Source organism: Salvia hispanica, chromosome 3 (genome assembly GCF_029641045.1).
Source record: "Salvia hispanica isolate PSC_SH4W2 chromosome 3, Shi_PSC_v1, whole genome shotgun sequence".
NCBI lineage: Eukaryota > Viridiplantae > Streptophyta > Magnoliopsida > Lamiales > Lamiaceae > Salvia > Salvia hispanica.
In genome coordinates this window covers 17,543,786-17,615,874 of record NC_142694.1, presented here as the reverse complement: position 1 = coordinate 17,615,874, position 72,089 = coordinate 17,543,786, and the positions used below count along the sequence as shown (strand labels likewise).

General features: G+C 36.3%; 1 protein-coding gene, 2 long non-coding RNA genes and 5 pseudogenes across 4 annotated transcripts; 1 reads left to right on the top strand and 7 right to left on the bottom strand.

The window, feature by feature from the left end:
* Positions 1-1,737: 1,737 nt before the first annotated feature.
* Positions 1,738-3,784, bottom strand: LOC125215317 (F-box protein SKIP2 pseudogene; annotated as a pseudogene).
* A 3,242-nt stretch (positions 3,785-7,026) lies between these two features.
* LOC125209382 (F-box protein SKIP2 pseudogene) lies at positions 7,027-8,809 on the bottom strand (annotated as a pseudogene).
* A 13,344-nt stretch (positions 8,810-22,153) lies between these two features.
* On the bottom strand, positions 22,154-23,041 carry LOC148930298 (uncharacterized). The gene is made up of 2 exons (XR_016136537.1): positions 22,903-23,041; positions 22,154-22,488 (listed from the first exon to the last, which is right to left on the bottom strand). It is a non-coding gene; the product is annotated as an uncharacterized LOC148930298 (long non-coding RNA).
* An 11,468-nt stretch (positions 23,042-34,509) lies between these two features.
* On the bottom strand, positions 34,510-37,772 carry LOC125214085 (putative LRR receptor-like serine/threonine-protein kinase At4g37250). The gene is made up of 2 exons (XM_048114962.2): positions 35,910-37,772; positions 34,510-35,259 (listed from the first exon to the last, which is right to left on the bottom strand). Exons 1-2 carry the CDS (start codon positions 37,543-37,545, stop codon positions 34,592-34,594), a joined length of 2,304 nt encoding a protein of 767 aa, XP_047970919.1. The 5' UTR covers positions 37,546-37,772; the 3' UTR covers positions 34,510-34,591.
* Positions 37,773-43,602: 5,830 nt separating this feature from the next.
* On the bottom strand, positions 43,603-44,806 carry LOC125214086 (metalloendoproteinase 3-MMP pseudogene; annotated as a pseudogene).
* A 15,455-nt stretch (positions 44,807-60,261) lies between these two features.
* On the top strand, positions 60,262-61,409 carry LOC125209381 (metalloendoproteinase 3-MMP pseudogene; annotated as a pseudogene).
* A 1,684-nt stretch (positions 61,410-63,093) lies between these two features.
* LOC148930297 (uncharacterized) lies at positions 63,094-65,023 on the bottom strand. Of its 2 annotated transcripts, XR_016136142.1 has the most exons (4): positions 64,593-65,023; positions 64,421-64,508; positions 63,725-64,345; positions 63,094-63,244 (listed from the first exon to the last, which is right to left on the bottom strand). It is a non-coding gene; the product is annotated as an uncharacterized LOC148930297 (long non-coding RNA). The 2 variants fall into 2 exon arrangements; XR_016136141.1 differs by having other exon boundaries at positions 63,725-64,508.
* A 2,093-nt stretch (positions 65,024-67,116) lies between these two features.
* Positions 67,117-68,344, bottom strand: LOC125213096 (metalloendoproteinase 3-MMP pseudogene; annotated as a pseudogene).
* Between the last annotated feature and the right edge of the window lie 3,745 nt (positions 68,345-72,089).

Below are 72,089 nucleotides of genomic sequence, written 5' to 3'. Positions count from 1 at the left end.
ATTTGCAAACATAACAAATAAAAAATAAATACAAAATACTAGTTAAAATTATAGGACGGGTTATAAGACGCCCTACTGCAGGTGAATGAGTATGAGGATAAAAATGCTGACGTGGCGGAGTATAGGGCGGCCCACTGCTGATGCTATCAAGGACGTAGGAGTTAGACATGAGCAACTCCGACAAAGATAGAATGGTATTCACACACTCAAAATGTTTTGTGATAATATTAGATGTGACTAGTCGAGTGTAATGATAAATTCGAATAATCATTCTAATTTGAATTGGATTTCGTATATTCCTTATTACTAATAAAACTTAAACTTATGTTTAGAACTAAATTTTCTTTTATTTTTTTTAGGGAACATCTTTTTTTGGTCCACGAACTTTGCCAAAGTATCATTTTAGGTCCGTGAACTTTGAAAATATCATTTCAGGTCCATCAACTATGAGTTAATATCATTTGAAGTACTTTTTTACTATTTCCAAATTTTTCTAGACAAAAATACCCTTGATACCTTAAAGGGTATATATTTTTAATAAACTTATCCTATACTCAATATTTTTTGATAAATATCTTTACTATATATTTTTGATGAATTTCCTAAATATAATTTGACCTTCAATATTATCACTTAATTTTGTGACATGCAAGAAAAGATCCTTAATTAAATTTTTTATTATTAAAGAAAGTTCTTTATTCAATTTTAAAATTCTTTAATATAAAAAATTAAAGAAGCAATTTTACTTGCATGTCACATAATTAAGTGCTAATATTGAAGGTCAAATTATATTTAGAAAATTCGTCAAAAATATAGATATTTATAAAAAATATGAGTATATGATAAGTTTATTAAAAATATATACCCTTTAAGGTATCGAGGGTATTTTCGTCCAGAAAAACTTGGAAATAGTAAAAAAGTACTTCAAATGATATTAACCCATAGTTGATGGACCTGAAATGATATTTTCTAAGTTCACGGACCTAAAATGATACTTTGGCAAAGTTCGTGGACTAAAAAAGATGTTCCCTCTATTTTTTTTTTCTAAATTCTTCATTTATATCCTTTTAGTTTCGTATACTTCCTTCGTCCCCGATTAAGAGTCACACTTTTCCATCTCGGTCTGTCCCCAATTAAGAGTCACACTTTATTTTTACTATAAATAGTTAGTAGGTCTCACATTCCACTAACTCAATTCACTCACAGTTTATTATAAAACCAATATAAAAAAATGGATCCCACCTCCCACTAATTTTTTCAACTAATTTTTCTTTACATTTCTTAAAACTTTGTGTCTGGTTAAAGTGTGACTCTTAATCGGGGACAAAGGAGTACATTTTAGCCTCCTATCCTATTTCGTGAAAAAAAATTAATTATCAAATAAAATTAATGTGTTTAAGTAAAATATATCATCAAAGGAGTATATAAAAAGACCAATAATTATGGGAGGCTTATAAGACAATAAATTAACTAAAAGAAGCGTGAAATAATAGAATTACGGTCAACCTATTTCGGTAGGAATCGGCCTAACAACAGCCACCAATTATATTATTTTAAACAACAATAATTAAAACGAAACTACATACATTAAATACTCTCTCAAAAACACCCAAAATAGATTCCGTAGGTATAGGACACAGCTTGTTAAATAAGAGAAGAAAATAGCACTAGAAAACTGTAAATTATCAGAAAATTTATTAATCACTGTCAATTTATCATCAACCAAAGAATTAGAAAGATGAGGAAAATTCATGGTATATTTAAAAGCAGGCAGAAGACATTGAGTTCATTGGAAATTTCTACAGGAAAAAAGGATATCAAGTCACCATACAATAGAGTAGCAGGTTACACAGATACAAAACTCTGCAATGCTATGCCCCTACACAACTCAATCATGTGCTATCATTTGAACTACCATTACCGTTTACTAACCTCTGGAAAGCACAGGCAGCAATAGTTCTTCCAGCCAAGAGGCTGAACCTCGACTTATTGGATGATCGGGCTCCATTACTCGTTGATCCTTCACTATCGTGTCCATGGTCATGAGTAGTTTCTTGTGCCAACTCCCCTCTATACTCCACCTCCTGTAGACCTGCATTGCTTGTGTTCCAATCTATGCTCGGAAGCTCAACCTCGTCCACGTCTAAATTCACAGCCAACGACTCCCTCCTCGCCCTGAGCTGATCCACAACCACTCTCGACACTCCTCTACACTTCTTGACCTTGATCTTCACCAGATTTGGGCAGCCAGTAGCAAATGCCTCAATCCCAGAATCAGTAATACGACAACCCTTTATGCAGAGTTTCCTCAACGAATTGCATTTTGCAGCAACGCATGAAATCTCAGCATCTCCAATGGTATCACTCCCACACAGAGCTAATCTCTCCAAGTTGAGGCAATTTGAGGCCACTGCTGACAAACTCGCCGTCGTTGGATTCACCCCAATAAGCACCAACTCCACGAGATTCTTGCTATTCTTGGCAATAGCAATCAATCCCTCATCACCTATCCTATTAGTTCTCCAGCCATCAATATGGAGCTTCCTCAAAAGCTTACACTTCTCAGAAATGGCAGAGATCCCATCATCGGAGCAATCAGGGGTCTTAACCAGGTGAAAATTCTCCAAATCAGGGCACTTAGAGATGGCCATCAATCCGGCGTCGCTCACCTGCAGCCTCTCCAAATGAACCTCCGTTAAACAATTCTTCCTCCCCGCCACCGCCTCAAGCAATCTATCCCAATCCCCCAAACACCTAATAATCTTCAAACTTTTCAAATTCTTCGATTCAATTACCAAAGGCGAGAAACATTGGCCGTTATAGAGCTCCTTAAGCGTGATTGACCTAAGCCTAGAACTGGCAATCCCAGGGCCAATCGACTCGGCGGGGAAGCCGTTGTCGATTCCCCGTAATCGACTAACAGAGAGCTCTTCTAGGGAAGAGCAATTATTCAACAGCGCATTCATACCCTTAACACCGAACGAACACGAGCTACAGGAGAATTTACGCAGATTTTTGCAATTTTGAGCCAAAGCCAACATACCTAGATCGGTGATTTCGCGGCATCCGCGGAGCTTGATGCGTGTGAGGCTATGGCAGCGTTGAGAGATCAACGCCAACGCGGCGTCGTTTATGCTGGTGGATTTGCGGTCGCAACGGAGGGCGAGTTTGGTGACTGAATCAAAGCGGGTGAAAATCGAGGGAAGGAAGGGCGCGGAATCGGCGGAGGCGTTGAGGGAGAGGCGGTGGCGGCTCTGGCCGTCCACGGCGAGCCATCGGCGGCAGACGAGAGAGCTCCTCTTCCGGTCGCCGGAGCTCAGGCATTGGAAGATTAGGGCTAGGCATTCATCGGGGATCTCGGACGTGTAGTCCGGTTCCTGATTCGAGGAATCAGCGTCGGGAGGAGGCGGAGCGGAATCGGGGGAGGAGCTGCGGTGGTGGTGAGGGGAGAGGCTGAGATCGGCCATATAGGCCGAGCCACCGGAGGAATAGCCGTAGGAGGAGGTGGTTTGGCCCATTTTCACGATGGCTCGTTGACGACACGCGCCGCCGGATGGTGAGAAACGAATTAGGTGGTGGAGAGGTGGTTTTTGGGGAGAATTCAATTTGGAAATGTTTGTGCTGATTCAACTCAACAATTGAGGGGTTCAGTTCAGGATATTAATATTAATGGGGAAATCATATTTGACCCGTCAAAAGCGTGGTTGTGGGGGCTTCGTGGTGGGCGGCGCGTCGGTGCCACGGCCAAGACTACGGCTCACAACGGTGCATTTGAAAATCCAATTTCATGTGTGTTTGCGCTATCCACGAAAATATGCTATCAATAAAGGAAATTATTTTAATAGTTTTGTAAATCTTTAACTTAATATTCTATTCACTAAAGCATTGCTTAGATGGAGTAAATATTAAGTTAAAAATTTATAAAACCTACTTAAAATATCAATAAATGAATGGAACCGGATTATTACTTAAACAAATAAAATTAAATTATAAAGGAAGAAAATTTAATTGTGATATCACAATAATCATATATAGTATTTTTTAAAGTTGGTCACAAAATTAATCAAATTTTATTATTTATTTATTTTATTTTATGAATTTTAATAAAATAATTTAATAATGTGAAAAATGTTCTAAATTTGCGGCTGGACTTGGAATTTTAAAACTGAGGAACAATTCAACTTGTTGTAAACCGTCTATGGGACGACGCCGACTTGGCGTTGACAAATTCCCAAAACGTATGCGTCTCATAAAATCAACTGACTTCGTCTCTAGAGCCTTCAAATTGTCTTTTTCAAATTTTCTTCACCAATCATATTCGTCGAAATATTAAGAAAGAATTTAAATTAGAGTCGCGATCAGTCTAACAAATTAATCAACTTCTAAAAAAGTGTTATTCCATGTGAATACTTATATTTATTTTCTGATAGAATAACTATTTTATTTATGTATTTTTATTATTTGATAGTATACTAAATAGATTACACAATTCACTAATTCTTTATTTTTATTTTATTATAGTAATATATATAGGGGAGCACTAGCGCATCCTTAATTAGAGTGCTAACATACATCCAACCACGTGCTGCCATGTGGCACGAAAAATGCAATATTGTATATATAAAAATGCAATACACATTTGTGAAGTTGTTCATGCATTTCCGCATATTGCATTTTAGTTATAGGAAAATTGCATTTTTAATTGTTAAGTTTTGCATTTTCACAAAATTGCATTTTATATTGTTAAGTTTTGCATTTTCACATATATAAATGCAATCCGTATAGATATAAAATGCAAATTAAACAGTCAATATTGAAAATGCAAAACTCAACAATAAAAAATGCAATCTTCATATAACAAAAATGCAATCTGTCGAAATTCATATTGCATTTTTCTGTATATAATATTGCATTTTTCGTGCCACATGGCAGCACGTGATTGGATGTACGTTAGCACTTTAAAATTAGTTAGCATATTAGTACATCCCTATATATACATATATATAGATATATAGATATATAGGGGAGCACTAGGGTGCCCCCTTATTTAGAGTCACAACGTACATCCAATCTGGTGCTGCCATGTGGCACAAAACATGCAATATTTTAAACACAAAAATGCAATCTAGTTGTATATGCATTTTCGCAGATTGCATTTTTGTAGTATGTAAATTGCATTTTATAGTGTTGAGTTTTGCATTTTCACATAAATTGCATTTTATATTGTTAAGTTTTGCATTTTCACATATATAAATGCAATCCGTATAGATATAAAATGCAAATTAAACGGTCAATATCGAAAATGCAAAACTCAACAATAAAAAATGCAATCTTCATATAACAAAAATGCAATCTGTCGAAATTCATATTGCATTTTTCTGTATATAATATTGCATTTTTCGTGCCACATGGCAGCACGTGATTGGATGTACGTTAGCACTTTAAAATTAGTTAGCATATTAGTACATCCCTATATATACATATATATAGATATATAGATATATAGGGGAGCACTAGGGTGCCCCCTTATTTAGAGTCACAACGTACATCCAATCTGGTGCTGCCATATGGCACAAAACATGCAATATTTTAAACACAAAAATGCAATCTAGTTGTATATGCATTTTCGCAGATTGCATTTTTGTTGTATGTAAATTGCATTTTATAGTGTTGAGTTTTGCATTTTCACATAAATTGCATTTTTTATTGTTAAGTTTTGCATTTTCACATATAAAAATGCAATCCATCTATATATAAAATGCAATTTAAACAGTCAATATCTAAAATGCAAAATTTAACAATAAAAAATGCAATCTTCATATAACAAAAATGCAATCTGCCGAAATTCATTTATAGCTTCTACAAATGCGTATTGCATTTTTCTGTATACAATATTGCATTTTTCGTGCCATGTGGCAGCACGTGGTTGGATGTACATTGTAACTTTAAAATTAGTTATTATTAATACACCCCTATATATATATATAAATATATATTTAGAAGCATTATTCACATTCTATTGATTTTGATTCACATTTTCTAAAATCTGAATCGGATCAAAGTTACGAATGTAATGTTTAGAAAATAAAGTACTCTGTAGCTTTTATTTTTCGATTGAAACAACTACAAATATAGTTTTAATACTTTCTCATTTGCATAGTTGCGGTCTTCTTATTTTAAAAATATTTTTACAGATGTTTGAATTTTAGTATACAAATCAACTCTTGCCTCTCTCCTCTTTAATTCTTTTATGCTATTCATTCTTGATTCATTCTCTCTGATCTCTTGTTTTATTCATTCTATGACTTGGTCCTTGCACCAATTGCTCATTATATTCAAGCATTAACTTTCTATTACTAACATCACCTATACGAGTGACCCATTTCCAATATGATATAACATGATATCAGAGTTGGCCCAAGAGTGTCTTTGTTGCAAGTGTAGAAGTCTGATGATTATTTCGGCCCACACATTGTGGAGGCGTATTGAAAACCCTTCTTGTCCCACTCGATAAATTGAGGATCATAACTCCTCTATAAATGAATGGATAACTTTCTCCTTTATAAGTCCTTTTAAAAGAGTTAGTGACTCATTTCTAACATGGTATCAAAGATGTTTTTCTTTGTTGAAAGTGTAGAAGTCCGATAATCATTCTGACCAACACATTATGGGGGCATATTGACACCCGTAGTCCCACAAATTAGTGATTCTGACTCCTCCAAAAATGAATGAATAACCATCCCCTCTTATTTATAAAGCCTTCAAATAGGGTCAATAGCCAATTTATAACTCATTCAACCCATAACATAGGAGTTAAGTCATACATGCATAAAGCAAGCAAAATAAAAAGTGTTACAATTGAAAATCAAAGTAGATCCAATCAGAGACAGTGTATCTATGAGCAACATAAGTTTACGTTCTTGCCCGCTCCGAACAACAATCCACAAAACACAATTAAGATGTAGGTTATATGCACTCGTAATAAACAAGATTTCAGTTAATGAAAAAGGTTCCTTGCACCCAAAAGCATACTGGATAAACAATAGTATCAAATACACTATAAGAAATTATGCTAAGTCTATCATTCTTACAGTCTATCCAATTACATTAGGTAACTACTGAACAAAGACAAAAAACATACCATTCACGATCTATCCATCCCTTAACTTTAAAATGGCGATAAAACAAGAGTAACGGTAAGGTTTTGTTCACAAAACTCATTTCCTTCTAGATATCAACCACAATATAGTAACGTAGTTGGAGAATATCCAAAGTTACAAATCAATATTTAGCAAGTCATTCCACCCCCAAGATGAAGAATACATAACCCCTTCACAAGAGATAATTTCTCAACAACAGAATCGCATAAAATGTGAAGACGAAAACGATCGCGAAAATCTTGGCACGAACCATCTTAGCCTCAGCCTCATCCACACACAAATCCACAACCAACGATCCCCTCCTCTCCCTAAGCTTCTCCACCATTCCCCTAGACACCCCTCTACACTTCTCCACCTTAATCCTCACCAAATTCGGGCACCCGTTGGCCACCGCCTCGATCCCCGCATCCGTCACCCGGCACCTCTTTACACACAGCTTCCTTAAAGCCATGCACCTCGATGCTACACACGATATCTCATTGTCCCCGACCGTCCTGCTCCCAGACAACGCCAGCGTCTCGAGCTTTTCACAGCTCGAGGCGATGGCAGTTAAGCTCACCGAGGTAACACTCACCCCAACTAGAACAAGCTTAACTAGGTTGGCACTGCTCTCCGCTATCGCCATCACTGATGGATCGCCGATGCGGTTGCTCCGGCAACCATCAATGTGGAGCTTTTGCAAGAGCTTGCATTTTGTTACAACAGCGGAGATTCCTTCGTTGGAGAAATCAGGAGCTTTTGCTAATTTGAACTCCTCTAGTCTTAAGCATTTGGAGATTGCGAATAGCGCGACGTCGCTCACCTGGATCTTCTCCAGGTGAATCTGTTTGAATGCGTTGTTTTTAGTCATGGCAGCGCGGATTATTCCGTCCCAATTCCCTAAACAGCTTGAAATCTTTAGATTTGTGAGGTTGTTTGATTCGGTGATTAAGCGGGAGAAGCATTGTCCGTTGTAAAGCTTCTTAAGCTTGAGTGATCTAAGGCGGGAGCTTGTGACGCCGGGGCTGAGTTCAAAGCCCTGTCCGTCTTTGATTCCGCGCAATCGCTTGACGGAGAGTTGTTCAAGAGAGGTGGAGTTGTTGAGGAGAGCGGACATGCCCTTATCTCCGAAGGTGCACGAGGTGCATGAGAATTTGGTTAAGGATTTGCAGTTTTGGGCGAGGGCGAGGATGCCGACGGGGGAGACTTCGCGGCAGCGGCGGAGGGTGAGGTGGGAGAGGTTGAGGCAGCGCTGGGAGATGAGGATGAGGGCGTGGTCGTTGATGCTGGTGGAGGTGCGGGAGCAGAGGAGGGAGAGGGAGGTGAGGGAGTCGAAGCGGGTGAAGAGGGAGGGGAGGAGGGCGGTGACGCGGGAGGAGGCGTTGAGGGAGAGGCGGCGGCGGTTCTGGCCCTCCACCACGAGCCAGCGGCGACAGACGAGGAGGCAGTTGGTTCTGTCGGCGGGGGAGAGGCGTTGGAAGATCAAGGCGAGGCATCCGTCGGGGATGCCGGAGGAGAAGTCTTGATCCTGTTGAGCGGCGGTGGCGTCGTCGGCCTCGCCTAGGATGTGGCCGTGGGTGGAGGTGGCTTGCCCCATTTCCGGATTTGTGTTAGGTTGCCACGCCCATAACACGCACCGCCGCGGTGGGGAGGGGGAATGTGGTGGTTTTTTTGGGGGAGAAAATTGATTTGATGGGAATTGTTTGTATGTGGTTAACTAGAAACGAAATGTAGTCCGTTAAAAGCGCAGTTATGGAGGAGGGATTATTACCATGTATGCACGTGTCATATCGTCTAAGATTACTTTGTAATAGAGAATTATAAATTTAAACATTCAAATAGAAAAGGTAAAAAACATTCACTCTTAAAAGTTTGATTAGGCAAATTGGCTGTATTTCTGCAACTCGTGAACTTTCCTTAAGGTTAAGTTTGTTGGGGATGCGTTGAAGATATCGGAGAATGCATAGAATGCTTTACAAAAGTTCATATAGTTCAATCAAGGAAAAATTCTACTACTATAATGTAAAATTTGACAGACAAATTGTTCTTATATGGCAATTCTAGCATGCTCATACAGATCAGATCAAGATGAATGCATGTAACTTTCGTCACTTCTGAGTTAATATGACCTTAAATTTTCTAACTAATTCTCTTACTTGAGGTTTGAATATTGAGTTGCTCCAAATATTTGAAGGAGAATTATCACAACAGAAGGAGAGAGATGATCATTTCCAAAAACTCCGAAGGTGGGAGTTTTGAAATTTTAATTTTTTTCATGTGGTTTCTAAGGTGGTGTTCAGTTGGCAAGACTAAATCTCATGATTAAATATGTATCATGTTTGGTTTATAAGATTGACCCCCTCAACTTAGTCCTAGATGGACAGTCTTATGATAAATAGTCATAACCTCCCCCTCCAACTAAAATAATCCCACAACTTAATCCTAGATGGATAGTCTCATGATTATTAGTCATGACAACCGAACGCCACCTAATAATATTGTGAATCTAATCACGTTTCGCTTATTTATAGAGTACTGATAGGTTTGGACGTTTGGTTATGGATTCAAAGAGATAAAGATAAGACATATCCAAATCTCCTTAAATATTGTTAACCAATTCCATCACTAGTAGAAGAATAATCAGATCATAAGAGTGAAATTATTGTATAGATTTCGAAATTCCCATATAAGAATTTCTAAAATTGCATCCCTCTGTTTCTTTGTGATATGTCCTCTAGAATTTGTTAGAATTAATAATGTCCACACTGTATCCAAACCTCGAGTAATGATAATTAACTAGAAGATTCGAGATTCAAATCATCTGGTGGTGGAGTGTCTTCAAATGTATATCAGGCATGGTTAGGAGGAATGTAGGAGAAAAAGAGTGTTTATTGTGTATTCCTTGATGATTTCTACTTCACATATTGCACCCTTTTTATAGGTGTTATACGAATACATACAAGGCATGGTATCAATGATATCAATCTATATTTAATGCTATCACTCTATTTTTCCTGATTATATGGAGTATCAATGTGATTGGCAGCTCACAATCTTTTCTTTATTTAACACTCCCCCTCAAGTTGAGTGGTGGGATCCCCAAAGCTCAACTTGTTCAGTACACTTGTGAAGCTTCTTGAGTTCACAGCTTTGGTGAGAATATCTGCCAATTGATCCTCTGACCGAACAAATGGTAGTTCCACAGCTCCACTTTCAATGTTTTCTTTGATGAAGTGTCTGTCAACTTCAACATGTTTGGTTCTATCGTGTTGCACTGGGTTCTCAGATATGCTGATTGCTGCTTTGTTGTCACAAAAAAGTTGGCTCGTTTCTGGAGACAGTCCAATTTCTCTCATCAATCTTCGTAGCCACAAGATCTCCATTAGCCCGCTCCTGATTCCTCTGAATTCTGCTTCAGCGCTGGATAGTGCGACCACCTTTTGTTTCTTGCTTCTCCAAGTGACTAGATTACCTTCAACAAAGGTAAAATAGCCTGCTGTAGATTTCCTGTCCACTGGATTGCTTGCCCAATCAGCATCTGTATATCCATACACCCCTTTATGTCCATTTTTTCTGAACATCACTCCATGTCCGACTGTTCCCTTGAGATATTTGACAATTCTCAGTGCAGCTTCATAATGATCCTTTTGTGGTCGATGCATAAACTGACTCACAATTCCAACTGCATAGGCAATATCAGGTCTAGTATGGGAGAGATAGATGAGTTTTTCCACCAAACGCTGATATTTACCTTGGTTTGCTAGCTCTGCCCCTTCTGAGATTTGTAGGCCATGGTTTACTACGATAGGTGTGTCGACTGGCTTGCAGTCCAGAAGTCCTGTCTCAGCTAGAATGTCCAAAGTGTACTTCTTCTGCCTTAAAAATATTCCTCCTTCTGATCTTAGCACTTCTATTCCCAGAAAATACTTAAGGCTCCCCAAATCCTTCATCTCAAATTCTTGAAATAAACTCCCTTTGAGTCTTTCGATCTCCTCTGTATCATCTCCGGTAATGATCATATCATCTACATAGATGATCAAGCAAGTCATTCGGCCATCTCGTTTTTTTAGGAATAGCGTATGGTCCGACTGGCTTTGTTTGAATCCATACTTTGCCATAGCCTCGGTGAACCTTCCGAACCAAACCCTGGGGGACTGCTTAAGTCCGTACAAGGTTTTCTTCAGTCGACATCCTTCTCCCTTCTTGTACCCCTCTGAAAATCCCGGTGGTGCCTCCATATATACTTCCCTCTTCAATTCTCCATGGAGGAAAGCATTTGTGACATCAAACTGGTGTAATGGCCAGTCTCGATTTGCAGCAACTGATAATAGCACTCGGATGGTGTTCATCTTTGCTACTGGGGAAAAAGTCTCGTCATAGTCTACTCCATAGGTTTGTGTGTATCCCTTTGCTACCAACCGTGCCTTGTACCTTTCTATAGAACCATCTGGCCTTCGTTTGATAGTGAACACCTACTTGCAACCAACTGCCTTCTTTCCGTCTGGTATCTTGCATTTTTCCCAGGTGCCGTTTCTTTCTAACGCCCCCATTTCTTTGAGCATTGCCTCTCGCCAATGTTTGTGTCTCCAGGCTTCTTCTACTGTGCAGGGGATTTCTTCTTCTTCATATAGCGCTGCCTCAAATGCGTGAGCCATTTCTGAGAGTTGTCCTTTGGCCATGTTGACTATTGAGTACTTGGCCTTTTTGCCTATAACATCTGGGCTGTATCTCTTTGGCGGGACTCCTCTGTTGGGTCTTGGTGGTAGTTTATATCCTCCAACTCCTTCACTCATCTGTTCTTCCACCAAATCACAGATCTCTGGTTCATTTTGGTTGTCAGAATCCCCCTCAATATCTGTCTCATGGTCAGTTTCACCATGTGTAGTAGCATCACTATCAATACTATCATCATGATCAGGAGATGTATCAGAAGTACTTACAGCGGATATCAGTAGAGGATTTCCTTGGATGGTGTCACTGACGGGTGAGGGCTGTATTTCAGAGATCTGCTCGATGTTTCTGAGGGGCTCCCCTGGTGGCCCTACTTCTGCGGAGGGACCTGACTTTGATAACCGGCTTAGTAGGTCACTATCACTACTCTCCCCCTGACCGCTAAGGTGGTTAAAAAAATAGTCTGTCTCAAGAAAATCACAGTTCAGAGTAGTGAACATGCGATTGGCCTTGGGGTCGAAGCAACGGTACCCTTTCTGAGAGGCCCTATATCCCACAAACACACATTTTACGGCACAAGGTGATAGTTTAGTTCGTTCATGTTTCGGTATATGGACAAAAACTGAGCATCCGAACACTCGAGGCTGAAGTGTCAAGGGTAAAGGAATTTGGGCGTGTGTTGAGAGAGTTTCTAGTGGGGTGTGGAGTTCCAGGGAGCTAGAGGGTAATCGGTTCGTTAGATAGGCGGAGACTGCAACGGCTTCAGGCCAAAAATATCTGGGGGTATTTGATTCAATGAGCATAGCACGAGCCATTTCTAGGAGAGTGCGGTTTTTTCTCTCAGAAACACCATTTTGTTCTGGGGTATATGGACATGTGGTTTGGTGAACCAGGTCTTTATCATGACAGAAGGTTTTCATCTTTAAGTTTACAAATTCCCCCCCATTGTCAGATCGAAGGATTTTTATATTTTTCTGAAACTGGGTTTGCACAAGGGCATAGAAATGGCTAAAGTGTTCAAAAACCTCATTTTTTTGTTTCATAAAATAAACCCAAGTCATGCGTGTGCAATCATCTATAAACAGAAGGAAATATTTGAACCCTTGTCCCCCCACAACTGGAGATGGGCCCCACACATCAGAATGAACTAGTGAAAAAGGAGAATCAACCCGGGTATTATTTGATTTATAAGAGTGTCTATGGCTCTTGGCCAACACACAGGTCTCACAATACATATCTTGATTAAATTTAGGAAAGAGAATTTTTAAATAACCCGTGGAAGGATGTCCTAAGCGACGATGCCAAAGCCAAGCCTCTCTACTTGCAGATCCGTGAGTTAGTAAGGCGGTTCCTTGTTGGGCTATCTCATCGACGTAATACAGCCCGTCCCGCTCAGTGCCACGTCCAATAATTTCCCCTGTCCTGATATCCTGCAACAGGCAAAAGTTTGGTTGCATTAGGAGAGTGCAATTTAATTCTTTTGTCACATGACTGATTGATAACAATTTGTGTGACATGGAAGGAACATATAAGCAGTTGGATAAGGTCAGAGTGGGTGAAATTCTGACAGTTCCTGCTCCTTCTACAGAAGTAAATTCTCCACTTGCAGTTTGAATATGACTTTTCGGTGCCCTATGCATATCATATATATCAGTGATATCGTAAGTAATGGTGTCAGTAGCTCCGCAATCAAAAATCCATTTATCATTTTATTTTCGGACGAAACAGACAAGGCGTAGGACGTAGGCAAATTTTCGAGCACTTGAAATCTGTTTTCACAAATTAGTGGGGCAGATTTGGGATTTTCGTGATTTTGGGAGTCGGTTTGGGGTTTATTTTTATTTCGGGGGTCTCTTTGGAATTTATCAATGTCTGGGGGTCTAATTTTTGGAGTTTTTTTAGTGTAGGGTTTAAATTGGTATAATTCAAAGAATGGGGGGTTTGAGAATAAATTCTCAAACCCTAATTTACCTCCTCCCACATCTCCCACATTCGGCGCCTCCACATCAAAAAATTCTCTCCGTTCTGGAAGTGCTCCGCCTCCGCCTCCTCTGGCGACGGATGCTATCCCGACGGCTATTCCCTCAGTTCCCTGTCCGCCGCTGCCTCGGTTGGCCACTGAGTTGCTTCCGACGGCGGCAGCGGGTGTTTCTTCTCCTCCCGCCACAGCTGCAGCAGCCCGACCCCCTCTGAACGGTGCCGGTGACGGATTGTTCTTGGCCTTCCTCTCCTGCCACCACTCCGGGTAGCCGTGGAGTTCAAAGCATGTTTCCCGTGTGTGCTTTTTCTTTCCACAGTGAGAACACACCAATTTTGATTTGTCTTCGTCCGGCCGTTTGCTCCAATTTCCTCCATTCCCGCCACCGCTTCGTTGAGAGGAGTTGCGGTGTGCTGCCGGATTTTGCCACGGATGGGTCACTGCTAACCCAGCTCCAATCCCTTGTGTGCTGGAGTCACCTGCTTGTAGGACAGCGGATCTGGTGTCTTCTCGCCGGAGCATAGCGTATGCATTCTCCACCGAGGGAAGTGGTTCTACCCTTAGTATTTCCTTTTTGATGTTCTCGTACTTGCCGTTTAAGGCTACAAGCAACTGGAACAGCCTCTGTTCTTGTTTCTCGGTGTGGTATATTTCAATATCTTCGGCGTACTTCATCCGATTTGGTTGTCTCCGGTCTATGGAGATCCATATATCGTTCAAAGTTGTCCATATGTCCTCCAAAGATTCCTCCTTTTGTTTTAACGTTATTGCCTTTGCGTACAGGTCGTAGACTTGAATTTTGTCGCCTCCGCTAGCATATGTAACTTCCAGGCTGGTCCATATTTCCTTAGCCGTTGGGTATTGAGTCAGACGGCTGACCAATTTTTGTTCCACATTCTGAATCAACCATGTAAATACGCAGTGATCCGCTTGCTGCCATCTCTCGAAGGTTTGGTCGGTCCTTGCCGGAGGGGTTGGGACTCCTGTGATGTGAGATATCAGACCCCTCCCACTGATTGCCGCCTTCATGAGAATCGCCCAAGTGGAATAATTTTCGCCGTTTAGTCTTTCTCCGATGACTAACGGTGAAGAATCAATTCTCTGAGACTCTGGTTGTTGGTTTGTGTGGAGATTCTGGGGGGATTATTTGATTTTGGGTGTGCGCCATACTTGTGCGCATGAATTCGGCAAACATTCGAGCAAATTGCTCTGTTTCCGTTGGTTTTGGTTGTTCATCGTTTTCTGACATGGTTTATGGTTTTGGCAGGATCTGCCGGATTTTGGTTAAAGGGTTCGGGATTGGTCCGAGACAGTGATGAGACTATTCTAAGTCTCACCCCTGCTCTGATACCATCTTCAAATGTATATCAGGCATGGTTAGGAGGAATGTAGGAGAAAAAGAGTGTTTATTGTGTATTCCTTGATGATTTCTACTTCACATATTGCACCCTTTTTATAGGTGTTATACGAATACATACAAGGCATGGTATCAATGATATCAATCTATATTTAATGCTATCACTCTATTTTTCCTGATTATATGGAGTATCAATGTGATTGGCAGCTCACAATCTTTTCTTTATTTAACAGAGTGACGAGAGTAACAAGCTTTCATCTAAAAAAGATCTGCAGTAAAATGCATCCATGATCTGTAGGTGTATGCCTAGGATCCTTTGTTTAGATATGATGTGTGTCTAAATGCGTTCTAGTCTAAGATAATTTCGAGAATAAACATGTACGGAGTACTAATTTTTGAAAGAAACTTTATGAGATCATCCTGAATCGGGGATCTTTGATATATATACACTACACAGGTTTTTAGCGAGTCCTTGTTCGAGAAACTCAAATTCACACTGTAACTTAATCGTACGTTGAGCTGCGATTTCTCTCGTGATTCGTCCTCATATATGTGTTATTGATCGATTGCTTCATCTGCGAGAGGCGATTGAGCTTCTTCCGTAGTCGCATAAAATCTTGTTGATTAGATTGAGGATGGGTCCTTCATTCGCAGTCAGAGAGATACAGTGCTACCGTCGGCAATACAAGGGAGAGTTGAATCTGTATTTCTCCAAAGTGATTCACTTTTATGTTATGAACTAATTATGAAGTCAGTTCGTGTGTATGTCAGGACTTGGGACGAAGCAGGAGTTGCCGGAATTTTCATTTATTTTGTTTAACAACTTACCTATTTATGCCATTGACAACGGGACCTCATTTTAGGCCAAATATTGTCAAAATTCTAATATTCATTTCTTCTTTTTAATATTCTCCAATTTTATATATTTACTAAAAATTTTAAATAGGAAAATAACCAAATAGAAATTCAAATATTAGTACTAATTAAAATTACCGAAATTGAATGATTAAAATATCAAAAAAATATGAGTACTCCCTTCCCAACAACTAATGGTTATGTTTTTCTATTTTAATCAGTTTTATGTTTTGTTTAACTTCTCTTTTCCAATGAGGTTAGTATCGTAGGTTTGCGTTAAAATGACAACACCTTTTAAAGTGACACTCTGACACCATATATCTAACAATATTATAAACCCTGCATAGCAATATTATAAACGCTACACAACAATCTATAGATTGCTGTATAGCGTGTTGGATATTGCTGGCCGAAAACAAAATTGCTATATACAGTGTTGTATATTGCTGGCCGAGATTTTTACACTTGAACATTTTTTTTATTGCCACATAGCAGCTTATTATTCGTCCACGTGTATACATGATTGGCTAGGAAGAGTCGTATGATATTATTTTAAGAGGTGTTGTTATTTTAACGCACCCCTAGTTAGGGGTGGGGAATTATACCGAAATACCGGATTTATCGTACCGAAAAAATACTGAAAATATCGATTTTTCGGTATACCGTGGTTTTTGGTACGGTATGATACCGTACCGAAAGATTGGGTACTGTAACGGTATTAGATTTCCTATACCGCGGTATACCGTGGCATATCCTGTAACAGCCCGACATTTTAGGGTATAATAAATACAGCGACTGCTACCTAGGCGGACTTAAATGCAACAAGAGCGTAGGCTAGGGTTTCATTTAAAGGTATTGACCAGAGTAATCAATGAACTATTTAAGAGTTAAGACAACGGCTTAAGCAAGAAAATCAATAGATGAAATAAAAATCATAAACCATGCTCAAATGTCAAGGGTTTAATGTAAATCCAACAAAAACGTATTATGTCTCGATATTCTAAACAATAATGATACTAAGTTTCATGTTTAGCGGAAACAACCAAGAGAAAAGTGAAGAACATGTATGAAGACACAACTCCACTTGATGTTTCAAACGATCATATCATTATTCAATTTATTAGCTCAACACCGCCACCCGCTCGTCGCTGCTCAACCTGTATATAGGGAAAACACATGCAGGGCTGAGTATTTTAAACATACTCAGTGAACTCATGCCAAAACATTTTAAGTAGATATGCCATCCTTACCATAGTGAACTCGAGTTTGCATTTATAAAAGAATATCATCGAGTATCACAAAATAATTTCATAGACTGGCCAGTCAAACAATACCTCCCATTTTTTCATCAATCAACAATTCTATAGTGCGACGAAAGTGTGGCCACACTATTCGCTCACGAGACCGGCTGACTAGCAAGGACGACTCCCGATCCCAACTGTGTACACTAGCCTGATAGGGTTTGCGGCCCTACTCAGACCCGAATTCGTTTTTATAGCCCTATAGCCTAATGGAGCGGACTCACAATCTAGGCATCATGCACACAATAATAACAAAACAATCATAGGCATGACATAACGATTTAAACCACCCTTATAACTCCATAATCATAATTTTGGCAATAAGAGAGTTTAGTGAATAAAGCCCACCTCGATTCCTTAGATCACAAGTATGTTCTTTCTCTTGCTATCACTCCGTGAGCGCGAGTTAACACCTTTAATTTATATGTATCACAAGTAAGTCTCAACCTATTACTCAAATTCATGCATGTTCCTAACGTTTCCTTTTTTCCCATCAATTAGTTTCATATTATCACTCAAAAACCAAAGTATGATCATCATATCACTTTCTATTCGCGTCACAACTCTAGATCTATCATCAAATCGTGTCACGCACACACAACACATACGCACGCACACCGAGGTACGCACACACACACACACGTTCCACACACACACACATGCATCCCATATTCATCAATTGTTTCCCCTTTCACTCAATCTAAATGCATGAGGACTCAAGAACACCGATTAATCGGTAGATGAAGAAAGATCAATATAGAAAATACCTTTTTCGATAGAACGAACGATAGAAACAAAGTAATAGCCTTGATTCTTCAAAGATTCTTGAATTTCAACTTCAATTCTTCTCCAAAAGATGAAGAAATATTGGAGAAAGTAGAAGAAAATTTTGAGAGAGTCGGGAGAGAGAGAGATCGACGTGAGGGAGAGGGGGGGACGGTTTTTCTTTGATCTAGGGTTTAGGTTTTCACTCTTATTTATAGAGTGCAAGATATAATCCCATAATTAAATAAATAAAAGATTTGAAAGAGATATGAGAGGAGTAGTTGGCGTGATTTTAGAGAGAAAATAGGGGAATTCGAATTTTATGCTATTTAATTAGCATATGATTAAATTTGGATATTTTACGGAGTAGAATAATATATCACGGAGCAGAATAAAAATAATAATCTCCCCAAATAATATGAAAGTGGCGTGATTTATTGATTCCCCCACAAGGATCAATTTCGAATATTATTTAAAATAAGATATGACAAGATCTCCTTAGATATGGTAAGATATGCTAGGATATTTGAATTTATTTATGGAAGAGAATAAACAAGGGATCAAATAATATAATAAAATAATCCCTTCTCCCATAAATAGGAGATTTTCGAAAATCTCCTTGAATTCATCATAGGGGCCGAAAATTTCATGGAATAAATAAGGAATATTCGGACTTTGGATTTAATTTGGATAATTATCCCAAGCAATAATTAAATCCAAGAAAAATAGAATTTCTTTCCAACAATTAGGAGGGTCGAAAATTCCAATTAAATAAATAATGCTCCTATTAAATTCTCACTCATCCCTTAGGAAAATAATTCACCACAAAATTATTTCGTCCCGTATCAAAATATTCACACGATCACAACGCAAAATCCACCATTCAAATTTCACCTCCACGCCACCCTTTTCATCGACTTTGACCATTCCACATTTTCCACAATATTGACTACTCAATAGCCACGTCATAAAATCAACAAGTTTGACTATTCAACTCCATCTCTACTCCAAATCGCAATTAGGTCACAAGAAATCATGCAATAAATTACTCATAATTTAATCCACATATATCATAACATTAAAAGCATTTAATGTAAAAATTTTCACGCCTCAAAAATTAGGGTTCGAAAAAAGTGGGATGTTACACATCGAATCTTCGGTATACCGGTATATACCGGCATACCGAAGATTCGATATATACTGACACTTCGGTATACCGTTGATTATTAAATATATATATATATATATATATATAGGGGTGCATTATGGTGCCACCATAGATAGAATAACATCATACCACCAATATCAGCCATAGGATCTGGAAATCCAACACACAAGATTAAGTTTCGCAAACAGACTACAGATTGCTGTCTAATGTATTATGAATTGCTGGCGGGGGCATTTTAGTCATTTCTTAATTTAAAAATCAAATCAGATTGGGGGATATTCCTCACAATCACGTCATTCTCTACATTCTCTCTCTCTCTCCTTCTCTCTTTCTCCACGCCGCAATTAATTCTTCTTCAACCCTCAAATAATCGATAGAAACCCTAAAATTATGAAAATCTCACACAAAATCTGCCGCCTCCGCCTCTACGCCGTGAATCGGTGATTTCCAGCCACAACTACTTCGAGAATCGGCGATCTGAAACCAAAAGTTAATTCCCATCAACGATCGGTGAATAATCGCGATTATGAAGGGACGGCGACGGCGAATCGAAAGGAAACCCTCGAAAATCCAATTTCACCGACGATTAGAAGGGATTTGCTTGGCGAAACGAAGGATATTTGTTGGCGATTGTGAACGGAGTTTTGCTGCTTGTTTCTCCGACTACACCTAAGTAAATTTCTGAGTTACTCTGTTTAGCGGCGCAATTGGAGAGTTTGTGTTTCTCAATTCTAAGTTGATTAGTTTCTAACTATGTTTGCTTCTGAATCCTTATTCATGACTCAATTGCTTGTTCTTTCAAACTATTGATAATTAGAGTTATGCAATCTGTTTAGTATAACTAAACATTGATCAATCTGAATTATGTTGCTTGCTGAATGCTTTTTACTTGCTATCTGATTTGTGGATTTTGTGCTTGATTCTTTTTCTTTTCTGTTTTTTCTGCTAGCTAATTACTTTGATTAGGAAGATTTTGATTATGTTATGTTCATTTTGGTAGGTTTGTTATTCTATTTTATGTTGTTCATGTTTGTTTTGAAAAATAGCATGTCTTATATTAAGTGATTGCATACTAATGCATTATATAGTGCATGTTTGTGGTTATTCTTTGAATATCTGGTTTCTCAATTTCGATCCATGACTCAATTGTTTGCTTTCTCAAACTATTGAAAATTATGAGTTATGTACTATGTTAAGTATTACTCCTTCCGTCCCGCTTAAGATGACACGTTTTCCTTTTTAGTTTGTCCCAACTAAGATGACACATTTCCTTTTTTGGTAACTTTCTCTCTCCAATTAATTCACTCAACCACTTTTTCTCACTCCTATTAAAATATCCATCTTTCTTTATCTCTCTACTTTAATACTTACACTCACCTTCTCTCTCTCCAATTAAACACTTAAACCAATAACTCCTAAAACCCCGTGCCGGCTAAACAATGTGTCATCTTAGCCGTGACGGAGGGAGTACTAAACTTTGATTATTACTAAACATTGATGAATATGAATTATGTTGCTTGCTTTATGCTTTTTGTTTCCTGACTGATTTGTGGATTTTGTGTAGTGCATTGTACCCTATTTTGAATCCATGTGTAATATGATGTGCATCTTGCAATTCCAGTTTCATATATTTCATCTTTTACAAATTTGTATAGTTGCATGCCTAAACAGTGCTGAGTTGTGCTTGTTAAATATGTGATACTGATATTGCAGTTTTGCTAGTTATATATTGCAGTTTTGCTGGTTATATATTGCAGTGCATCATTTACAATATTGCAGTATTGTTTATCACCAATATTGCAGTGTATCATTTACAATATTGCAGTGCACCATTTAGAATATTGCAATGCACCATTAGAATATTTCAATATTTGGTTATCATGACGGAAATACTCTTCTTTTTTTGTAGTTTTGGTGAAAGTAAATAAGGGGGTGAAGGCCCTGAGCCGGAATCGTTTGCGAATATCGTGGAATACTTAAACTTGAAGCAGAAGATGGATATTATGGAAATGGCTTCGGTGCCCTAATCAACTTCAAATTGAACTATATACCTCCGAGACTCGGGTATTGGCTTGTAGCATATTTCAATCCAGTAGCTTGTGGCCTACCTATAGGAGGGTCTGAGACTGATTGCAAGCACATCGACAAAGTTGATGTGAACTCTTGGTGTTTTGAACATGAATTCTGGTTTGATTGATGTATATTTGGTAGCTACTCGTACTGAAAAATGGTGGTTTTATTATGATGTAGACAATGTTGGAGATGTAATTTGAATGTCCTTTGTTGTGTACTTGTTTGATCTTCTATAATTCTATAACTTTTGGATGCTTAATGTAGTCAACGAATAAACATCAATATTTTGATCTCATGTACATCAAAATATAAACTGCAACAGGATAAAATGAAAAGACTGATCATTAGGCAAATCATATATAAACTGCAATTAACCATATGGTAGACTGCAATATGTACCATATAATGCAACAATCTGGTAAAAATAGAGTATGACCATAAGAACTGAATCAAAAATGAACTAGAGCGAATTTGGGCAGCAAAACACCATGTAATTTCGACACAAATCGACACACACAACTGAACAAGTCCAATTAACCATTAGGCAGATTATATATAAACTGCAATTAACCATATGGTGGACTGCAATATGTACCATATAATGTAGCAATCTGGTAAAAACAGAGTATGGCCATAAGAACTGAATAAAAAATGAATCAGAGCGAATTTGGGCAGTAAAATACTATGTAATTTCTACACAAATCGAATATACAACTGAACTAGTGCTAACAAAAAAAAGATAGAACCAAATTTTAACAATAGTCATCGAACACATAGAAAATGAAACATCTATAACATGGAGCAAGAAGAGATTCATAGAAATCAAAGGGGAGAATACGAAGTAAATTGCTGCAAATTTGAGCAGATTAAATTCACGGAGATCAATTATAGATCAAAATTCATGGAGTTCAATTACATATCTCAACTTGCATGATGAAATTCACGAAATCCATGGATTTCAATTAACAATACACTCCAAAACTATGCACACAATTGTATATGAAATTCGTGAAGTAAATTTGTCGGCCACAGTTCCTAGAGTCATAGTGACCCAATTCTCCATATATTTTACACTGATATAATGGTTTGTTGTTCAACTTTATAGCATTCTCTCTCATGGACACCAAACGGCTTGCAAAAATCATTTGTTGAACCTTTGGGTCGAATATCGTCGAGGCACGCTGGATCACACGATAAAACAAAATTTGAATTAGTTCAAATACAATTGAATGCAAATAACAATTAGGTGTCTGCAATATTTAATACATAAACCTGCAATATTTAATACATAATCCTGCAATATCTAATACATATAGAAGACCAGATTCAGAAACAGAGTATTGACATAAAATCATAAGAATCACATATCAGAATACATCATAAATTCGATGAGTACTCAATTTCTAAACGCCATCACAGTCAACATAACTAAGTTTCAAAATCAAAACTAATTTCAGATAAAAAAATAATCACTAAATTCATATAAAAGTAAAAACTAAACCCCGATGATTTGCAACATGTAATTTCGTAATAAATCTAAGAAATAATTATCCAAAATCAAAACAATTTGTTGTCTACAACAAGTAATTGCTCACCTTCTGGAAAAACATCCAAATCAAAACTGAGAATCGAATCGCATGTCATATCGTTTGCAATTTGAATCGCAATGCAGAATTGTCCGGTTTCACTCAAATTTGCAGAAACTTAAGCAATTTGATTGAATTGGAATAAAAATTGCAGAACAAATTGTAGGCGAATTGATTTGGTGGAAGCAAAATGCAAAATCATGCCCAAATTATCACCGATTTGAAGGAAATCTGGAACCAAATTCGTTGGAACTAAGAATGGATGTGAGATTGAATAATTGAACGACTAATTAGAGAGAGATTGAATGGGATGAGTGAATTCAATATTTATCTTCATCATCACGATGAATATCATATGAGATTTGATGGAACAAAATAAGGAAAAAGATCTATCATATGAGATTTGATGGAACAAAATAAGGAAAAAGATCTATCATATGAGATTTGATGGAACAAAATAAGGAAAAAGATCGTGAATGAAGGATGGAAAATAGCGCTAGAATTGTTAATTCCGTAAATGCCCTTTTTAACTTTTTTAAATATAATTTCGCCTGCCATGTGGCAGACTATGAACCATTTGATTTCTAGATCCTAGGGCTGATATTGGTGGTATGGTGTCATATTAAAAGGTGTTGTCATTTTAACACACTCCTATATATATATATATATATATATATATATATATATACCTATATAGGGATGTATTAAGATGACAACCCTCTTTATTGTAACATCATACCACCATTTTAGGCCATTGGATCTGAAAATCGTGTGCTTGTCATGCTGCCACGTGTAAAAACACGAAGGAGTAAAATAGGAAATTTTTAATTCTACGTTACCAGATTGCAGTGTTATTCATTGAATATTGCAGTATTACCACAACAATATTGCAGTTTACCACGACTGCAATATCTTATACGGTAGACTGCAACCCGTGTTCTGTTCACGAAACTTAATCCTAGGCGTCCATAAACGAGATCTAACAGACTGTATTGGTGGTATGGTGTTATCCTATCTATGGTGGTACCATAGTGCACCCCTACCTATATATATATATAGAGGAGTGATCAATGTTTAACTAATTTTAAGTGTATAACTAGAGAACAAATCTCAGCCACACATCTTAATCCTCTAAATTAATCTTATGGCTTAACTATTTTTACATATTTTAATCAAAAAATAATTAACAAGGGCATTTTTGGAAACCATAATCTATGTGAGATTCACGCTTCATCCAGATTCATACAAAATCATCCAGATTTCGGCGACGCTCTCCTCCGCTCCGACGCCAATAAACCTCCGTGCTCCTCTTCCATCTCCTACAACTTCATCTCCATCTACGCATCACCAGCGTCTTGCGCAACAACAAGAGAATCCTCTTCTTCCTCGACGGAGTCCATCGCTTCAATATGGCGCAACAAAACTTATGCAGATTTGCTACAATCTCCATCGTTTATGCTCTTGTTCATTGTTCAACAATCACATCTTGCAAAATCTTCATCTCAAGAGCTGATTTCCTCATCTTAATTGTCGATTTCACGAACTGCTATATCACTTTTCATCGCAAGAGCTGATTTCTCCATCGTCAGTTGTTAATTTCACGATCTGCTATATCAATTTTTATAGCAGAGCTGATTTCTCCATCGCTAATAGTCGATTTCATGATATGCTAATTTAGTATTTCATCGCAAGAGTTGATTTTTCTATCTCATGAATTTATGAGACGATCAAAGATGGTGCACTGTGAGACAAAATTGGTTCACTTTACCTTCATTACAATTCACCCGTATAAATGCATATGAAGCATTTGTTGATGTTAGTATATAATGAAATATGTTTTGAGTGCTTAAACATGTAATCACAATATACTACACTATAAAGACAATACACTTCACTCTAAAGGCAATATACTTCACTATAAACCCGTACAAAATCGTACACACAATATACTTCACTATAAAGTCAATACAGTTCACTATAAATACGATATACTACTTCACTATAAACATGCATCACAAACACTTCACTCTAAGCACATTTTACTTCACTAAAATGATAAAATAGTGCATTATATGCATGGATCACAAACACTTCACTCTAGCCATTGAATACTTCACTCTAGCCATTTTAGTGAAGTATAATAAACATATAGTGATATATATTGTGCATATACTGAAGTATATTTTGAATGCCTTATATTGTACTGATTTTCCATTTTAGTGAAGTATATTGAGTATATAGTGATATATATTGTGCACATAGTGAAGTATATTCTGCATGCGTTGTAGTGTACTGTTTTTTCATTTCAATGTAGTACATTGAGCATATAGTGATGTATATTGTGCATAGTGTACTGTTTTTCCAATTTAGTAAAGTATATTTGAGCATATAGTGAAGTATATTGAGCATATAGTGATGAATATTGTGCATATAGTGAAGTATGTTCTGCATGCCTTAAAGTGTATTGTTTTCCATTTTAGTGAAGTATATTGAGCATATAGTGATGTACTCCCTCCGTCCCACTTTAGGAGTCCCGGTTGAGTTCGGCACGAGTTTTAAGAAATATAAATGAAAGTTGGTGAAAAAAGATAGTGGAATGTGAGTCCTACTTTTATATATTAGTTTTATAATAAAATGTGAGTGGAAAAATGTGAGTCGAAAAAGTTGAGTGGAATGTGGGACCTATTACCAATTATGGAATATTCCAACCGGGACTCCTAAAGTGGGACACCCAAAAGTAGCAAATCGGGACTCCTAAAGTGGGACGGAGGGAGTATATTGTGCATATAGTGAAGTATATTCTGCATGTGTTTTAGTGTACTGTTTTTTTCATTTCAGTGAAGTATACTGAGCATATAGTGATGTATATTGTGCATATAGTGAAGTATGTTCTGTATGCCTTATAATGTACTGTTTTTCCATTTTAGTGAAGTATGTTCTGCATTCCTTATACTATGAACCAAATATTAATGTAAAATATGAACAAACGATTTAATGTAAATGAACTAAATAAATTTTACAGTGAACAAAAGAGACACATGTTATGAATTATATCACTTTGTACAATTGTTCATGAAACTTGTTGAAGTTTGCAATCATTTTTTCTACATCTATGTCCATATGTCTACTACAATCTTCAATCATAGAAGCCAAAGTTTCATTCATGATCTGCTTCCGCTGTTCTATGTCTTTCTCTCCGTCTTTCATTAAGTATACCTGCAATTTTTGAAAATGTTAATAACATCATTCGTTATAAAGGCAAAATAATTCATTGTAAACAATATATACATCACTATTAGCATAAAACACTTCACTATAAACACAATATACTTGATTCAAATGCCAAAATGGTAAACTCACAATATACTTCACTATAAACACAATATACTTCACTCTAACACTAGAATACTTCACTCTAAGCATGTTTTAATTCACTGAAATGGAAAAACAAAGTACTTTAAGCATGGATGACAAACACTTCACTCTAACCATGAAATACTTCACTTTAAGCACATTTTACTTCAGTGAAATGATAAAATAGTACTCTATAAGCATGGATCACAAACACTTCACTCTAAGCATGAAATACTTCACTGTAAGCACGTTTCATTTCACTGAGATGAAAAAATAGTGCACTATAACCATGTATCACAAACACTTCACTCTAACCATTGAATACTTCACTCTAAGCACGTTTTACTTCACTGAAATAAAAAAACTGAGCAATATAAGCATGGATCGAAAACCCTTCACTCTAAGCATGAAATACTTCACTCTATGCACGTTTTACTTCACTGAAATGAAAAAATAGTGCACTATTAGCATGTATCACAAACACTTCACTCTAAGCATGAAATACTTCACTCTAAGTACGTTTTACTTCACTGAAATGATAAAATAGTGCATTATAATCATGGATCACAAACACTTCACTCTAACCATTAAATACTTCACTCTAAACGCGTTGAAATAAAAAAACTGAGCAATATAAGCATGAATCGAAAACACTTCACTCTAAGCATGGAATACTTCACTCTAAGCACGTTTTACTTCACTAAAATGAAAAAATAGTGCACTATTGGCATGTATCACAAACACTTCACTCTAAGCATGAAATACTTCACTTTAAGCACGTTTTACTTTACTGAAATGATAAAATAGTGCATTATAATCATGGATCACAAACGCTTCACTCTAACCATTAAATACTTCACTATAAACACGTTTTACTTCACTGAAAAGAAAAAACAGAGCAATATAAGCATGGATCACAAACACTTCACTCTAAGCATGAAATACTTCACTAAAATGAAAAATAGAGCAATATAAATTAATGATGCATCATATACTTTACTATAACCATAATTTGATTCACTGTTAAGCATAATATGACTCCATGTAGAGTTAATATACTTCATTCATATGTCAAAATAGTATACTCATGTTTCTACATTTTAGTTCATTGTAAATTGAAATGAATAAGCACAATATGACTCCATCATTAACCTGAAATGCAAATAAAATCGGTAAAATGAATCGTTCCTGTAATAAATAGGTCGACGAATATACGTTTATGAATTGAAGGCATTAGGTATGTTGAATCGAAGGCAACGATAGAATGAGCAACCAAAAGGAGGCGACAACAAAGTGAATCAAATGATCTTTAGGCGCAGCTGAAGAAGGCAGCGGCGAAGACATAAAGTTGTTGTTTATGAGTGAAAATTGGTAGAGAATTCGAGCAAAAGAGAGAAATCGGTGCAGAGTCGATGGAGAATTCGAGCGAAAGCGAAGAATTGATGGAGAATTTGAGCGAAAGAGGAGGATCGGTGGATAATCGATGGAGAATTCGAGCAGAAGAGATAGCGGGCAGAAGAAAATTAATCTAAATGAGAGGAATTCAAGTTCTAACTACAACTTTGTTTGTTAAATGACTATTTTACCCCCCCCTTTATATAGTGAACCAATTCTTGCTTATAGTGAAGTAATTTTTTGGACCAATTTTGAAATCCTATGCTGAATTTCAGCCCTTGATTTCATAATCTTGTGATTGAAATTTGTTCTCTAGTTATACACTTAAGGAGAACTTGCCCTATATCACTAATATATATATAACACTTAAGGAGAACTTGCCCTATATCACTAATATATATATATATATATATATATATTAGTGATATAGGGCAAGTTCTCCTTAAGTGTATAACTAGAGAACAAATTTCAATCACAAGATTATGAAATCAAGGGCTGAAATTCAGCATAGGATTTCAAAATTGGTCCAAAAAATTGAGATTGAGATTTTTTATGCTAATTGAGAAATGAGATGCAATATCAGACATTCATTTTTATTAAATGAGTGGTCCAGATTTTTCCACATGAAAAATATATTTAGATTAATTAATTATGAAAGGACAGAATGGTAATATCATGGTATATTTATTTCAATAAATATATTTTTTAATTTTTTATTAATTTTTTTAAAATTTTTTAAAATTTTTTTTTATTTTTAATTTTTTTTTTAATTTTTTAATTTTTTTTTTAATTTTTTTTAAATTTTTTATTTTTCAACTACATATACAATTCATGTCGACTACACACATATAATGTCAACTATGTGTACAATCCATGTCAACCACACACACAATTAATGTCAACTATGTGTACAATCCATGTCAACTACATATACAATTCATGTTAACTACACAATATAATGTCAACTACATGTACAATTCATGTCAAATAGTATTTATTGAATAAAGTTGTTGAAATTTGATGTGTAGTAGTAATTTAAAAAAAAAAATTAAAAAGAATAAAAATAAAAATTAAGAAAAAAATAAAAAAAATAAAAAAAATAAAAAAAATTTAAAAATAAAAAAATTAAGAAAATTACAATTATGCCCCCGTGTTGACATAAACTACATGCTGTTGACATTTCACAAATATTTTGGATAAGTGGCTGAGATTGCATCTCAATTCTCAATTAGGTTCATAAATCTCAACCTAAAATAACACCATACCACCATTCCTAGTCAATCATTTGTACACGTGGACGAATAATAAGCTGTCATGTGGCAAAAAAAATAAATAAAAATCTGAAAAGGACGGCCAACAATATGTTGGTCTTTATCCAACAATATCCGCCACACTATACAGCAATCTATAGATTGTTGTGTAGCGTTTATAATATTGTTGTATAAGTGGTGTCACGGTGTCACTTTAAGCGGGGTTGTCATTTTAACACAAACCTATATATGTATATATATAATATTTATGTTATATTTATAGGATTATTGTCATTTATAGCAGGTTGGATCCTTCATTTTCAGTGCCATCTACAAGTAATGTCTTTTGTCAAATTCACCAACAAAGTTTTAAGAAATGAAGATAATGTTACTGACAAACTCATAGTTTAGGCTTGTTTTATGGGTGATTAGAGAGTGCTTTTGATGGTTTAAGATGTTTAATACAGGTTTTTCACCACATATACACTAATTAGGTGAGTTAATAGGTTTGTCGTAGTTTTGTGATGAAAACAGGTTGAAACGAGCCGAGGCTGAATTTTGAGGAGTTCTCCAGAAGAAAAAACCGACTGGGTGTTTTCCATTTCTCGGAAAACCTGGTCGGGTGTTTTGCAGAAGTCGAGCCTCGGGAAGAAAACCCGGTCGGGTGTTTCACCACTTACAAATCACCCGACCGGGTGTTTTGCATGCGTGCTCACTTAATCTTTGATTTTCACTCCGAGTATAAAAGGGTTCTTACTCATTTTCGAACCCTAACTTCCCCCACTGCAAAATAGAGAGAGAAATCAAGAGATTCAAGAGGATTGAAGGCAAGGAGGCTTCCATCTTCAAGAGATTGAAGAAGAAAGATTCTCCCCAAAGTCCACCTTAGGGAGTTCTAATTTCCACTTCTACTATGTTTTCCTTTGATGTTCTTGTATTTACTTTTGTTTTAGCTTCCATTATGAGTGGCTAAGTCTTTATTAGGGGTATTGGTGAAGTTTGTATGAATTCATGGGTTGAACCTTGATTTATGCTTATCTATCTCTTTGTGGTGGTTTTGTTGGTTATTGTACTTTTTCATTGTCTAATTGCTTAGCTACCAATTGGATATGTCTTGTTCTAATTATTGTCATTGAGAGATGCTTAATTAGATTGTTAAATAATCAACAACTCCGTGCGTTTAATGTTATCGAGAGATGCATAGCTAGAGAGAGGGCTTGGGTCCGTAGGTTTTAGGAGTCGGTCTTGAAGTGTAAGGAGGAGACTCCGACATTAGAGACCGATCAACGCGTTAGATGCACCCGAGAGGGGGTCTAACCAATTAACATGACCTTCCTAGCCACCCGTGAGACCCAATAGATGAGCATGATCTCTAGGTGAACACCTGTGATCCATACCAACGGATCCATATCCCTACCTTCCCAAATTTGAGTGAAAACTACCTTTCATTTGCTTTACTTTACTAATTTGCTCTTATTTTCTTACTTGTTCTTTGATCTTAGTTAATAAAAACCAAAAACCCCTTCTATTAGTCTAGATAGTGTTCAAAGTTGCATCGTAGTACTCAAGCCGGCATTTAGTCTTCGAGGATCGATAATTTCAACTTGCCACGTGCTACATACTCTATACACTTGTGGGTGACATATTGATTGCAAATTTAGCTTGAGTACTCATGATTTTATAATTTGTTTTTGATTTGGTTGTCAAAGTTTTATAAATTTAAATATTAGAATGTTTGTATGAAGTTTAATTGTTTTATACTTTTTGAAGTAGTTGAACAATAGAAATTGTTTTTTTTAATATTTTTGGTATAGTATTATTTTTCTGGTATAACAGGTATAACGGTATGCCATACCGAAGTTCAGTATATTGGACATTATTTATCGTCATATATTCTAGAATACATAATTGAATATAAATAAAGCGAGATCTTCGAACATCATGTATTTCACGTATTAACCATAAATATAATGGATCGAAAACTTACCTTTATGATCCATAGCGGAAGCGATTGGGGAAGACAGAGAGAACTTCCTCGGACTTTCTTTGGCGTAGTAGCGCAGCTGCAACTAAGGATTTGTTTCTCTCTCTTTCCCTCGTTTATGTGTTCTCTGTAATGTGTGTGATTTGATGAGATCCCACACTTGTATTTATAGGCAGAGAGAGGACAAACCCTAATTCTAAAACCTTAAAGCCCTTTCCATCAAAGTGGCTATTAATATAGACATTTCTTATTGACCAAGAATATAATCTTCCATCAATTGATCACAATCAATTATAATCAAATCATAATAATATGTACGAAAGTTTCTTTCCTTAATTGCCAAAGAATGAAATATTCATTCCATGTAATCAATCGACACATATATATAAATCCAATTAATTCCTTATAATTGGAGAAATAATATCTAATATGATTATTTAATTAATTGATAAGTGACCAATAATTAATTGATAGTCAATTAATTAGGGTAAAATGTGTCTTATTCGAAATATATGTGTTATACTAAAATCCAATTCTATTTAGGATTCTATTGCATGTCACACATGTGAGACATAAAATTTACACAGTATACCGAAATGCGGTACGGTAAATACCTAAAATACGGTATGGTAACGGTATCAAAAACTGTCATACCGAATTTTCAGTATACCGAACTCCGGTATACCGAAAAATTCGGTACGGTATCGGTATGCTGTTTTGTCATACCGTAACTTTCGGTATGGTATACGGTATGACACTCAAAGTACGGTATACCGTACCGAACCACCCCTACCCCTAGTCTCGTATCTACTAATAATATTTAAATTATTTTTTCTCTTTGTCAAAATTTTACTAGTTTTACGTTAAAATGATGATTGGTATCAGATGGATGGATGGATGGATGGAGTATCATTTTAATTCATAAATTTAAACTTATATCTATACACTATACTCCCACCATCTCTACTGATAGTCCCATTTATGGAAAATAAGTGTAATTGGTATAGCATAAGAGAGAAAAAAGAAAAAAGAAAAAATGGTGTAAAAATTTGCGTTACATAAAAATGTAATTAATTTTGATGGGCATACCGAAAGGAAAAATAAAATTATTTTTGAACGGAAGAAATATTATGTAATTACCAGATAATTGAAACTTGTGGCCAACAACGTAGCCACAAAGACCTTCGAATGGTTGTATGGGCCGGGCGTGTGTGCAATGTCATATTTGTCCAAATTTAACATAAATTAATACTCCCTCCGTCCCGCTTTAGCAGTCCCATTGACTTTTCTGCCATCTTTTTATAAAAATGATAAAAAATAATTAAAGAGGAAAAAAGGTAAATTAAGAGAGAGAATAATATAGAGAAGAGTCTTATCTACATTATTGTTTCTCTTACTTTACCATTTCTTCACTTTAACTATTTTTTATTATTTTTACAAAAAGAGGGCAGAAAAGTCAATGGAACTGCTAAAGCAGGACGGAGGGAGTAGTATGCATTGCCTCGATCAATAATCCAAATCATCCAAAAATACAATTTATAACAAAATGTACTGTCAGTACTGAGCATAGCCCCTATCAATATTATTTTCTATGTTCGCCCAGCATATGATGGCATCAATGCCTCACTTTTGTCCAATGACTCTAGTGACCTGGAATCCGGATGTGTTGTGCTATGTCCTTAAGAATCTAAGATCCCTAGAATCTATCCTCGATTCCATCTTTGTAGTCCCTCCGTTCTAAGGAAGATGACTCCTTCCTTGGGCGACATGGGATTTTATGAAAATTAGTTTTGTATGTTGAGCTGAGAAAATAAAGTAAGAGAGAGAGAATAAGAGCATCCACAACGCGGCTCGTCGCCATCTCGATCTCGTCCCGCCGAGACAAGACGGCGACGAGACCGCGTTGCGAACTCCATCTCGTCGTGCGTCTCGCGCAGAAGGGCATCGAGACGAGCTGTCTCGCCATGCGCCAGCGCCACGTGGCGCGCGCTGGCGCTAGGCGTGACGCCCACTCGCCGGCCCGCGAGTGGGCGTCGTTTTTATGACGTCATAATTTTTTTAAAAAAAAAAATCAATTTTTTAAAATAAAAAATAAAAAAATAAAAAAATGTTAAATGGTAATATGACCATTCAACGGTCAATTTTTTTTTCTTTTTTTTTCTATAAATACTCCCTTATTATTTCATTCTCCATTCTACACACAAACACTTATCTATTCTTCTCTCAAATCTCATCTCTTTTTTCTCTCTAATTTTTGAAAAAATGTCCGGTGACGGAAACTCCGGCGGCTCCGGCGGGTTCGACTTGAACGCGTTTGGCGATTGGGGGGAAGGGGGCATGTACAATGTTTTGGGTGCTACCGGTTCCGGTTCGTTGCCGGGCACCCAAGGCTCGACGCCGGCGGCGGCGTACCAAACACCACATTTTTTTAGGATTTTAATTATGTATTTTTTTATTATTTTTTTAGGATTTTAAATTGTAATTTTATTTTATTTAATGAAGTGTGTTTTTATTAATTGAATTTGTTAGAAAGAAAAATAAAAAATAAAATTGAGATGAATAATTAAGGGATGAGATGGTTAAGAGATGGAGGGATGCCTGTGTTGTCTCTTAGTTAAGAGATGGGGTGAAAAGTACAGTAGGGCTCATGAATAGTTAAGGGATGAGATGGTTAAGAGATAGATAAGATATAGGGATGTGGATGGCCTAAAGTAAAAATAAATGTGTTTTTATTTTTAGTACTCCATCCGTCCCACAAAGATTGTCCTATTTTTCCATTTCGGTCCGTCCCACAAAGTTTGTCCCATTTCACTTTTTACCATTTTTGGTAGTGGACCCCATATTCTACTAACTCATTCCTACTCACATTTTATTATAAAACTAATATATAAAAGTAGGACTCACATTCCACTAACTTTTTCAACTCACTTTTTATTACATTTCTTAAAACCCGTGTCCGGTCAAAATGGGACAATCTTTGTGGGACGGAGGGAGTATTAAGTTATCTTGATTATGACAAACTAAAAATGAAATGAGTATCTTTAGATTTAAGTTTAACATATGAAGTATTTAATGTGTGAGGTCATTAATCATTTTAATATAGAGAAAAAAGCAATACTTAATTTCCCTTGTCAACAATAAGAGCGACTAGTGTGATAGTGTCCTTTAGAAATTAGAACTATAGGTCATACAAATGCAGACGCAATATATGAATCCAAGTCATCATTATTCATTAATTTGTCACTACTTTACTTTTCTCCGACATAAAATTTTCTCTTTTAGTGGGTGATATTTCTAACACGTTTTCCCTTCACAAGATATAGAAGGGACTAGGCCACTTGTGAGATACATATTGTTTATCCTCAAATTTTATTTAAAGACGAAAATGCATGCACAGAAGCACTGTAACTGAAAAATTCATTTGATTAATTAGTTAGATTGACAACATTTAACTATATAAATTCATTATATCTAGCGCGTGGCAGTTGAAACAATCTTTTCATGATCTCTTACTTTATAGTAAACTCTTTAAAAACTAAACATAAAATACCAATTATCTCAAGGGAGTTTGGAGCTGTTCAGGGTATTAATTAATGCTATAAGACAAACTTGTGTGTTTGTGATGCAGGGACAAAAAATAAACATGTTTTGTCAGAATCATTCATACAAAAATCTCTACAGAAATTAGGGCCCATTTATCACCACTTGTTATGAATCAAGAAAATGAACAAATTGGAAACCTCTCAAGTATTTGAAGAGCCTCTTTCATTTGAGGTCTCTTTTGTGGCATAGGAGAAATGCAACTATACCCTAATCTTAGCAACACCAACAATGCATCCTCCTTCCCTTCCAGCTCAGCCCGGATCGCCACGTCAGCGGCCCTCAAAATTTTCCCCTTGTCGTCGTCCGCTGACGTGGAGGACAAGATGGCCAATCCGGGTCCCGTCTCATCGGATACGACGACTTTCCCGGTCAACAACTCTAGCAACACCACGCCGAACGAGAACACGTCCCACTTCGGATGCGGCTTGATGCTCCGTAGGGACTCGGGCGCGTGGTAGGGCGAAAGTCCTATCGCGCTTGAGCTGGGACTGGGCGTGGCCAGTTCTTGGAAGCTCTCGCGCGAGGCGGTCGACCTCTTGCTCCCAAAATTCCGGGCCGACCCGCCGGCCCTCGAGCCGGCGTTGTCACCCGTGAGAAGCCTCTCGAGGCCCATGTCTCCGATCTTGGGCTCCATGTCTGGGCCCAGTAGAATGTTGCTGGGCTTTAGATTTCCGTGTACGTGCTTCTTCTCGTGGATGTAGGATAGCCCACGTGCCACGCCTTTTGCTATCCTGAGCCGCATTTCCCATGGTAGAGGACAAGGCGAGCATCCAGCTTTTTCTGAAAGTCCACACACACAACCAAAAAGCGCATGTTAGCAACGAAAAGGGCTTGTCACTTTCCATTGGAGATGACATGACAACACATTAATATTAATACCCAATGCACATACATAGTTACCGTGCTCACTATTGCAATTATTCAATTCAGAAGAAAAAGTTGGTCACAGTTATAACTTATAGCTGCTCCACCGTTTAAACTCCCAGTCTTCCACCAGCGTATGTTAGCAGAGATTTTGACTTTCCACCAAGAGAAAAATGAATGAATTCGCACGCTACGTTACAACATTTATTAAGTCCTATTGGCATCCACTGTCAGATCCATTATTTCAATAATTTGTCATAAAAATTGAAATTATTATGATATCCTGATCGATAACAATCAATCCCAATGAGAAATTGCAAAACTATACAAAAACATAAAAAGTTAAAATTGACACTAAATAAAAAATGGGATGGAATCTATCCGACTATGAAAGAAATGGGACAAATCAAGAACATCGGGACCGTTATATCTAATGATGATAAATGGAATCAATCCAAATAAAAGAATCAATCCAAATAATAGAATCTTGATTGTGACAATGCATATGCTATAATAAGAAAAAAATGATGTATTTTTACCTAAGTGTAAAATTAAGGGTGACTTACTGTAACGGGCATTGGCGAGGCTACCATTAGGCAGGAAATCATAGATCACAAGCTTCTCGTCGGGGCCCCAATAGAAGCCCCGGATCCGGACCAAATTCGGGTGCACCAATTTAGCAATCACCCGAATTTGAGTCTCGAAATCCTTAAACCGCTCGACGCCGTTTTCGCCCACGCGCCTGACAGCGAGTGTGGTGCCGTCCTCGAGCACGGCCTTGTACATGATACTTGAGCCCGACGCGCCGAGGATGTACGCCGACGCCTTCAGCAGCGTCTCCACCTCGAGCTCCTTCTCGCCGTCCACTGTCACCAACGCCCCGATGTCCTCATTGTTGTTGTTTTTTTCTTCCAATTGTTTCCCTGACTCTGTGGAGTTCGAGGTTGATTCACTGTCATCATCATCGGCATCGGCATTGTTGTGGTGACGTGGCTTTTTAGAGAAAGTCCACTTTCTGAGACAGCTGCGTTTTGCTGAGGTGGACTCCGATGACGCCCAGTCGAACTCATTTGCCGTTTCTTCTGGTTTGGTTGTGTGTTTGGCAAATTTTTTTCTTTTGAAGATGTAAAGGAAGATTATTGCGAGGATTGCGATTCCGGCGATGTCTCCGATGACTATTGCGAGGATCGTTCTGGTCGTGAGACCGGAACGATCCTCGTGAGAGGGGTCTCCCGTTGATGGATTGGATGCTATTGTTTTCGGAATGGCAGCGATTGCCGGAGGAGAATTGGAAGGTGGGACTCCCTCTCCGGCGGGAGTAGGAGACGGAGACGGAGCAGGACACGTGTTTTGCAGTGGCTGGCCGCATAAGTTAGGATTGCCGGAGAGTGAATCTGTGGATTGGTGGGAGAATAGATCAGACGCCGGAATCGGACCGGATAAGTTGTTGTGTGAGAGATCCACCGTCGCATTTGCCGGAATTAGGGAGGCGAATTGCGGCGGGATTTCGCCGGAGAGTCTGTTGTAGGAAACGTTGAAGTAGGAAAGATGGCTGCCGCCGAAATCCGGCGGTAGAGTTCCGTTGATCAAGTTGGAAGACAGATCCAACACTTGAATTGAATCGAATTTCGCCGGAATCGGGCCGAAGAAGTAGTTATTTTGCAAGAAAACAGCTGTCAAATTCGGAGGAGCCGTTAGATTTAACGGCAGGCTCCCTACGAGAGCGTTGTCGGAAAGGTTCAGAAGCCGGAGATTCTGAAGCTTCCCGACGAGCTCCGGGAGGGTGCCGGAGAGCAGATTGTTGGACAAATCAAAGAACTGAAGCTCGGCGGCGGAAAACAGAGTGGAAGGGATGGATCCATTGATGGAATTGTTGGAGAGATTGAGATTTTGGAGGTGTTGGATCATTCCAATTGTGGAAGGGAGGGAGCCGCGGAGGCCTGAATCCGGGAGGGAGAGGCCCGTGACCCGGAAATAGGCCTCCCCGGATCCCGGAGCGCCGCAGGAGACGCCGTTCCACGAGCACGGCGTCTCGTCGTCGGCGCTCCAGCCTTGCAGCGCGAGGAATGGATCGGCGGTGATGCTGTATTTGAAGGATAGAAGGAGGACGCCGTCGGTGTTGAGCCCGAAAGATCCGGCCCGAATAAGGAGGGCCAATGCGAGAGCCCATACATTGAGCAGATCGAGGTTTCGGGCCCTCATTGTGTTTGGGAGCGATCACACATGTTGTGTATTAGTGTATTAAGAAATGGAGAAGTAAGTGAGATTTAAGAGGGCACAAGGGACCATGTGGTACGTGGAGGAAAAACAATAAAGAATCACAAGGAGGGGGACAATAATGGTTCACCAAAACTTGCTAACTGAAAACCAAAATACTCTGTAATGAGCCATTTATGATTGCACAAATTAATGAGGGGAAAGTACTACATACAATCATGCTGTCTCCTTTGTGAATTGACATTCAGGTTGTTTTATTTAAGTACAATTGTGGAGATATTATATAGGCGAAATGGTCTATTTGGTGGTGAAATTAGAAATGTTAGATATTGAGTGTTTATGGCATTTACAACACAAGCAGATGAGAATTTAATTAGATTATAATAAATATATCAAATAATAATAAATACTAGAAAATAAAAAGGTGGGCACATGAATTGTCAAGGAAAGAGGTTTTTGCTTTTAAAGTACGGAATAAGGTAAACAATGGTGTGAGACACATGAACAATGTAGTGGATGAATGGATTTTAGTGATGAATTGCGGATATGAATTTAGATATAGGTTGAAAGAGAATAAAGTAAGTAATAAAAAGAAAGATAGAGAATAAAATTTTTGCCTAAAATTGAAATGATATAACTACAATGGGATGATCCAGAAAAGGAAACGACTAAATTATCACGGGATGAATTGAATACATATTATTTTATTTTTAGAAATAAAATGCCCACAAAAAATTTTCAAATCCATGTTTAAAGAACAATATGTAGTACTATTATTTTATATTACACCTCATACATATATAGAAATACCAGCATTTGTCGGAAAAATTCTAAAAAGGTAAATGATGGGTACTAAATGAAAATTGTGTAGTGAAATATTTTTTTAATAAACACTACAAACAAATGGATGGGTCAAAATTAACCATTTACTTTATTATACGCATAGGTAAAACCATTTTTGCTGAATTCATTTACATTAGACATAAAAGTTTAAGAAATACTCCCTCTATCCCATTAAAAATGCAACGTTTTTCTTTTTTGGTTGTCCCATTAAAAATGAAACGTTTCTTTAAATGGAAACAACTCTATCTCTACTTTTTCATTTCTCTTACTTTACCCTCTCTTCATTAACTCACAAAACAACACTACATAAAATCCCGTGTTGATTCTCAAATGTTACATTTTAAGTGAGACGGAGGGAGTATTATAAAAAAAGTGAATGAAAAGAATAAGTGAAATGTTAGTCCTATTATATATTAATTTTATAAATATGTAAAATATTAGATCTATATTTATCAAAAATATTAAAAATTAAAATAAGACATTTAATAGACCGCATCCCAAAATGGAAATACAAATACTTGAATAGGGGATCGGTGGATACTATTTAAAAAAAAAAAAAAAATAGTTGACCGAATAAAAAGGGTAGTTGGATTAATAACTTTTGCATACTATTATTAAAATGGGATATTATAATAATGGTGGGAAGTAAAAGAGGCCTATACTATGCTATGCCTATGCTATTATTTAGATCTTAGCTTGGTCCAGCACATAGCCTATACATGATTGACGAGCAATAATAATGAGCCCATCTACGTCTTATGTTTGTATAACATGCAACCTTAACTATAGGCATTATGCTATAACAAGTATAGACCTAAAAATTTTCTCAAAAAAACAAAAAAATTAACATATATCATTAATTTTTAGTTGTTTTTAGTTAAACGAATTTTGACTTGTTTGACTTTGAACAGAGAACAATATACCTTGAAATAGGGGTGTCGAAACGGGTACCCGTGGGTATCCAAATCCGATTTTGCGAGTACCTGTACCCAAAAACTTCAATATTATACTACCCAATCCCGACCCGTATAATTAAACGGGTAATCCCATACCCGCAGCGGGTATCCCAAACTCGCAGTTGCGGGTACGCAAACCCGCAGGCATAATTTGAATTGTGTATCATATTATTCAATGGTATTATGCTTTTAGATTTCGATAATCATCAATGCTAGTCATCTAATACAATAATTTTATGTACATGTTTGAAATTATACAATGAATTTTGGGATTGTTGCTAGTTGCTACACTATGATTTTAAATTTGTATTTTTTTTACTTTGTTGTATTTGCATAATTTCCAACTATTAACTATGCACAAATATGGTGATTTCTCATCTCTTAAATATAATATGACTACGTATGAAATATAATATAAATCCAAATTTCAAATAAGCAAATACTATGATAGAAACATCAAGCATGTCTAAAATTAAATAACCATTCAAAAATTTAATATAAAATAAAAAATAATTCACTTTCATCAAAAGTCTAAATATATATAACCTCAACTAAAAGTCTAAATATTTTAAATCTCTATTCTAAAGACACAAAACTAATAAAGGTTTCACTTTCATCAATCTTGCAATCATTCATTTGGCAATCATTCATTTGGCAGCGGATAAATAATTGCAAATAAAGTGTATAATCGAGGAGTATATATAGATTTGAGACTAATTAACTAAAATAAAATATTTAAAAGTCCTAACCCTAAAAATAACGGGTATTATTGGGTTTAACGGGTATACCTGCGCGAGTAGCTGGTATACCCATACCCGCCAAAATTTAAAACAAACTACCCGATCCCGCCCCGTTTTCCATTGTCGTCGGGTAACGGGTACCCGCTACCCGGCGGGTGGCGTGTCGGGTTGAGGGTTTCCCGATACCCGCTACCCATTTAGACACCCCTACCTTGAAATATGGTAAACACTAATCACTACTTTAAGTGAAGGAAGAAACCCATCTAATGATTGATCCAAGTCTGAAAAGTACATTTGGATAAATGGCATTTTCTTTTAGTATCAAAGCATATAACTCAAAAAATACTTTTGGTAAAGCAAGCACATCTTGATAGGAAAAAGTTGGAAGAATCTAACATGGAAACTTATCTTGGGACAGCAATGCCAAATTGCCAATTCTCATTATCAACAATGCCTACATGACTTCTAATTCTTCATTCATTACCAAATTTTCAAATTAAAGAAAATAACTTTTGAGGACCAAGCCAATGACACAAAAATAGTAGTATTAAATTAAGAGTAATACTATAAAAGTTAAATTTGAAATAGTTTAAGAGAGAAAGTGCATCAATCCAATATAGATACTCAGAAATATTTTCATGGTCAACTTAAAAGGATAAATCGGAGTATCACGTGTGTAGGGATCAGACCAGTCCAGATTCACTAATTACCAAGACCTCTTTGTTCTTGTACAAGAGAGCTCAGCCAAACTCTCACCCACGCGGCTGATTTACACTAATACAAAGGTGTAAACGTACAAGAGATACAAGTAAGAGAACCCTAACTATTACAAGCCTCTTGACTGAAACCCTAGTTTGGTTCACCCACTTGATTTGTATCCTGCACACTCAAGAAACCAGTTAGTAACTTCACACAAGATCCTCTCGGATCAGATATAAGAAACTAACACAAAGAATAGAAGCAAATCAGAATAGATCACAAGATATGGCTCATAACCCGCCACATAGCCCAGATCTATTCAACTAGAACCGAATCCAAAGGAGCACCGATGAATTGACTGCAGTCTACCCTCGCACCGTCAATGCCTTCACCACACAGCCCCTTCACACCGGATTAGCTCACCGAACACAACTCAGAACAGAAACCCTAATTCTCACAACACTAAGCAACCGAAGCAGTTGCCTTCTTAACAACTCACACACGATTATTCACACAAGAACATTGAAGAATCTCAAGGAATCGATCGAGAAGGCCATCGGAGAAGAAGAGAGAAATCAAAGAATCACCGAGAGTAGAGCGAGAAAGAGTAGAGTGCAGAATGGAATGAGAGAGGTGCATCTCTACTCACTTAACACACACAAACACACAAACCCTTGATCCAACGGCTGAGGAGCATAATCCAAGTGAAGGGGGCACGTGGCAGGAATCCAGAGGCGATGATTTAGCAGCTGGGCTTCTGGGCTAGGTCCAGTAAGGATAAAAGCCCAGACACAAATTAAATCAAGCCCAAACAATAGTCCATACATCCAACAATGTGAAAATTGCAACATGCGTATATTCATTTTAATTCATTGATTAGTTAAACATGTTGTTGATCAAAATCAACGGAGAAGAAAAGGTTGTAAAGTTAGATATCAACTATAAAGGACAGCAAAAGTTTGAATAAGAAGAAAAAGGTATTCGTGGAAGAAGTTGAGCCATAAATGAAAATAGTAACTTGCAAGTTATTAAGGCTTTGCTCGATAAAAAGGCGTTCGGAGCTTGATTCGATTAGTAAATGAGCCGAGCTCGAGTCTGATTTGGAGCTCGATAATTGTATCGAGGAAACCTTGAGTTTGAAGGTGCTCTGTTATTTGGGATTGAGAGGTTGTTCATGAATATTTAATCGAACAAGTATTGCCTTCAATTGAATCTTAAATCGAGCTCAAAATTCAGATAGTTGAATGAGCTAAACTCTAGTTGGACAGTATTCTACACACTTTAAGGCCCAAAGTATCTGAAATTGAAATTGACATAGGCTGTGTTTCTACAATTTAAATATTGATCTGGCCCTTTAAGGCCCACCATCATGATTATTTATTTTCCTCAAAACAAAAAATCGGCCCACTAATTTAATTCCATACCAAATTCATACACCGATGTGTAGAAAACTAGTAAATCGTATAACAAAATTGTGATATTTAAATTAACATGCAAAAAATAAAAATCAAAGAACTCGAATAATATGTTGGCATTAATAAAAAAACTATTTTGATTTTATACCGAATTTAAATTTTAAAATAGTTTTGTATGACATCATATACTACTTCCGTCCTATAAAAATAGAAGCTACTTTTATTTTACAAGGAAGGTACCCGATGAAGTATTTAGTATCATTTCATATACTCCATTAAAGAAGACTCACTATTGTCCTAGGCAATTTTTATTAGCAATCAAGGTATTGAAAATTTAACTCGAAGTTGACCATAAATAAAAATAAAATAAAAAGTCAATGATTTTCATACTTTATAATTGTGTTAAATATGTTGATTGCGATTTTGTCATCGTAGATTTGGACAATAGAAATGTCATTCATCTACTAGCCAGAGTGAAGATTATTCATTTGTCCGTCCCACATATTATTAATTTCGAAAAAGACATTTCATCCATATTCGGGTAAATTTTATTGGACAAGTGTGTTTTGAATGCAAAGCCCGACAATAGTCCTTTTATTGTGCCAATAGTGACCATTATGTTATTTTCATTCTGAATTCTTGAATGAAACCAGACGGTGTTTTCTGTTTTAGGCAATACAAAGGAAATTTAGAAGTAAACAATTATATTTTGCAGCCCTCTAATGAGCATATTTTGCACAATTATGGTAATTTAGAGTATGGAGATAAATTTATGGTAGAGAAGTTGCCCATTTTCCATTGTTGAAAATTTCTTCCTGGTATCGAGAGGTAATGACGAGCATTGAGAGGTAGTAGTAATGATGGTGAGAGAATTTATTATTGCATTAAATATCAACTTTATATTGTAGAATCCGGATATTATTGATTTCTTCGTATTATTGGCATATGCTATTGTGATGCTATAATGATAGATATATATTGTGTTTTTATAACCATTAGGACTTTGTTTATTGATTTAATACTATAATTCATTTGTTTTAGAGCTCGAACTCACTGTTTATATCTTTAAGTACATTATTTTTTTTAATAATTTATAGTGATTACTAGTAGTAATTATTTATTTCAATAAGTAGAACATAATTTAATTAATGTTAGGAGTTCAATTTCATAGTACTCACTCAGACTCACTACAGATATCCACATTCTTGAGTAAATGACACGATATTTTAGAAAGAATTGTTAGGCAGAGTGAGTAAAGAGAAAAAAATAGTTGAACATTTTAACGAGAAGAGAGAAAAAACGGATTTATTTCCCAGTATAAAAAATGGACATCTTAAATGAGACAAACTAAAAAAGAAAGATGAACAATATTGAGTAGAACGGAGGGAGTACTTAAATATGAGTATATAGATGAGACAAGAACAACAAATGTGATGGCTGGTTAAAGATAAACCTTAATCAGTCCTATTACAAAGTCCCAACATAGAAACATTACTTAATTAACTTGTTGAATAAGGACTACTTGTCCAAATTCACACCATACAAGTTACGACACCATAAAACCGAACACATAGTATGACATAAATCCCAACATAGGGAAATTTTATTTTCACATGCAAACGATACACATAAAGTAGAATAGTATGCCATTTTAGCGACCGTACAAAGCCCTTATTCCTTGGATATCATCTGGATGCAAATTCTTGATCTGTCCGGCTCCGATCCCCGAAAACATGATTGCTGCATTAATCGAGCTATGCCCGAGCCCTAGAAGGTGTCCGATTTCATGAAGCGCAAGTGTTTCTAAGTCGAAAGCACCCGCCACTGAGCCAATAGACCACCTCTCGTCAGCATCATAATGGAACCTTCCATTGGTAGGTGCAAATGCATGAGCTAGGACTCCACCGGGGCCATCAAAAGGGGCTCCATCACCGTGGTCGCGGCGATGGAACTCTATGATCATATCAGAGTTTTGATTGGCTCCCACTTGTGCAAAGGTGAAGTGTGTGGCTAAGTCCCATTTATGGAAGGCACGTGCGACAGGGGCTACAGCGCTTACAGGATAGTTGGGGGAGAATCGAAAAGTGAGATGGGTTTTGGTAGGTGGCCATCTTGGGTTTCCTGGAAAGAAACTGTAGTGTGACACTCTGTGGATGTTGTGTTTCTTGTCACGAGGCTGCATGTAGTTAGTGCCGTTAGCGATATCAGGGTTCCCACACCGCGGGGTTGTCATTTTGGATATCGTGGCATCGTCTACGATACCTGAGGGTTTGATGTGGTAGTTTTCTTGATAGGTTTTGACTGCTGACTCTAGGATATCGTCGAAATCATCGTCAGTGGCTTGAGATTTGTTTTCATATTTGAGGTAACCGAATTTCTCGAGATAGGCTTTGAGCTCGTGGATTTTTTTTGTGTGGTTTCCCTTGTGACAACCTTTTAATTTCTTGATGAAATCAAAAGGTGATGAGGTTTTGTCACTTGGGGTGCTCCTCTTGGCATGGCCAATTGGAGCAAGAAGAATGAAAATGAGGAAGATGAAGGAGATGGGATGAAAGATCTTAAAAGCCATGAATGATTTGTTTTGTGATACATGTTAATGCTACTTATTGTGCGTATTTATAGAATGTGCTTGGCAGAGGTTAAGAATAAAAATATATAGAAGAAGTTAAGAAGTAGTAGAATTTTGGGAGTGTGATTCGTGTTTAAGTGAACGACTTTGGTTGACTTGGAATATTGGGCACAACAAATTATTCTATACTTCTAAACAATTATCGAGCAATATTGGAAGGTGGAGGTTTGGCAGCCCAAGGTCCCCATTACTCAAGGGTATACTAGTAAATATATATGTATTTAACAATTAAAAATACTTAAAATAAATTCTTCCTTTAATTCTGCATGTCTTTTATTTAATGTTTCTGAATTAAATATTGTGGATTTAATTTTCTGTTGAAAGAAATAAGGATTGTTTTTAAAAAAATAAATTTGTGCTCTATTTGATATTTTTAAAATTTGTGTCCAATTGTAAGTTCAATTTGTAATGGGATTATCCAATTTATTTCAAAGAACCTACTTTGCTTCGTAGTATTACCTCCGTTCCCGGTTAAGATGATTAGTTTTCATTTTTTATTTGTCCAAATCAAGCTGAACACATTCTACTTTTGGACTAAATTCTTTCTCTTTCTATGTCTTCTTACCTCATTAAAATATTCAACTAACTGTTTTTCTCTATTTTACTCTACTCAACAACTCCACTTAAAATCTCGTGCTACTTAAAAATATTGTCATCTATTAACTGAAAATATTTTGTACTATATATTAGCTTAAAAACAACTTTTTTCCTGACGTGTACATAGATTTTTCACAAATAGTGGAGATTTAGGTCTTGCTTAGAAGATGGTTTCAACAAGGAAATATTTTTATAAATTTTTTGATTGGATTTTTTGTTGGTTAAGTTGTCGTTGATACCGATTGTCACTGCCTCGGTAGAAAGAAATATTTCCGCAATGAAGTTCCCTACGAGTGCTCTATGCAATAGTACGTAGACCAACTATTGATTGATTGTGTGCAGTGACGGAACCAGTAATTCAAATATGCTAGTGTCTTTTTTTTCAAAAAAGAATTAAATTATTAAAATATTAAATTTTATGATATAATGTATTTATACATTTTACGAAACGTTAGATGATATATAGTATTAACTTTTTGTGATGTGTTTTGATAATTTATCTTATTTATTTTTGGTTCTTTAGCTGTAAATAATCCATATTGTCAAACACATCTTCAGGTTCAGTTACTTGCATCCCACTGTGTTGGCCTATGAGTTCGAGAGTTCGAGCCAGCTGCTCCTTTAATAGATCCATCTTATCTGGGGGTCGGCCTCTAGGTGTCTACCTCGCAAACATGGACATAACACTGATTAGAACTCAAAGAGAGAACACAAACATAAAAATAAAAATAAAAATAAAAATAAAGCAAATAAAATCTAGACTAGTAATCTCAATTATTATCACGATATTAAGCTATAATGACACAAAATTGTCCCCGGCAACGGCGCCAAAAACTTGACTCAACTTATTTTAACACAAGTAGTACCCGCAAGTGTACGGGGACAGTGTAGCAATTAGCAAGCAAGAGTATCGTATCCCACAGAGACAAATCTGTATCAACTTAACTACCACGAACAAATGTTGACTACTATATAGAGAATCATGAAAGGTTTGGTTGTTTTCTAACACTACGAAAAGCATATAATGAACAAAAAGATAAATAAAAGCAAATAAACACGGAGTGAAAAGATAATATTGAGAAAATTGTAGAACTCAAGGATCCGATGCACAATTCCAAGCTCTTATCCAATCAAATTGCCTTACCTTTTGGTGTCTCTAGAGTTACTAAGTCGACCACAATTATAGATTAAAACCCCTCCCGAGGTGAGAAACCTGTAGATTAGGTGCTAGGATTGAAGTCCCCTTCTAATCCTAAAACCCCTAACTCCCAAAAGCTCGATTAGGTCAAAGACCTCACTCAAAACCTCAACTCTCCCGAGTTTTATTGCATTAAGGTGTGAATTATTCCTATTTCCAGATTAATTATTTCATCTCCCGATTAATCTAATTAATCCTACACAATCAAGTGGTGATCAAGAAATTGAAAGAAATAAACCCAAGAATAATCAAATAACTACAAGAGTAAGGTAAGAACAAAATTAATTGGATAAAAACTATGAAATTAGTGCATCTTCACCAAGAATTCTACAAAAAGGTGTTTAGATACTCATGTTCATGGAGAAAACTAAGTTTAACACAAAGAATCAAAAAAAAAAACATGAAAGATAGATACTAAGAACTCATGTGGAACGAATCTATGGAATGACAACTTCAATCTTCCGATTGGAAGTCTTCAATCTTCAATTCCCTCTCTCAAAGGTGTTCTTGGGGGTGTGTGTGAGTGTTAAAGCCGGTAAGTGTTGAATGATATGAACCCTAGGCGTTTTTCCTTTAATCTCCCATAAAAAATCGCGTTTTTGGCAAGAGAATACGCCAAAATAGCGTACCTGGCCGGGTGGAATTATAAAGAGCAAAATTCACCCTGCCGGGTGGTCATTTTCGACCACTTTCTGACCCTTTTCGCGCAGAATCGCTGTACCCGGCCGGGTGGTCATTAGAGTTTCAAGAGTTTAAGAAACAGTTACAAGAGTTGTCAGACAAGAGATATGTATGACTCAATGTTTTACTTTGGAGAACACTGATATTATTTTTGAAGAAGAAAGATGATACACTGCAACATTATATACACTATTGGAAGTCGAATCGAGTGACAGTGAAGAATAAATATCTATTATCGAGAATAGAAGACTTATTTGATCAATTTCAAGGTATGCAGCTGTTTTCGAGTACTGATTTTCGATCAAGATACCATCAGTTGAAGATAGCTAAAGAGAATATTGCAGAGACACCATTTTGAACTCAGTACGCCCATTATGAGTTTTGGTTATGCCTTTCGAATTAACTATTGCACCTACAATTATTTATGGATTGACGAACAAATTCTCTCAACTATTCCTGGGTCAGTTAGTGATTATTTCTATTGACTTACTATTATATTCATGAAGTACAGATAGGCATGTTAATCACTTGCAGTCAGTATTACAAGTTCTACGAGATAAACAGATTATTGCAAGGTTGAGTGAGTATGAGTCTAGCTAACTCATGTGGTATTGTTGGGACACGTGGTATCATGTCGAAGAATAGAAATGGATATACCTAATATTGAAGTAGTTTTCAACTAGAAATGATTCTTGATTATGGTTGAATTGATGAAGAAATTATTACGGAAGAGTTCTTCTTTTATATGGAGTGAAGCATATCAATAGAGTTTTAATGAGTGGGAGCATCGGCTGAATATGTCACCTATTTTGGTTATCTCCGCAGGTACAAGATATTATGTTATTTATAGTGATGCACTTTCTTGAAACATGGATTTGATTATCATTTGACTTAATGGAAAGTTTATTGCTTATGCGTCGTAACAATCGCAAGTACACGAGGTTTCTTATTCTGTTCAAAATCTGTTATTAGCGACATCATTTTGCTTTGAAGATTTGGTATCATTATATGCAGGAACGTTTATATGGTATTTTAGTATCTTATATATTGACAGAGATCCGCGATTTACTATCTCAGTCTTCATAAAGTCTTTTTGTGAGTTTCACCTTAGAAAGGAGTCATGTGATTCGAGCAAAAAGGTAAGTTGAGCCCTCATTATATTGAACTGTGGGATATTGTTGAAAGAGTTGGACCATTGGCGTATATTTTAACATTACCTCCAGAGTTGGCACAGATTCATAATATTTTCTACGTCAGTAGGATTCGGCTTTATCGATCTGATCCTTCACATATTCTGAAAGATCATGATATACAGATTTCTAAAAATTTGACTTATACAGAAGAACATGTCAATATAGTGGACCGCCAAGTAAAACAATTGCGATAAAGATGTTCCAATGGTAAAAATTATTTGGCAAAATCACGGAGTCGAAGAGGCGACTTGGGAAACAGCTGAAAAGATGAGAAAGAACTATCCACATCTATTTACGGGTTAGCAATTTCTTTGAGTACGCTAACATAGAGAGAAGTGAATTTTGCGGACAAAATTCTTAAAGAGGGGAAGAATTGTGACATCCATGACCCAAAACATGCATCATATTTGCATATTTGTGCATTTTATTATGTTTTGCACATTTTATTGTCCTTCAAATTATAGAGACATTACATACACATCATCTAAGGTAGCATTTTTTTCTATTTTTGTTACTGAAAAATTAATATAGCTATAAATAACAGTGCGTAAATTATAATTTGTTCTCACCATGAAATAATTAATTTTGATTCATGCGTGTACTAAATATGCATATATGTACTGGTTACTTTAGAATTTGATATTCCATAGACATATACGTTATACATATATTTATATTCTATTAAAATTATGGGTGAGTGTTTTCTTTTAGTACACATTGAGTTTATTATTTTTATATTTATTTAGAGTTATACAAATAATGCAAATTAGCTAGTATACGTGTTACCTCATAGCTACAATAGTTGTCATCTTAAAAATTAATCAAATAACAAGTGTCATCTAATTAGATAATGTAAAACAAGATAACGTCTATTTATTTATTTTTAGATTTCTCAAAATTATTAAGTCGGCAGGAGACCGAGACTTTTCATACTAGTACTATATATATATATATATATATATATATATATATATATTCCATAGGAATATAGGAAAAGAAAACATAAGAGATGAAAAAATAGAAGAAAAACAGAGGGATGATAAATAAAAACAGAAGAGATGATCAGAGCTTAGGAGTCAGAATCACGAATTTGGTAAAAAAATATCTATAGTAATCAGGTGTGTATAAATCACACTTTTAATTTTACATGTTTTATGTGCTTCTTTGCTAGGTGTTAAATAAAGTGAATAATTTGATTGTATGATGTGACTCTGATATAATCATGTGTTATTTGATATAGATGGTGGAATATGGTAAGGATATGTGATTTGTGCAATTGATATAATATTGTAAATGAATTATATGATAGAAATATGCAGTTTATGCAATTGATATGGTTGCACATGGTTTTAGAATTATTTGAATAATTGGATTGAAAAGGATCGGTGACAGTCTTGCCTGGATCTGATATCAATGGCAATGGACCTACAGGTCAATGAGACCTACAGGTCATATATACAATGGCAATGGACCTTCGGGTCATATATATGTATACAATGGCAATGAGACCTACGGGTCATATATACAATTGCAATGGACCTTCGGGTCATATATATATGTACAATGGCAATGAGACCTTCGGGGTCAGATACAATGGAATCCCGGGCAGATGTTAGGCTTGATTTGTCACAGAATAATAAACTGAATAGTGTGGCATATGCATATGTACATGGATTTGTTTCTAATATTTGTTGGTTATTGTTATATATATCTATATATATATATATATGTATATTGGTTAAAGAATATATTAATATCTGGGATGTGGAATTAAAGGTGAGGTTTATATACACGGAGTTGTGGCTCATATAAACCACTAATATTTTTCAGGAATAAGATATCTGTGAAATTATTCGTTGACGTGGGTCATAGGAACTCCATATGTTATCAGGGTCAGCGGCTAACGCGTTTTGGCAACCTTCTCCTCCTCATCATTTTTGCATGTATATAAATGTGTAGTATATAGAGTGGTGAGAGGGTCCACTACGGTTTAGAATGTTTCAAAATATGTATTTGATAAATATTGAGTTTTGAAATTATATAATATGCGTGTTTCAATTATTTTCCGTGTGGATTATTTTATTTGAAAAATTTGAATTTATTTATAGTAAGTGCATAAGTCATACAGGGTTGGGTGTGACAGTAAGAGTGGATCAAACTATGACTAAGCATTTTACCAGATAAAAGTTCAAATTAAGTTACGAGACAAATTAAAATTTTATACATACATTTTAGTTTATGGTTATGAGCATAAAATGGCCATAATATATTAAGTGATGAGATTAATAATAAAGCTTATTTATAATTTAAAGTAGGAGTTCATGTAAAAAAAATGGATCCCAATTTCTATTACTCATTAGTCATACTCCATCTGTTCAAATATAAGTGAGGAGTTCTTTTTTCACGATTTTTACGAAAATGATATATATTGAATTAAGTGGAGAGAATAAAGTACTATGAGAGAAAAAAAATAAGGGGAGATGTAAATAGAATCATAGAATAAAGCAAGAAAGAGAAAAAAAAGAGAGAAAATAAAGTAAGAGATGGAAAGAGTGTTCTTTTACCAATAAAGAAAAGCAATCATTCATAGTGGGACAACTTAAACATTTATTCTTTTGACACCTCACCTATTTTGATAAGTTATAGTTGAATGAAAAATCAATCACTCATATATTTTGATCACCTCAACAAAAGTGATGCTAGTCGTCTAGGAGCCGGCCAAGCCCCCGCTAGAGTGGTGGCTTGGCCATGATAGATCAGTCGTTGATTGTGTACGTGTGAGTTGGCCTAATAATAGAATGGTTAATGTCTGAGATATAAAATATCTTGTAAACGAGAATTGTGAGAAAAAAGTAGGTTCAAATCATTACTAATATATGGTTAAACATAACCAATACAAAAAGTTGATTATTTTAAAAAGGAAGATTTTTAAGGATTTTAAAAACTGTAAAAGCAACTGGTCCATAGAGTGTTAGGGAGATTCAATATACTGAGCAGAAACAGAACGAATAATCTGAAAGTCGTGATGAAATCACTTTGAGATCAAATCAGTTTCGGTGGTTCTACCAAAATATTTGATCAGATACAATTCAGAGAAAATCAGAACTTTCTTATGTTGATATCTGAGAAAAAAAAAAATTTATGAACCAAACAAGAATCGATCAGTATTTAACAAGATGAACAGACACATCTGTTAATTTCATGAACAGACGCAGCTCGACCCCAGTCAGGGGCTTTGCCCCTTGGACCTTGCCAGGGGCTACCGCCCCTTGGACCCCGCTACCAGGGGGCGCTGCCCCGGACCCCCGTCCATCTGTTAGAGGCTTCGCCTCTAACATCATAATGAATTCAAATAAGCGTGGACTCCGCACCTCCAGACTTATATGATGTCTCATTATGATAATACTAATCTATCAAGTTAATCCAATTACACTAAAATATCCAACATTCCTCCCCTACTTTAGTGCAATCCTTGATTAACTAAAACAAGTCATCTCAAACATTCAAACTTTTGCATAAATGAAATATCATAACAATTGAATTCCACCTCAGTACATTACACATTCCAAATATTCGAATACCCCGGGTGTCTCTAAGGATTGAACCCTGGGAACTTACATTGAATACACGAAGATAATGTACACAAAAGTTTACATAAGAATAAGTTCTATCTTGACACTATATTTTACTAGCCTATGTCCTTATCCTTCATAAACATGTCGAAACCAAGTCCCAGATTTTTGAAGCGGCTAAACTTCATGCTTATATAGGTAACTCCTTTATTCTTGCACCTACATTTGCAATTTTTCAAAAGAACTATTAAGAATATATACATCTAACCTCCTTAACTTGTAGGTCCGAACACATACCTTGGGATGATTTTCAAATGTGTTCCAATCTTCAAATATTAAGTCTTTCACATTGAATTATGCATCTAGTGTCATACTAAATGGGAATTGGGTATCTTAATATCAGAGATTTGTTGTGGACTTTAATCCCATCCCTATAGCTGATTTGTGCACAAGATCTCTACTTAACCCTTTGGTTAAATAATCGGCTAAGTTGTCATGGGTTCTCACAAACTCAACAGATATCACACCATCCATAATAAGTTCACGAATCATGCTATGTCTAACACCTAAGTGTCATGACTTTCCATTATACAATTGACTATATGCCTTAGCCAAGGTAGCTGCACTATCACATCTGATAGATATATGTGATATCGGTTTAGGCCAAAATGGAATTTCATATATTAGATTTCTTAGCCATTCAGCCTCTTTACCAGCTGCTGCTAATGCCACAAACTCCGATTCCATTGTTGAATTCGTGATACAAGTTTGTTTCTTTGATGCCCAACATATAGCACCACCTCCAAGACGGAATACCCAACCACTTGTGGAAGAATGATCTTCCATATTGGTGATCCAACTTACATCCGAATAACCTTCAAGAACAAAAGGAAATCCAGAATAAGACAACCTATAATCTATGGTTCCTTTTAAGTATTTAAATACTCGATTCATTGCTTGCCAATGGATTAAACTTGGATTATGAGTATATCGACTCAAATTTTCAACTGCAAAGGCTATATCGGGTCTAGTACTAATCATAGCATACATTGATGATCCAATAGCCTTTGAATATTCAAGTTGATTCACAGCAACTCCTTTATTAGGCACGAGTTTTGCACTAGGGTCAAAAGGAGTCTTAACTGAAGAACAATCTTTGAAGTTAAACTTTTCCAACACCTTCTCAATATAATGTGATTGAGAAATGGAAATTCTTTGTTCTCCATGTGTGATCTTAATTCTAAGAATCACATCAGCCTTCCCCATGTCTTTCGTCTCAAACTTAGATGACAAAAATTCCTTTGTTTTATCAACTTGATCTTGGTCAGTACCAATGATTAACATGTCATCCACTTATAGGCAAATGATAACCCCTTTACCGGTAGCATCAAATTTGCTATATACACACTTGTCTGCTTGGTTTAATAAAAAACCATTAGAAAACACCACGTCATCAAACTTCTGATGCCATTGCTTGGGGGCTTGCTTTAGTCCATAAAGAGATTTTACCAATTTACAAACTTTATGTTCATTACCAGGCATGACAAAGCCTTCTGGTTGTTTAATATAAATCTCTTCATCTAATTCACCATTCAAGAAGGCAGTCTTAACATCCATTTGGTGAATTACAAGATTATGTATAGCAGCAAGTGCTAACAATAATCTAATTGTGGAAATCCTAGCAACAGGAGCATAGGTGTCAAAATAATCAATTCCTTCCTTTTGTCTAAAGCCTTGAACAACCAATCTGGCTTTATATATGTCTATGCTTCCATCCACCTTCATCTTCGTTTTGAAGATCCATTTACTATTCAAAGCTTCACACCCAGGTGGTAAATCAGTCAGTTTTCAAGTACCATTTTGGATGATAGAATCCATCTCCTCTTGGATTGCCTCTTTCCAAAATGCAGAATCCCTTGAAGCCATAGCTTCTTAGTAGGTCCTTGGATCATCACCAATAGTAAAACAATATTGATATTGAAAATTAATTTCATTTCTTGATCCTTCTAGTAAGTACAATTGGAAATCATTTTCAAAAGACTTAGCTTTTCTTGCTCTACCACTTCTCCTAGCATTAGGAGGTGTATCAATCACTTTTTTCAGACCTAGACCTTGCAATCATGTCTCCAGGTTTAGATATAGACGTGAATCTATCCTCATTGCCAAAATCAGCTTCCCTTGACTTAATAATAGAGTGCACAGATACATAGTCATTGGGTTCTATGACATAGAACCTATAACAAACAGAATTTTCAGAATAGCCAAGAAACACACAATCTATACCTCTTTGACCTATGGTTTTCATTTTGGGGTCAGTTAGTCTTAGCACAGCTCGACAACCCCAAACTCTGAGATAACTCAGTTTTGGTGGTTTCTTATGCCAGAGTTCATAAGGGGTTATCTTGTTCCTTTTATTAGGAACTCTATTCAACAAATAACATGATGTTAACATAGCCTCACCCCAAAATCCTTCACTTAGGCCAGAATAACACAACATTGAATTAATCATTTCTTTCAACGTTCTATTCTTTCTTTCAGCTACACCATTTTGTTGTGGTGTATATGGAGCAGTCGTCTGATGTATTATACCGGTAGATTCAAATATGCTGGATCATAATACTCAACCCCCCTATCAGTGCGAAGAACTTTAATCTTCACACCATGATGAAGCTCTACACTTTCTTTAAAGATTTTAAATTTATCAAGAGCTTCAGCAAAATCTAGTAGCATCATCAATAAAAGTAACTACATACTTTTTAGGGTTTTTGGCTTTTTAAACCAAAACCTTTCCCCGAATTCCGGTTTTTCCCATTGACTATGAGATTTATTTTTAAAACCATGAACTTTCATTTCGTTAGGATTTTCCCAACCTGACCCGAATAGCACATTTCCGACCCGAATAGCATAATTCAAAATGTTAAAGTTGTGTTTTGTTTATTCAAAAGTTGTCATTTGTTATGTAATAATTGTGATTGTATGTATTATTGTGCCAAATAGGATCCAAGTAATCAATTTAGTGACAAATAAGAATGACATGTAGACAACCCAGGTTTCATCGTGGACCCGCCGGGGGAAAATCCTAACGAAATGAAAGTTCGTGGTTTTAAATGCAAATCTCATAGTTCATGGGAAAAACCGGAATTCGGGGAAAGGTTTTGGTTTAATAAGACAAAAATCCTACTTTTTATTACCAAGTGATGGAGTCGAATGAAAATCACACAAATCACTGTGTATAAGTTTTAATACCTTAGTAACTTTATTGACATTCTTATTGAAAGGTTGTCTAGTTATTTTAGTTAACATGCAAGTTTTACACTTTTCAATGTTCAACTCAAATGTTGGTATTAAACTCATTTTCGACATATCTTTCAATCTCTTGTAATGTACATGTCCAAGTCTAGCATGCCACAATTCTGATTTACTAACATGATTACTAAAACTAGTAGAAGTCATGCAAACAGAATTATTAACAAAAGAAATATCTAGATTCAACTTAAACATACCACATAGATAACCGAATCCAATAAAAGTACCATGCCTTGACAGAATGTATTTGTTACTTTCTAACACTTGTTTATAACCACAATTATTCAACACAATACCAGAAACTAAATTCTTACGAATACCAGGTACATAAACAACATTATCTAACACTAAGGAATTTCCAGAAGTAAATACTAGGCTAACAGATCCTATTCCTTTGATGGGTTCAGTTGCAACGTTGCCCATCTTTAAAGAAGATCCATCTTCAATTGGTTTAAAATCCTTGAACCATTGACGATCCTTGCATACATGACATGTTGCACCCGAATCAATCCACCATGAAAGATCATCATCCTGCACATAAAATGCTTCAGAGATTATTGATGCATAATAATTCTCAACAGAATGATCATTAGGTACAGAAAACGAACCTGATTGCTTTTCAGGATCCTTGGATCCACTTGAACCAGCCTCGTATTTCCCTTTCTCTCCACCCTTTCCAGAGTTACAATCCTTCTTGAAGTGCCCGGATTTGCCACACTTCCAGCAAGTCAGTTTAGGCTTCTTATTCCCAGCCTTACTGTCATTCCCTTGAAACATTCGTTTTCCTTGAAACATACGTTTCTCTTTACCAGCCTTTGAGGATTCACTCTCTTCCACCATGTTCACAGAAGAACCAACCATGTTTCTAGCATTACCAACAGAGCCCTTTTCCATTTCACGTATGGACTGTTCAATTTGGAAGTCACTTCAAAGTTCGACCAAATTCAACTCATCCTTCTTATGTTTCAGATTATTTTTAAAATCCTTCCAAGATGGTGGCAGTTTATCAATAATACTAGAGACAGAAATGGATTCATCCATTTTCATATCATATTGGGAAAACTGTCCCAATATCCTCAACAATTCGTTATATTGTTCCATGACAGGCCTCGTATCAACCATTTTATAGTTAATAAAGTTACCAACAAGAAATTTCTTGCTAGAGGCATCTTCTGCCATATATTTGGCTTCGAGGGAATCCCACAATTCCTTAGCAGACTCAACATTTTGATACACATCAAATAGAGAATCAGAAATACCGTTTAAGATGTGACCACGACATATGTAGTCGTCGTTCTCCCACTTCATCCGCCTCCTCGTCTGTTCCAGAGTTTCATTTTCAATAGCCTCGGGCATGGGAGTACTCAGAACGTACACGACCTTGAGATTCGTCAGCATGAAATGCATCTTCTTTTACCAGCGTCTGAAATCCTGCCCAGCAAATTTATCCAACTTCGCGAAACCTTTCGTTCCTTCCTTCACCGTTTCCTTGTTTGACATTTTAATTGATTTGTTTGTTAGGGAGATTCAATATAATGAACATAAACAGAACGGATAATCTGAAAGTCGTGATGAAATCACTTTCAGATCAAATCAATTTTGGTGGTTCTACCAAAATATTTGATCGGATACAATTCAGAGAAAATCGGAACTTTCTGATGTTGATATCTAAGAAAAAAAAAATTTATGAACCAAATAAGAATCAATCAGTATTAAACAAGATGAACAGACACATCTGTTAATTTCATGAACAGACGCAGCTCGACCCCAGCCAGGGGCTCTGCCCCTTGGACCCCGCTACCAGGGGGCACTGCCCCCGGACCCCGTCCATCTGTTAGAGGCTTCGCCTCTAACATCATAATGAATTCAAATAAGCGGACCTCCAGACTTATATGATGTCTCATTATGATAATATCAATCTATCAAGTTAATCCAATTACACTAAAATATCCGACGCAGAGTAGAGAGACTATCTAATAAGAAGGTTTTGGCTAGATTAAATCTATAATATCTAACCTTCAAATTACGTTGACTCCCAACAAAGACGCCATGGAAAAAATACAAGTCGTTGTAATTCTAAAAGTATATTCCTTGAAACTTGTTTGGTAGGGCGTGGTAAATCTTTTTTATATGGATATTGATTTCAACTAGGTAGATGTAAACGAGAGTAAATTTCTTTACCTTAGTCAATTTAGCAGATGAGTTAAATCATAAATTCCTGCAATTAATGTTATTCATGGTGATTTCGTTTGTTATAACAAAAAGTGAAAGTTCAAGTAAAAGTTAAAACCAAAATATGACCATTTCATCTAAGGTTTGAACAATCAATTTTACAAATTTACTTATATAAAATTTACCAACACGGATCCAGGATTTTGGGATCGAGGGTGCAATAAATAATTATAGTGGGTTACTTTCTAGTATTACTACTTTGATAGGTTCTACTCCCTCCGTTTTTTTAAAAATAGCAACTCTTTACATTTTAGTCCGTTCTTTAAAAATAACAATTTTCAAACTTTCTATTTTAGGAAATCTTTACACCCCTATACATCAATTATTTACCACTTATACCACTACAATTAACAACTTAAAGTGGACCCCATGATCTACTAACATTAATTCTATTACTCCTTCCGTCCACCATTAGGAGTCTCATTTATGGACGGCACGAGTTTTAAGAAATGTTAAGAAAAGTGGGTGGAAAAAAGTTAATGGAATAAGGGTCCCACTTGTAAATATTAATTTTAAATGAAATGTGAGTGGAATGAGTTAGTGGAAGGTGAAACCATATTACCATTTATGGTAAAAGTGAACCGGGACTCCTATTCGCGGACGGACTAAAATGGAAAACGGGACTCCTATTCGCGGACGGAGGGAGTACTTTTTTCTCCCATTCTCTCTTACTTTACCAATTTTTCTCCCATTCTCTCTTACTTACTAATTTTTTCCCCCTCTCTCCTACTTTACCAAATTATGCATTAAAACATGTGCCGTTTCAAACCTCTCGAGTACTATTAGATATGGACTGGCTGTAATATTCAAAGAAGGTGGTATACAAACAAATTTAATGGATTAGTTGTGTGTAGGGCATGCTGCGAAATCCTTGGCCAGAAACTCCTTGTGATTTTTTATGGCAAGTTGTGTGTGTAGGGGATAGGGCATGCTTGGTCAGATATTACTTGTGATTTATGATGGACAAGTTGTGTAGGTAGCCAATGTAGGGCATGCTGGAAGATGAACAGGATATTGCTGTGAAATGTCTAGCTTGTACTCCTCACAAGGAGTCGATCTATTGAAGAATGAACTGATATTGATTGCTAAACTTTAGCACTAGAATTTGGTGAGACTTCTAGGTAGTGATGCCCACGGTTTCAAAAACTGCCGGTTCTGATTCCCAAAATGATGGAATGTAACTGGATTGGTAAGGGATTAGCTGGTTCCGGTTCAATTACATATACTCCAACCAATGGATATAGTTGTCCAAAATCAATTTGGTGAGTACAATTTGTTAAGGGATTAGCTGGTTCCGGTTCAATTTGGTGAGTACAATTTTTATAAAATGTAATGAAATCAATGGATATAGTTGTGTCCAAAATCAATAATTTGGCCTAATTTTTCCCTACGATCAACTCGAAATGCTATGAACGCCAACCCTATGCAAATCTTTATGGAAGAAGAAGTCGTTGAACGACGCCAATTTAAAATTTTTAAGAAATATTTAATGAAATTACAATTTTACTCGTCGATAAAGTAAAAATATGTTTATTCTTCCCTTTTTCATTCACTTATATTATCTTGGACACGCCGTAGACTACGCCCTACTAAACATGTTTCAAGGAATATGTTTATGACAAGTGCAATTCCCTTGTAATTACGTAGTCGAACGACTTGTATATTTTTCCAGCGTATGGACTATGGAGTCAATCTTTCTCTCGATCAATACTGATAAAGGGAAAAAGACAATAATAACACGTTTTTTATCCATTTTCCAGGCTCAATTAATAAAATTAACTTAACTGGAATTAGGAAATATTTGACATCGTTTTCAATTTGGCAGTTGAATTAAGCAAAAGATACAATTGGGCGTAACTTTAAATATCAAGGCACATGCAAATAATTTCAAAAATAAAGAATTCGTCAAACGGTAATTACTTAAAATAGCCAAAGGGATTTTTCCTTAATCTAACCAAGTCGGAACAAAAAAAAAAAAAAAACACCAAAATTATGTAATTTTAATAATGAACATGGAATTTGACACCATTTAATTATGGAACACTATAAATCTCATCTTATGTCTCTTGTTGTTGCTTTGTTTTTCGCTACAATACTTCCAAATTAAATGATTGCATAAAAATCATAAATAGATCAAATTTACATTAACTTTCGATTTTATCATTTGGAGCTGTTCAGTGACCTAATTTTTTGGACTTACAATGCTATGTTAATTAAGGTTCAATTAATCTAATTGTTTCCTAACCTTTAACGAAAAAAGGGTAGAGATATTTATTGGTTTTATAAGTATATGTTTGGAATCTTAATTTAAAACAATCAAACATTTAATATTACCTGTGTTTAATCCATTTATGATTTGAAACCTGCAACAATAGTTTACAAGGATTAGAATAGTGTGTTGTTGATGACCTGGTCATTATTTATCAATTAATTCTACACCCAATATATTCCAAGTCCAAGTCAGTCAATTAAGCCAAAGCAAACCCAAAAATTAAATTATTCTTGACTTCTTCTATTTTTTTTGACACCATGACTTCTTCTAGTTATATTATTTTCCTCTGCCAAGCACAGGCTATAAATATGTACAATAGATACCGTTAACATGTGTCACAAAACAAATTATATACTCTTTACTTTTTTTTCCATTGCTCATTCATGGCTTCCAAGATTTTTCAGCCCATCTCCTTCATTTTCCTCATTTTCATACTACTTGCTCCAATTGGCCATGCCAAGAGGAGCACCCCAAGTGACTAAATATCATCCTCTTTAGATCTCTTCAAGAAATTAAAAGGTTGTCACAAGGGAAACAACACAAAAGAAATCCACAAGCTCAAAGCCTATCTCGAGCAATTTGGCTATCTCAACTATCCAAACAAAACCCATGCCACTGATGATGATTTCGATTATATTCTGGAATCAGCCCTCAAAATCTATCAAGAAAACTACCACATCAAACCCTCAGGCATCGTAGACGATGCAACGATATCAAAAATGGTAACCCCACGATGTGGGGTACCTGATATCGTTAACGGCACTAACTACATGCAACCTCGTGGCAAGAAACACAATTCGTCTAGCTCGAGCAACATCCACACAGAATCCCACTACAGTTTCTTTCCAGGAAAATCTAAATAGCCATCTACTAAAACCCACCTCACTTATAGATTCTTTTCCAACGTTCCCACATATGCTATAAACCCTGTGGCAAGTGCCTTCCAAAAGTGGGAGTCTTCCACCCACTTCACCTTTGCACAAGTCCAATCCAATCAAAATTCTGATTTGGAAATAGGGTTCTTTAGAGGTGATCACGGAGATGGATTCCCTTTTGAGGGCAACACCATAGCTCATGCATTTGCACCACCAGTTGGAAAGTTCCATTACGATGAAGATGATAGATGGTCGTTGGGGCAGTTGCGGGTGCTTTACACCTGGAAACTGTCGCGCTTCATGAAATCGGACACCTTTTAGGGCTTGATCATAGCTTAGAAGAAGCGGCAATCATGTACTCTATGATCGGAGTCCGGAGAAGGACAAATCAAGAACTTGCATACAGATGATATTGCAGGGATAAGAGCTTTGTACAATCGCTAAAATATTAGATTTAAAGCTGTCATAATAATTTATGTATTTTTTTCATGTGAAAATAATTTCCTAATTTTGGAATTTCTGTAATAGCTGTAGTACGTCTCTGATTCTGTGATTCTATTATTGGTTTATTATGTATCGAATGTAATATGGTTGAGCATGATATAATTGCTCATTTCCGAGCATGGTACGTTTACAAACAAAAATTAGCACCCTTATATATAATTGCATTAAAAGTTGTCCTTAACCATATCTGAGTTTTGATTGGTTCCGACTTGTGCAAAGGTGAAGTGTGTGGCTAAATCCCACTTATGGGAAAGTTGGGCAAGATTCTAAAAGTGAGATGGGTTTTGGTAGGTGGCCATCTAGGGTTTCCTTGAAAGATACTGTAGTGAGACACCATGTGGATGTTGCTAGAGCTCACCCTCATTCTTTGTCTGTATGAGAGAACATTGGGTGATTATCTTTTATAGTTACACATCTTTTGATATTTTACTCTTTTTATCATTGAGGGATAATTAAAAGTCATTCTTTTATAACTACATGCTAGATCTCTCTCATTCTTTGTTTTGCGTGGTGTAGTTTGCTTTTGATACTAATAGGATCTTTCAATTATTTAGTTATATTTTATTTCTTGTTCGATAAGTTAGGTGGTATTCTAGTATTATAAATAGGAGAGTTTGTTATCATTTGAATATATTATTTTCCTAACCTAAAGGGTGCAATCTGAATATATTCGTTCTCTCTTTGTTGCTGATCGGAAAACGTTCGTGAAACAACAAATCGTGACCTTTCCTTCGAGCTTGTCGAAGGACCGATCACCTTATCATTCCGAGAAGTTAGTTAACCGGTCTCGTTACGGAGAACGTATGTAACAACTGGTGCATTCATCCCGTACTCATCCTACGTCTTCGTTCATCCATATTCCCCAAATAAATCACCAAAACCAAAAAAAAAAAAAACGTTCAGTCCCAGCACCTGCCCGATCACCTCCCACTGTCGAGATTCACCGCCGCCGTTCAACGTTATCATGTCACACAAATACACCGGATTGAGGCGTTATGAACAACTGTTCGATCAATTGGATGCCGCTATCTCCAAGTTAGAATCACGTTGTGACAAAATTGAACGGCGTGTGACAAACTTGCCTGCGTCAAAAGCAACGTATGTACATCAGGCGTGCTACGATGCCCGCGGACGCACTCGTCCAACCTGCTGGGATCCGCCATCTCGAACACACGGTCTCCGTGTTGAAGAGATTCGCGATCCTCCATTGCCGGAGCCACCGCCACAATACACGCCTACACCGTCTCAACATCTGTTGCTTGTGCAGTCCAGCAGGTCTATTTACTGGGACCCTCCCGGGCAAGGCAATCACGGCGAATCCCGACCCATGATCAGCCATACGGTATGCCCCTTATGAACAGCCACGATTCCCACCCGACGTGTATACTGGCCGGCAGTGACACTGCCAACAGCCCCAGAAGCGGAACCAACACTTCACGTTCCCAAGCTCCCATTCACCAACACAACCACAGCTCGTGCTCGACCAAAAGCCACCGCCGCAACTCGTGCTCGACCAGCAGCCACCACCAAGTCACCGCTACTCAGCAGCGCCACCCCTTGCTGCTGCTGCACCGCCGCCACCGCTATGATCTGATCTTCCACTAAAGCAGCCATGTCACGACCGCCCTTTCTAGGGTCAATAAATGCGGGTGGTCGTAACTAATAGGACTTAAAAAAAGAGAAAATATTCGATGGTTTCAATAAAGAGTTGACCAAAATAATTAATATTCAAATAACAGAGGGAAGATCAGAGCAATGTGTTAACTCCAACGACAAACGATTAATATTTTATGATCCAAGAGAAAAAAGAGGTTCAAAATATAATTGCGAAAAATAGTTTTATCTTAGCGGAAGCATCCAAGAGTAAGAGTGACGTCGTGTATGAAGACACGATGACCCTCGGAGTTCAAAATAAAATCTAACAATAATTCAGGTTCGACTCAACACCACTCCAAGCTCGTCGCCGCTCAACCTACACATAAGGAAAACATATGCAGGACTGAGTACTGTAAAATACTTAGTGGACTCATGCCGAAAACAATTTATCAAAAATATTTATATTTATCATGTCATTGTAGGTAACCATCGGGGTTTAAGTTTTTTTTAAAGGCCCAAGGCACCAAAAATATTTCCATCGTTCAAAATTCGCGGCTGCGCAGCCATTTTCCCATAGACGTTTACCATATCTGCTCATACATGACTTGGAATGTGGCCACAAACCAAGTCACTAGACCGGCCAACCCGTACGCTGACACACAGTCTACCATAGGTGTACACTAATCCAAGTAGGGTTTCCGGCTCTACAGGGACCCGAATTCGATTTAAATAATAAATGGCAAAACCATTTCAGATAGGCACGTTAAAACAAAATACGGCATGATAAACAGTTTCACATTTAATTCCCATCGATAAAATAGTTAGGACATTGTCCTTATTTAAAAAGAGAGCCCACCTCGTTCGCTTAATCCTTAGTTATATTCTTTCCCTTGCGATCACGATTCACTTGCGAGGAATCACCTTTAGAATTTTAACAACACATAGATCAACACCAAGGATCAAGCAAATAAATAAGATGCATGCATCCTGAGGATTCGATTATTTTATCAATAAAGAGTAAAAGTTTGCATATGAATTTTAAAATAAAAGGGGCAGAAGTTTCCACTCCAGAAACGAGCACCACTCTCTTCTCCAAAACAGAACACAAAATTGAACAGAAATTAGAGCTCCGTCGCCCTGCCCAAAGTCGACGCCGCTGCTGTCACCAATTCGTCGCCCCGCGTACACCGCCGTCGTCGCTCGGTGCCGCAGCAGCCGCTGCGTCGCTGCTCAGGCAGCCCCGATTTCTCTCCCCGAGGATAAGTTCTTAAAATTTGATTTCGGTTATTTAAATGTTCGATCTTTTATTCGGGTTGCTTTGATTTATTCGATTAGATTCAGTTACTGATTCCATGAGATGCACGAATTCGAGGCAAAAGCAGAGAGTGCGTTGAGGTTGGGTACGGGGTGTATACTTCAACGGAAGCTTTGTGAATGAATAGGCGATGGTTCCCCTCTTGAATTTGGTTCTTGATTTCTGATAGAGAGGTTACAAAGAGTTGATTTCAAAACTTATAGAATAGAGATGGGCAGATTATACATACGAAATCACCTTGAGTTTGGTTGGATTGAAAAAGGAAGAAACTTGTTCACGCAAGGAGCCCGAGTTAGGTTTTAATTCTTGAACATGGGATTCACAGCTTGTGTAGAGAAAAGAGGTTTATTAGTACAAAATCATTGGAGGGGATTAATCGATGAGATTCGGAAGGTAGATTTTGGATTACCTTAGTTTAAAGTCGCCGACGGGAAGGAGATGAAGGTGTTGGATGATGCTTCTTCTCTGTCGAATTTTTTCACTGTGGGTGTGTTTGAGATTGTGGAAGAATGGTGTTGAGTGAGTGAACGGCGGTGGGGAATTAGGGTAGAGGAATAATATAACCGTGACTTGCAGGAGTATAAGAGGTTATTGATTTCCAATCAATTTAAATTAAAGGATGGTTATTGAAGAAGGGAAGAAACGGTATGAGCGTAAGGAGAGGGTGTGAAAAGAGTAATTAAATTCATAATTTATTTGGGGATTAATTGTTGCCTTTGACTGATTTTAAAATTGTAGAATTATTTGCAGATTGAGAGGGGGGAAACGGCAGATTTGGAGAGGAGAAAATTTGTGCTAGGATCTCCTAATTTCTTGGAATTATTTAGTGTAAGATTTAATTTATTTGTGCTCAAGACTATATGTATTTTTTAAATTGTGTAGCCCACAATTTAAAATTCACAAGATTTAACTTGTATCACTTATTTAATTCGTCGGACTCAATACGAAATTGAATCCAATAAATATTTCTCACGGAAAGCAATTATTAATATATATATATACAAAATTAATTTCGTCATCGCATATTTAAACCCTAAATCAAATTAGGGCACAAGAATAACAAATAAACAAAATTTACTCGTCAATTAATCCACGGACTCCACGGCATTAAAAGCATTAAAAAAAATTTAGGGTTCAAAAATTAGGATTCAAAAAGTGGGACGTTACAAGCCAAGTACAACATCTACTATTCAGCTGCCGCCCTCCGCCACCCCGAGACCGTGTCAGCCCTTGCTACTGCTATCCGTGAAAGCTCCATTATCAGCCTCTTCTCATCAACTGCAAGATGATGTCTCAAGCTCGAGGAAAAAGGAGTTGGAGAAAGATTGCATGATAGTGAAGAGAAGAGGGAGAAGTTGATCGTACTTAATAATGTGTGGAATCAAAAGAGATAGAGAAAGAGAATGACTCTAATGCCAAAAGAGAAGGAGATACGACCTGAAGCTCTGGGATCCGGTTTAGAGACAAAATAAAAAGATTTAAGTATGCTTCCTGAGAAGAAGCGGATCAAAAGAGAAGATGGAGATTCTATGCCTTGTTGAAGAGGGCAAGACTGCAGTTGAGATTCAAAAGCACGACCTTGAAGGGGAAATGGAAGATAGGAAAGGGTTATTTGAGAATGAGATTAGAGTCACGACTGAAAAATTGGTTACGAAGAAGACCGCAAACAACAATACGATGAAAATATTGAAAAAGAGAGGGCAGTCTTATGCGTTTGATCCCGGAGGGACTCTTCGCCGAGTCGTGGTTCCCACCTTGAGGACAAGGTAGATTTCAACCGTGGGGGAGTTGATACGAATAGGATCTTCCAATTATTTAGTTATATTTTGATTCACCATATCTTTCCTATATTTGTTTCTTGTTCGATAAATTATGGTAGTATTGTAGTGGGGAGTTGATATGAATAGGATCTTCCAATTATTTAGTTATATTTTGATTCACCATATCTTTCCTATATTTGTTTCTTGTTCGATAAATTAGGGTAGTATTCTAGTATTATAAATATAAGAGCTTGTTATCATTTAATCAATAAATAAATATATTATTTTCCTAACCTAAACGGTGCAACCTGAATATATTTGTTCTCTCTTTGTTGTTGATCGGAAAACGTCCGTGAAACAACAAATCTGAATATATTCGTTCTCCTGACCTTTCCAGTGTTGAAAATTTCTTCCTGGTATCGAGAGATAATGATGAGAATTGAGAGGTAATTAGTTTTGACTTTTGAAGGTGAGAGAATTTATTATTGCATTAAATATTCGTATTATTGGCATATGCTATTGTGATGCTATAACGATAGATATATATTGTTTTCATTGATTTAATACTATAATTCATTTGTTTTAGATCTCAAACTCACTGTTTATATTTTTCAAGTACATTATGTTATTCAATAATTTATAGTAATTACTACTCCCTCCGTCCCGCTTAAAATGACACGTTTTCCTTTTTAGTTTGTCCCAACTAAGATGACACATTTCTTTTTTTGGAAACTTTCTCTCTCCAATTAATACACTCAACCACTTTTTCTCACTCTTATTAAAATATATCTTTCTTTATCTCTCTACTTTAATACTTACATCCACTTTTTCTCTCTCCAATTAAACACTTTAACCAATAACTCCTAAAATCCCGTACCGGCTAACCAACGTGTCATCTTAGCCGGGACGGAGGGAGTAGTAATTAATTATTTCAATAAGTAGAACATAATTTAATTAATATTAGGAGTCTAATTTCATAGTCCGCTCAAGATGTCCCCACATTCTTGAGTGCATGACACGAGATTTTAGGAAAAATTGTTAGGTGGAGTAAGTAGAGATAAACAAGTAGTTGAATATCTTAATGAGGAGAGACGAGAGATGGATAGAAAATAAACATCTTGAGTAAAACAAAGTATAAAGAAAACATAAACATATTGAATGAAACTGAAAGAGTACTTAATTATGAGTATATAGATATGACAAGAACAAACAAATGTAATGGCTGGTTAAAGATAAACCTTAATCAGTCCTATTACAAAATCCCAACATAAAAACATTACTCAATTAACTTGTTGAATGAGGACTACTTGTCCAAATTCACACCATACAAGTTACAACAACATAAAAGCAAACACGTAGTATGACATAAATCCCAACATAGGGAAATTATTTTCACATGCAAACGATACACATAAAGTAGATTAGTATGCCATTTTAGCGACCGTACAAAGCCCTTATTCCTTGGATATCATCTGGATGCAAGTTCTTCACCTGTCCTGAACTGATCGACGGAAACATGATTGCTTCACCAACTGAACTGTGTCCAAGCCCTAGAAGGTGTCCGATTTCATGAATTGCAACGGTTTCAAGGTCATACGCACCCGCCACCGATCCAATGGACCACCTCTCGTCGCCATCGTAATGAAACCTTCCATCGGTCGGTGGAAATGCATGAGCTATGACTGCACCGGGGCCATCAAAAGGGGATCCATCTCCGTGGTCACGGCGATGGAACTCTATGATCATATCAGAATTTTGATTGGCTCCGACTTGTGCAAAGGTGAAGTGTGTGGCTAAGTCCCATTTATGGAAGGCACGTGCCACGGGGGCTACAGAACTTACCGGATAGTTGGGGGAGAATCGAAAAGTGAGATGGGTTTTGGTAGGTGGCCATTTAGGGTTTCCTGGAAGGAAAGTGTAGTGAGACACTGTGTGGATGTTGCTAGAGCCCGACTCGTGTTTATTGCCATGAGGCTGCATGAAGTTAGTGCCGTTAGCGATATCAGGGTTCCCACATCGCGAGGTTGTCATTTGGGATATCGTTGCATCGTCTACGATGCCTGAGGGTTTGATGTGGTAGTTTTCTTGATAAGTTTTGACTGCCGACTCTAGGATATCGTCGAAATCATCATCAGTGGCTTGGGATTTGTTTTCATATTTGAGGTAACCAAATTTCTCGAGATAGGCTTTGAGCTCGTGGATTTCTTTTGTGTGGTTTCCCTTGTGACAACCTTTTAATTTTTTGATGAAATCAAAAGCTGATGAGGTTTTGTCACTTGGGGTGCTCCTCTTGGCATGGCCAAGTGGAGCAAGTAGTATGAAAATGAGGAATATGAAGGAGATGGGATGAAAGATCTTAAAAGCCATGAATGATTTGTTTTGTGATACATGTTAATGCTACCTATTGTACTATTTATAGAGTGTATTTGGCAGTTGTAAAGAATAAAAATATATAGAAGAAGTGAAGAAGTAGTAGAATTTTGGGAGTGATTCGTCTTTAAGTGAATGACTTTGGTTGACTTGGAATATTGGGCATAACAAATTATTCTATACTTCTAAACAATTATCGAGCAATATTCGGAGGTGGAGGTTTGGCAGCCCTGGTCCCCATTACTCAAGGGTATACTAGTTAATTAAAAATCCTTAAAAATTAAAAATCCTTAAAATAAAAAATACTACGTTTTAGGTTTAAGTTTTTTCATTCCTTTAATTATGCATGTCTTTTATTTAATGTGTTTGAATTAAATTTTGTGGATTTAATTTCCTGTTGAAAGAAATAAGGATTGTTTTTTTATATTTTTTTATTTATTTAAATTTGTGCTCTTTTTGATATTTTTTAAATTTGTGTCCAAAATTTAAGTTCTCTTTTGTAATGGTATTGATTTCATTGAATTGTATGGATTATCCAATTTATTTCAAAGAACCTACTTCGCTTGGTAGCATTTCCTCCGTCCCATTTAAGATAGTAATTATTTTTCCTTCTTTATTTGTCCAAATCAAGATGAGCAATCTACTTTTGGATTAAACTTTCTCTTTCTCTTTCTTCTTACCTCGTTAAAATATTTAGCTAACTTTTTCTCTCTATTTTACTCTACTCAACAGCTTCACTCAAAATCTCGTGCCACTTAAAAATATTGTCTATCCTTTTTGTGACGGAGGGAGTAGTTATCTATCAGAATTTAACTGAAGATATTTTGTACTATTAGCTTAAAAATCAACTTTTTTCCCGATGTGTACATAGATATTTCACAAATAGTGGAGATCGGAGGTCTTGCTTAGAAGATGGTTTCAGCAAGGAAATTTTTTATGAAGTTTTCGGTTGGATTATTTGTTGGTTAAGTTGTCGTTTATACCAATTGTCACTGCCTCGGTAGAAAGAAATATTTCCGCAATGAAGTTCCCTACGAGTGCTCTATGAATAGTACGTAGACCAACTATTGATTGATTGTGTGCAGTGACGGAACCAGTAATTCAAATATGCTAATGTTTTTTTTTTCAAAAAAAGAATTAAATTATTAAAATATTAAATTTTATGATATAATGTATTTATACATTTTACGAAACGTTAGATGATATATAGTATTAACTTTTTGTGATGTGTTTTGATAATTTATCTTATTTATTCTGTCGACCGATGGAAAATCTATCTTATAAGTTTTGAAAATTTTTCTTTAATAATTTTTTTTTTTGGAATCAAGCTAGTTTTTAGTATAATTTTAAAAAAATTAAATAATTTGTGATTATTTTATAGTATTAATTAGTAAGAGTGGAATCAAACTAAGCATTTTACTAGATAAAAGTTCAAATTAAGTATGAGAAAAATTAATATTTTATACTAGTACATTTTAATTTAGAGTGAACTACAAAAATGGTCCTTGGACTATGGGTTTATCTCGCCCATAGTCCCTGGACTTTACAAATATCGCCATTAGTCCCTGGATTAAGGGTTTATCTCGAAATTGGTCCTTTTGGCTTTTTTTTGGTACGAAAATGCCCTTTTGAGGGGTTTTGGGGGGTTTGGGCAATTTGGTCTTTTTACACTTTTAACATTTTAAATATGATATTATTTCAATTATGTACTAAATTTGATATTATTTCAAAATTATCATTCTTCTTCCCTTTTGTCATCCTTCACTTTATTTCTTTATTTCAATATTAGATTTAATTTTATAAAATTTTAAATTTTAATTTTTAAATATCAATAATTTTTTTTAATTACAAAAATTATTAAAAAAAAAAATTAATAGTCATAATCAATATTTGAAAGTGTATAATATTTAATCAATATGACAATGACTTAGTTTTAATCAATATTTAATAGCTTTAATCATAAATATATCATATAACACGATTTATTCTGAAATAAATATGCATCTAATGTAAGACTAATATAAATTTTTGTTTATTAATTTGCAAAAAATCAAAATTTACTACTCCCTCCGTCCCGCTTAAGATGACACGTTTTCCTTTTTAGTTTGTCCCAACTAAGATGACACATTTCCTTTTTTGGTAACCTTCACTTTCCAATTAATACACTCAACCACTTTTTCTCACTCATATTAAAATATCTATCTATCTTCATCTCTCTACTTTAATACCTACACCCATCTTCTCTCTCTCCAATTAAACACTTTAACCAATAACTCCTAAAATCCTGTGCCGGCTAAGCAATGTGTCATCTTAGCCGGGACGGAGGGAGTAGTAATTTTCAACAAAAATACTCCTATATAAAATTTTTAGTAGGATCAAATTTTTAGTCAACTTCATAATATTCAATCAGAAGCAATTATAATAACCGGACGAAGGCTAAATAGAATAGCTCTTATTTTTCCATCATGATTAATATTATTTGTGTGTACTTCAATTCAGCTGAATATTATATTAAATAACAAAAATTAATAGTTTTTTTCAATATTTATAGTGTCCATGAATTAATAGTTTAATTAAAAATTTTATTGATATTTAAAAATCAAAATTTAAAATTTAATTTTATAAAATTAAATATAATATTGAAATAAAAAAACAAAGTGAAGGATGACAAAATGGAAGAAGAATGATAATTTTGAAATAATATCAAATTTAGTACTCCCTCTGTCCCATTAGAAATGCAACGTTTTCCTTTTTGGGTTGTCCCACTAAAAATGAAACGTTTCCTAAAATGAAAACATCACTCTCTCTACTTTTTCCTCTCTCTTACTTTACTCTCTCTTCATATACTCACAAAACAACACTTGCATAAAATCATGTGCCGGAAACCAAATGTTTCATATTTATTGGGACGGAGGGAGTACATAACTGAAATAATATTAGATTTAAAATACTAAAAGTGTAAAAAGATCAAATTGCCCAAAACCCTCAAAACCCCCCAAAAGGGCATTTTCGTACCAAAAAAAGCCAAAAGGACCAATTTCGAGATAAACCCTTAGTCCAGGGACTACTGGCGATATTTTTAGAGTCCAGGGACTATGAGCGAAATAAACCCATAGTCCAGGGACCATTTTTGTAGTTCACTCTTTAATTTATGGTTATTAGCAGAAAATGGCCATAATATATTAAGTCATGGCAGTAATAATAAAACTTATTTATAATTTAAAGTAGGAGTTAATGTAAAAAAAAGGGATCCAAATTTCTATTACTAATCAGTCATATTCCCTCTATTCAACTATAAGTGTGGAGTTTTTTTTCTTTCACGATTTTTAAGAAAATAGTATTTGTTGAATTAAGTAGAAAGCATGGAGTATGAGAGAGGAAAAGTAAGAAAGATGTAGATAGAATAATGCAAAAGAGAGAAAAATAAAATAAGAGATGGAAAGGGTATTGCTTTTACCAATGATTAAAATCCGGACTGGACCGGCCAGTTCGACCGTGAACCAGTAGGCAGTCCGGTCCGGTTCACCCCTAGAAACCGCCAACATGTTAAACTGCTGCTGACCGGCGAAATCGGCCGGTCAAACCGGTCAAGCGTGACTTGGAAACCGGATTTTTACTTTACAAAATATTTTTTTAAAATTTGTTGTTGGCAAGACTTGAACCCATGACCTCTTCTCTACATACCAACACTTTTACCACTCCACCATATGACCATTTTGAAGTAATATGAACATTAATTATTCATATACACTAAAAATGATATTTTTATCCACATA

Excerpts from the sequence above, each read along its gene's own strand:
- LOC125214085 (XM_048114962.2), bottom strand. The coding sequence starts at position 37,545 with ATGAGGGCCCGAAACCTCGATCTGCTCAATGTATGGGCTCTCGCATTG. Across the intron at positions 35,260-35,909 it reads CCTCGCCAATGCCCGTTACA|AAAAAGCTGGATGCTCGCCT; the intron begins GTAAGTCACCCT and ends GTGGACTTTCAG.